This window comes from Neltuma alba, unplaced genomic scaffold (assembly GCF_004799145.2).
Source record: "Neltuma alba isolate B1F8T4 unplaced genomic scaffold, ASM479914v2 tig00004416_pilon, whole genome shotgun sequence".
Lineage (NCBI taxonomy): Eukaryota > Viridiplantae > Streptophyta > Magnoliopsida > Fabales > Fabaceae > Neltuma > Neltuma alba.
Genome location: NW_021633696.1, coordinates 102,657 through 174,745, shown reverse-complemented (window position 1 = coordinate 174,745; position 72,089 = coordinate 102,657). Strand labels below are relative to the sequence as shown.

Sequence of the window (72,089 nt, the reverse complement as noted above, 5' to 3'; positions counted from 1 at the left end):
AGTAGCTAGTGGGAAGAAGCTTGTGTGGACATATTGTCCCTAGCGTTGACAACCACATATATCAAAAGTCTATAGACTCTAATTAATTGGATGTATTATATATCACCAGCCCATTATTTATTAATTGGAGTTCTTGACTTGTTGTGAGTAGACATCAAAGTCACATCATTTCACACGAAACAACTTGTGTAGAGGTGATATCATTTTAGTTTACCCAGAGGAAAAATACCACAATTGAATTCAAAAACACATAAATAATGCAGCTTTTAATTTGTTCTACAGATTTTATATTTTGTATGTGGCAAAAAGAGTATGTAATTTTTTATGTACGTTTTGAAAGGCAACCACTCACTTTGATAATCCACTTTCTACGTCACAAACTTGAAGGGATCATTATGTGCAATTTTTTTAAAGCATTTTGAAAAATTATACTGAAGGATAATATTGTAACAAAATTAAGGCTGGTTTAGTTTGTATGAATATAATTAAGGTTGATAGGTTGCGGATTAAGATTACCCACAAAAAAGTTTAGCCGAGAATACGTCAAAGAAACAAAACAATTGGCGTACTTGAAATTTTATATTGGTTTTGATATCCTTAACATTTCATGAGCATAAGCAAAACATGAATGAAATTTTAGAGATTATCTACTTTTTCCTGAATATAAAATATGAAATAATCAGTATAAAAAATTAGCTATAATAAAGTATGAAACTATTTGAAAACTATTAGTTAATTCTTTTAAGAAAATTAGTTATTTTGTTTAGGGGTGTTCAATATTGGCCCATCTTGGTCGGCCCGTTCTAATCCCAACCTTATTGGGACGAGACAGACCTGTCTCGAAATGTTTTAGAATGAGACAAACCGGGATGGGACTAAAAAAGAGACCAGGACAAGGGACGAGGTCGTTCCGTCCCGGTTCCTTTTATTTTTTTATCATATTTATATAATATAATTTTTTTATATTTTTTTAAGATTTGAGACAATTGTATGGAATTATGGACCCATTTATTTAGAGCTTTTATATTTGTTGATGATTTGAGACTACTGATGAATAGAATTTTCAACAAATTTTTATTGTGTTCAAAACTTTTATTTAGAATTTTTAATGACTATTATATGTAATATTTTGGGCTTTTGTTTGAGGGTGCCCAAAGAAATAAAAAAGAAAACAAAAAGATCTTTGTACAAGGGTTAAGCCCAAAAACCTACAATTAGAAAAAACAAATCAAATTTTATTGTGCCTAACAACTCAAAAAATTTTAAAAAAATTATATTGGGACGTCCCGATCCCGTCCCCTCCCTACCGGAACCTGGACAATATTAGGACGGGATGGGATACGGGACAATTTTGTTGTCTCGTTACTGTTCATCAGGACGAAACTAGGACGGGCCTATCCCAGAACTATCCCGTGAACAGTCCTAATTTTGTTGATAATTAATTTAGAAAGAAGAAAGATATAGTGTGCGTGCACAGACAGGCTAAAAATGAAACACCATATATTACAATAAAGATCAAATTGAGAAAGCACGCAGGCCATAAAAAAAAAAAAAACAAAAGCTAAGATGTGCATATTTGTTGAGTCTACAAGGAAAAAAAAATTGCGTAATTTGAAAATTTAAATTAAGTAACACTCACTTAATATGTCAAAAAAAAAAGAGAAATTCGGTAGATGACCATAAATTCAAAATTACATCATTTGACTTGATGGTATGAAAGAGCTGCGCACAAAAAAGAAATGAAGAAAAAACAATATATAATATAAATCTAAATCCTAGAAAATGTGCCCTAAACATGTTCTAAGAATATCTTCGACCAATTTAAGGAACTTCTAAATTTATTAAAAATTTAGAAATTTCCACTTAATCTTTCAATTTCACTTTTTAAACATATAAATAAGAGCTTAATTAATTTCTTTGAGACTAGCCAAACAAAGACATTGGCAATACACTAAAGGCTAAGATTCATTCAGCATCCTAAAACATTTGTGGTACAGTTTGGTCTTCAGATGTGAAGTGCTGAATGCATCTAGAAAAATATCTTAGGTGCTAAATGAACTACAAAATAATTAAAGATGTTGGGTCAGCAGACAACGAGCAAGCATAAATGGAAGAGGCAGAAAATCTTTTATTTTTTCACCTGGTCACGGTGGATAGCGAGAATAAACTTTATTTTTTATAATATAGCGTTTTTATAAACTTACTAATTCTAAAAAGATATACTAAAGTAAATATTTAATTATAAATTAATTAAAAAAAGATATAAGATATCATTGGTCGCAGTTTCAACGATTATAAGATGGGGTTCTCATTAAAAATAGAGTTGTAACACTTTTATGTTCCTCTCTTAATTATTTAAGGTTTCAATGACTAAGGACCCATTTGGTATATGCTGCTAAGCTACTCCCTCCATTTCATAATAAAAATTATTTCACAAATAAATTTTTTGCACGTTTCATAACAAGTGTCATTTTCATATTTCAAGAAGATAAGATATATTCTTTTGCCAACATTTCTACACACTCATCAGTGTTCAAATAATATTTATTTAGAGAGCACTCACTAAACAGAGCCATGGTAGACTTTTTAAATATTAAGTGGTCCGCAAAAGAAGTTAATATAATGAAAGAGAAAGAAAATCATGTTAGTGATAAGGAAAATTAAAACTTTGATCCCATAAATAGTTTGTTACCACATTAAGGACGGTATTTTCATTATCATTGTATTTCATGGGGGATAGAGTAACTTTATAAACTACGTTAGTATTGAAAAGAACCTTTGTCCTTTTAGGAAATATAATTTCACTTATTAGACCTCATTTTTATTTTCATTGTATTATTTGATTTATGTTTAGTCTTATTAGACCTCATTTTTGTTTTCATTGTATTATTTGATTTATGTTTAGTCTTGTGGGCCATGTATAGATAATACCTTCAGAATAACGTTACTACTTGGAAGAAGCATATGGGGACATATTGTCACTACTCTTCACAAACATATATATCAAAACTCTATAGACTTTAATTCACTGAAATAGGCCTCAAAGTCACACACCATTTCACATGAAGCAACGTCTAATTTCTTTCGTTAGCTAGAGATTATCCCAAAAGAATGCTAGTTAGAAGACATCAAAGAAAAAACTAAAGATAATCATTAATGAATAATCATCGTTTGAGATGTGTTATCGTCAAGACGATGAGATTTGAACTGATCCAATTTTTAATTCTTCGCTTTTAAACTAAAAAGAAAAACAATAACAGAGAGAGAAGGGCTGGCAATCGACTACCTGTTTTCTTTAACACTTACATGCAAAGCTGTTATTTATGTTAATAGATCAAATTTTATTTTTAATGCCTTTTGCTTGTGATTTTCTTGACCTGAGGCGTTGTTTATACTTTCCGATCATCCATTGTTATTGCTCCCAGCATTGTTTGAAAGGTCATCTGCGTACCATTAGTTGGCAGTGTGAGTTAATTATTTGAATCGATGAACAATTTAATTTTTTTACCCAAAGTTATGAAAAGGATTAATTACTTTTATATGTAATATGGGTTGATTTGTCATATAAATTAGGGTTTTCTCTGTAGTTCGATGGTCCTTGTGTTTTGATACTATGTCAAGATGAACACAACCAATACACAACTTTTAATTGTATGCTTACACATGGGAAGGTTGTATATTTAAGAACGTACATTATAATGTGAGTCCATTTCTTCATATCAGCGGTTTAATTTGACATTGATTACCCTTTTGTTGAATCAGCCGTGCTCTTTCAAAATTATTTCGTAGATTTTCATAGAAACTTTGATTCTTTCTTGCGCTTTTGTCTGTGTTTGCGTTTGGGATATCAATCTTTTTTGGCTTGATGAATCCATTCCTTAATAAATTATGACCCAGTGGATCAATTTTATAAGAGTTGGTATATGTAAGAACAACAAAGAATTGGGAATCTATTAAATTCATATGAGCTGGGCTGTTATGATTCATCAAGGGATATAAGAGTGTTGGCATTTCTGGAGTATCTAAACCCTCACTTGTATATCAAGGATTTTTGAATGTTCATTAGTCATTATATTCCCTTTTTCCTTAATTAATTAGTATTCGGAAGCATTAACGGCATAGGTTAATTAGCTTATTAAGATTTTATTTTCATTTTATTATTGTTGTCTTCTTTCATGTTGAGCACATGGGCTTATCAATCATCTATCAGTATTATACTTCGTATAAATGTTTTTAATTTGGTTGAACCAGTTTCAGGATAAGTACCTTAAACTCATCAGATCTAGAACATCTATATCTTATTTGGATGCTCCAAATTTGATTTCTTTTTTATTTTTATTTATTCAAAATAATTATTTTAATATGTATAGAATCTAAAATAGAGATAATTTCTTAATTATCATTCTTTCAAAAAAATAGTTTTTTTATTTAAAAATAATTAATTAAATATTTTAAATCTAGATTGTTTAAATCAGATATAAATGGTTCAGATTTGATGAGCTTAGAATGCTCATCATCTGGTTTTAACAAATAATGTGCTATCTTCATGCAGCAAAATCAGATGTTTTGACCTTCGCTGGTTAATTTCCTTGAAACTATTGTTTTCTCCATTCTCCAGACATTATCGAATTATAGAAGCATAGTTTGTATTTACTAGCAGCTTCTCAAATGAGGGGTTAATATTTTATTAAAAATGTGGTGATTGATTAAATACCGCGTCTGGTATGCACAACAACAGACCTCGTAATATGATACCTTACATATTTATTACTTTTAATTAATTTTAAAAGATTTTTTAAACCACATAATGCAGTTATTAAATATACCATCTGGTCCTTTTTTTTTTTTAAGTAAAATCATAATAACCCAATTATGTGGTTTAAAAAATTTGTTAAATTAAGTTAAAAGTAATAAATATGTAAGGAATGCATTTTATTTCATATATTACCTTAATTACAAAAGGGTAAGTGAGAAAGAGAAATAGCAAGAAAAATTATGAAAGAGAAAAAAAAAATAAGAGATAATAAAATTAATTGGGGATGTAATTGGTAAAAATATATTTATCGTTCAAACAACCCCAAACTGGATCTTACAAAGAAAACCAAACTAGTTCAAAAATTAGAATCCTATCGACATAACAAGTGGGAGTATCTATTTCATGTAGTAAAAAATATTTTTTGAGCTAATCTTTTTTTGGTCATGCATTTGTGGATATTAATTTTAAGAGTTGAGGCTGTAATTAATTGGAAAGATAGTGCGTGAGGCAAAGGCAGCCGAATTCTTCAAACGCATAGTATCTCTTTCTTCCTTTTTGTTTGAATTTTTAATACGTGATTTTTTCCTGATAAACAATTTTATGTAGTAATTAATTGAAACGTAACTTCCAAAAGGCCACACGTGGGACTCACGGAAGCTTGACTTGGGAATCACGTCCCATTCCCAAGTCAAGCTTTTGCAAGTCCCACAAGTCCCCTTTCCTAATAATGGCTTATCAGAAAAACATTACATATTAAAAAATTAAGCTGTAGTGCTAGATTAGCTTAAAAATGGTTTTTATGGTAAAAAAAAATATGTAAGAGGAATTTTATCTGATAAAATATAAAAGTGATTATTGATTAAAAAAATATAAAAGTGATTATTTTAAGTCCTAAACAGACAAACAGCTCCTAAATTGTGACTTCCAAGTTCTATGTCTATCCTGCTGTTAATATAATCAAGTTAATTAATAATTGCGGGCAGATAGATATCAATATCACACATTCATGAAAGAAGCTAGCTTGCCATTGAATCTTCACCTGCAATAGTAATATTTCCATCTAACCTTCTCGCTGGCATTTTATTTTTTGGGTCCTACTACCCTACTTGGCTCTAGAGTCTCATCTTGCACTCATAATCAATAAGATATTGGAATTGATTTTGAATGATTCAGATTTACTTATTTTAGTTTTATATTTTGAATAATTTTTTATCTTAATAGGTTAAATGAAATTTGTTAAAAATTTAAAATAAAAATAATCTTATAAATGTTACTCTTAAAAAACTTAAAGCCATTACTTAAAAAATTACATAGTAAAAAAAGGAAGAATATATATATATATATATATATATCTTATATAGAGAAATAATATCTTATAAGGGATATTTTTTGGACCTTATATCTTATAAGGGAGTACATATTGAAAAAGCTGGCAAATTTTTCAGTTACTTCTCCGGTCCTAAATATAAGACCATTTTTGTAATGTAATTTACACTATGAAAGGGGTCTTATATTTAGAACCGGAGGAGTATCATGCAACTGTCACTAAATGAGACATATACTAATTAGCTTCGGGGCACTGAACTTAAGGATTGTGCTTTGATTGAGTTATCATCATAATAAGGAATTGAAGAGCGTTGCATTCATATGAACATAGATGCCCATATCATTGTAATCTCAATTCGATATAAATTAGTCCTTATAATTTTGATTTCGTTAGAATTCAGTCCTGAAATTTTTAAATCATTTAAATTTAAGTTCATACATTTCAAAAGATAAAGCTACAGGGAATAAAGTATATTTTGAATGTCAAGGATCAATGTTATCAACAAGTAAATGAGAGATAAAAAAATTTCATGACAAGTCATACCATACTTCATTCATGCCAATGATATCTTACCTCTTGTGTGTGTAATTAGGAAGGAACAAGAGATATCAAAGTGCTACTTATAACACTACTTTGAAATTAGAAACGCGTTATTAAAAGGTTAAATCTTCTACCTATTTCAGTTGAATGACATAGTATTGGGTCTTGTGGCACAAATCACCACCTTCAAAACCTTTTTAAATGTAAAATTGTGAGCTTCAGCTTTTTATGAGGGGTAGAAGAATGTCAGAATGAAAAAGAACACGCATTAATATTAGATATACAAAACAAATTTAACAAGACATAATTAGTATGTATAATATACAAATTAATATTCCACACACAAACATCTCTTGTATCTGTAAGTGATGCAAGTTAGAGCAGTAAATTGAGATTCCTTTCCATTGGTATTTTCATTTTAACATCTTTTCTTAATTATTTCATATCTCATGTTTAATTGATGTTAATGCTTTCTTCATTTCTCAAGTTTTTTCAACGCTTGCATGGATAAAAAATAAAAATAAAAAAGAAGCCCAATAACCATTTTTATGGAAGGAGGGGTTCCTGCTTCAAAAACTTGTAATTCAAATAATCTAGACTCCTTGAAACCCAAAAACATGGCAAAACATTGTTGTGGAAAGTGTGGTGCTGCCGCCTACAAATATAATGTTCACATTTGCTCATTCCTTACAGAAAACAGAAAACCATTATAAGCTATATATAATTTATCTCATAAGTTTATTCAACGTTTTGAATTATTATCCTTTTCCTCAAAGGAGAAAAAATAAATGAATCAAATAAAATTTAAATAGCTAAATACAATTGTAATGAATAACATTTAAGAAAAAGGAAAATAACTCAAGTATTGTTTTCCTAATTAGGGCCTTACTTCTTTTTTTTTTTTGACGGTTTTGTTTATAACTATTACGTATTTGACGTCAAGTATTTATTAGTCTGTGGTAGTGACTAGTATACAAAGTATATCGATATTAATAAAAAGATAATAAATTTGTTAAAAAAATGCATCATTTTTACAAGTATTAAATATGTTACAAGTGATTTATATTAAAACTTTTTGCTACAAGTAACTTATATTTAAGACTAGAGTAGTAGCATTAAGCCGCCCTTATAGACTCTGTGCATTCATTTTTTTTTAAAAGTTTTTTAACACTTTTCTTCATACGTTTCATTGATTCTCCGCAACTTTAATTTTATTATTTTGATATTTTTCACATATTCTATTAGGATTTAAATGTAAGAAGATTTTTTTTCCAACCATGCAAGTGTAAGAAGAATGAATTAGTTTTTTTCTGGAAAAATATTTAATTAAATTAAGATATGAGGGAAAAATATGTCTAAATTATATAGTACTACAATCATTTGTGTTTGCTTTTCGTAATTCAAGTTCACAGACAACAATAAATCTTGTTCCACTAAGTAATTTAAAACAATAAATGATATTTGATAGGATTATTTAAATTTTAATATTATCAAACTCAAAGAAAAATAACTCTTCTAAATGCGTGTAGTGCATTGTATCCAAGTTGTACATGCGACTTTTATCAAATTCTATATATATTTATGAGATTGAGTATGAAATTTTATTTAGTCACTTGAAATTGAGTACTTTGTTAGTATTGAAAATGCTCTGTATTTTACATATTCATATGACTAATTCCTGAGTTTCTGAAATAGTGTAAAAAATAACATATATGCTTGGAAACATTGTTATTTGATCCGCAAGAGTGCTCCTGGTTGGGAGTGAGGGAGATGTGAGAAGATAAAATCTAATAAAATATAAAAGATAGATGGTAAATGGTAAATGATGAATCTGTCATACTGCCACTTTTTTCAATATTTTTACTGCTATCATTGTCTTCTTCACTGCCGCACTAAACCATCGCTGCTTGATTGTCATTGTTCTAGGGAATCTATGGCGAGGTAAGTTCTTTGCTTCTTGTCTGTGTGGATTCTCTTTCACTCTTTCTTCAACATTTACTTTGTGTGCGTTCTGTTCCGTTTCTTTGCTAGAAACAATGAACCATTATTGAATATATCATGTGCATGTCAAGATGACACTCTTACTTGTTCAAAAGACTTGTGGACCTATTCCCATTAAACCAGAAACTTCTTCAAACCATCTTGCTGGTATGTTTTATGAATTTTGTCGCAGGTCACACCCATCAAATCAACATTAATTCGTTAACAAACTTTTTAAATTGATATTTTTTGTTTGAATGAAAAATGATTAACTCAATTTTATTTTATTTTTCCCCGAAACTGTAACTCGCCTTGCAAAAGCATTTTTTGGGTAAATAGACTAATTCATATAAGTAAGTAAGGGTAATTTTGTCTTTTGGTACATTATTTTTATCTATTCCCATCTTTTTTGTAATCCAATCAAATATTTTTTTATATCTATGTATTATTTTTTCTTATGACGTACCAAGCAAACTCATGTAATCATCATTACATTATATTCTATTACATTGTAATACATTGCATTACATTCTCCTAGATTCAGTGAACCAAACGAGCCATTAAATTTATACTAAACTTTTGGATTTGGTTATGTTTAGTGACTTTATATATATGAATTTTATAATTTTTTTTGTTGAATAAGGAATATGAATGTTGATGAATTTAATTTCAATTATTTGTATTTAAAATATATTTAAATGAAATGGATGTCATTTTTTATATTTGAATTGTTTAATTATATACTTTTGATAATAATTTATTAATAAGAATAAACTCTTATGAGTTTATGATCTAGGTTTACATCCCTATCATAAGTTTATTTAAACTCACAAATTTAACAACATTGTAGGTGATGCCATGGATGAGACTCTGGAGTTAAGTAGAGTAGGACCAAAAAAAAGAAAGATTAGATGAAATATTAATATTGCAGGTGAAGAATTAATGGCAAGCTGGCTTTACATGAAATTGGCCCCAAAAAAATCTTCTGTCGTAAATGTGGATATTGACATGTCAACTAGCTAATTAATTGTATCAATGGCAGGCTAGAATTTAAAGCAGACTTAGAAGTCACAATGTAGGGCAGCTGAAGAAATTGATACTCCTCCAGACTCCACTCCTATATTTATCTAATTTTCGAATTGGTTTGATTTTTTATAAAATTTAATTTGAATTTGTATGAACATTCAATATATTTTCATCAATTTTATCCCCAGTTAACTATATTCTCTCATTATTTTTTCCCCAAATGACTATACATATTCTTTTTCATCTTTTTTCTTACTATTTCTCTCTCTAACTTATCCTCTTATAAAATAAGGGCGAATTTTTAAAATATATATATGTTTCTTACAAATTTATTATTTTCAACTACTTTTAAGAGATTTTTTAAACTATACAATTTGATTATTAGATACTCCCTCCGATCTCTTTTATAAAATCATAATAACCGAATTGTGTAGTTTAAAAAATTTGTTAAAATAAGTTAAAAATAATAAATATATAATGAATGCACTTTTTTTCAATTATGCCCTTGCTTATGAGGGTAAGCGAGAAAAAAAGCGAAAGATAACGAGATATAATAGAATTAATTAGGATTAAAATTGATAAAAATATATTTATTGTTCAAACAACTCCAAACTTAATCTTACCAAAAGGACCCAACCAATTCAAAAATTAAAATCTTATTAAGGGGAGTATTTATTTCATGTAGTAACAAATTTTTTTTAAGCTAATCTAACCACGCATTTGTGGACACACATATATTAATTTCAAGAGTTGCGGCTGCAATTAACTGGAGAGATAGTGCACGAAACAAAAGCAGCCTAATTCTTATTATATTTTTGGCGCAACTCAAAATATCCTTAAATTTATTTAGATTTGAGACTAATTTTTAACGGATCAAAAGTATGAAGATTAAAATTCTCAATAAGTACATCAGTATCTCGCTTGCTACCCTTTTATTTTAATTTGTAACATGTGATTTTTTCTTGATAAACGATTTTATGTAGTAATTAATTGAAATTTAACTTTTGAAAACGATTTTATTTAATTATTTAATGTTTAACTTGATTATAATTCAATTCCTTAAATTAATTTACAAGCAAACTTTTGAAAAAAATTTAATTCTTGAATATTTGTAAGTCAAATTTTTATATTTACGAGTCAAACTCTTACATTTATAAGTTAATTTATATATTTTTAATTATTGATTTCTTCGAATTTTACAAATTGATTGACAAACCTTCTTATTACATTTACAAATCATCCTCTTAAATTTATAAGTGGATCTAAGTGTTTCTTGTTTTATTAAGTTATAAATTTTGAAGTTTGGTTTCCAACTTTAAAAGGATGACTAATAAATTTAAATAACTTATGAAATTAGAATAAATTAATACAAAAATTATGTAAATTCACTTGTAAATATGTGAAGATTTGTAAATAATAAAAAATCCTAGTATGGACGGCTAGAAATGTTTTAATGGCTATGCTATGAACTCAACCTGTAGATAACACAATTTGTTATTACAAATTTTATTGCATATATCAATATATTAAATTGTAGGAAACTGGGGATATATTTCAAACTGCTGTTCTGCCGGCAGGGAATCTTTGCCTACTTCGACCCTCAGGAGCTCAGGGCAATACTGAAATACATTGAAGATATAAATTGCGTTTTTAACATGAAGATAAAAAGGGATTCGGATGTTGGGTCAATAAGAAAGGATTTGACTTTGTTTGATGGGTTTAAATCTTCTTGGGTGAAAACTTTGTTAGTGGATAATTTGTATTTTATCAGTGTTGTTTGAATTTAAAAAGAGGTTATGACCTTGGTGAATTCTTGATACTTGATTCACCTAGACTTCGATTTAAAAACGGGAAGAAAGAAAAGGATTTGGATAAGATGCAAAGTATGAGGGCTCACTTTGACGACTCGAAAGGAATGCAAGTGAGAAAATTTACTCTTCTAATCTTATTTATAAGTTACTTCGAGCATGATTTATTGCAACATAAAAAAAAATCTTAATCTTGTTAACATTGTCTTAAAATTTAATAACATCCTAACTTTATCTCTTTTTAATACATATAAACTTTTCAATAATATAACAATATACACAATAATAAATGAAAAACAAAATTATATATCCATATCAAAAATATAAAGGTATAACTTATAAATAAAACCATTAAAAAAGGTATCTCTTCAAATTATAAATGAGACTAGGGAAGTAGATGGATTTTTTTTTTTGTTTTTGCTTGCCAAGGCAGTAGATGGATATATATTAAATGCTGTGGTTGGAGATATGGCAAGCTAGCGGGAGAAATTAATACGTACCATAATATATGATATTGATAGGCAGGCTTGGCTTGACTTCTGTTACGAGAGATGGATGGGATGGTTTTCTCGGGGATTGATAGTTAGGCCAATAAATACAGCCCAACTTATACACTCATAAGATTTAAGCAAGTTTCAACATTAATTACCCTCGAACTAAAATCAATCTATTTTTATTGCCCTACATTTCTTTCTTGTATAATCTTTCTTTACAATACATTTAACAACGACATTCATATATATAAAAAAAAAAAGGAATTTAGTGCTGTTGTATTTTTGCAAAATAACTTTTCTTTTTTTTTTTACTAAAAGACAAATTTATTAAAAAGATATTACAAAAAGTACATAAAAGGCCAACGGTATTTATTTCATGTAACAGAAGGGGGTATTTATTTCATGTAGTAAAAAATATTTTTTAAGCTAATCTAAACATGCACTTGTGGATACACGTATTAATTTTAAGAGTTGTGGTTGTAATTAATTGAAAAGATAGTGCGCGAAGTAATTTTTTTTCCATGATAAAGAATTTTATGTAGTAATTTTTTTTTCCATGATAAAGAATTTTAAGCTGTAGTGCTAGATTAGCTTAAAAATATTTTTTATGATATAAGATAAATATGTGAGAAGAATTTTATCTGATAAAACATAAAAGTGATTATTCATAAAAAATATAAAAGTGATTATTTTAAGTTCTAGACAGGCAAACAGCTCCTAAATTGTGACTTCCATATCCTGCCATTAATATAATCAAATTAATGAATAATTGCGGGCAGATAGATATTAATATGGGAAAATCTCAGAAAAAGCCCTTGGAATATACAAAATCCCAGATTGGGTCCTTAAATTTCGAAAATGATAGAATGGGTCATTGACCCAATTTGTCATTTGTGAAATTAAGGCGAATTGACAATTTTGCCCCTGGCTAAGCAAAAGTGAGTAGTTATTCTCTAAACAAATCTAAGTAACGCTTACACTATTCTAGTGATTACAAGATTAGTTGTAGTTAATGATAAGGTACCTGACAATAAGAAGATACTTGATTATGAAAAATGAGTAGTTATTCTCTACACAAATCTAGGTAATGCTTACATTGTTCTAGTGATTACAAAATTAGTTGTAGTTAATAACAAGATACCTTACTATGAAAAAGTGAGTAGTTATTCGTTACACGAATCTAGGTAACACCTAAACCCTTATAGTGATTCTTTAAATCATTGTAGTGAATGAATGCAAATGAGGGCAAAGTTGTCAATTCTTCTTAATTTGACAAATGACACATTGGGTCACTGACCCATTCTATCATTTCTGAAATTCAAGGACACAATCTGAAATTTCTCATATTCCAAGGACCTTTTTTGGGATTTTCATGACAGATGAATTTTTTTTGTTTTTGTTTTGGGCTATTTCACGTACGTATGAAGACCTATGGTCGTCTAAAGTTAGCTTGCCATTAAATCTTCACCTGCAATATTAATATCTCCCTCTAACATTCTCGCTGGCATTTTATTTTTTGGATCCTTCTACTCTACCTGACTCTAGAGTCTCATCTTGCACTCATAATCAATATAAAATGTTGAAATTGATTTTAAATGATTCAGATTCACTTATTTTAGTTTTATATTTTGAATAATTTTTATTTTAATAGGTTAAATAAAATTTGTTAAAAATTTAAAATAAAGATAATCTTATAAATGTTACTCTTAAAAAGCATAAAGCCATCACTTAAAAAATTACATAGTAAAAAAAAAGGACTAATATATAAATATACTACTTTTAGTCTTAAATATAAGAGCTAGTTGACTAATTTGAATAGATTAAGAAAATAAGTTAAATTAGTTATTTGTAATAAATATGTATTGTCTTTTCTAAAATACTCTTAGTAGTCAAGCTTATTGGCTAGAACTATCATTATTACAAGGACTATCTTGAAAAAAAGGATAAATATGAGAGACAAAGTGAATTACAATCTTATATTTAAAACCAAAATAAAAGTCAAACGATGTCTTATAGTAAAGACCAGAGGTAGTATATCTTATATAGAGAAATAATGTCTCATAAGGGATTACATATTGAAAAAACTGGCAAATTTATCATTTATCATGCAACCGTCACTAAATGAGATGTATGGTAATTAGCTTCAGGGCACTGAACTTAAGGATTGTGCTTTGATTGAGTTATCATCATCATAATAAGGAATTGAAAGATGTTTCATTCATATGACATAAGGCACTTGGTTTTTGGAGACGGGGAAGTGACGCTCCATGACACTAATAGGACCATCATGGGGTGTGCTGATTTTTTGGCTAAGACAGGTCATAATGACTATACTGATACAGTTTTGATTCCAGAGGCTCCGACTGAATGCCTGGTTATATTATTGGAGGACAAAAAGGCCACAACTGCTAGAAGATCTACTGCAGTGATTGCATGAGCTTTTTAGGATTTTAATTTTCTCCTTCAAGCCTAGCTTGTCCTTTTCACCCAAAAAAAAAAAAAAACACATACATGCCCATATCATTGTAATCTTAATTCAATATAACTTAGTCCTTGTAATTCTGGTTCAGTTAAAATCAATTCCTGAAATTTTTAAGTCATTTAAGTCCAAGTCCATACATTTAAAAAGATAAAGCTACAGGGAATTAAGTATGTTGTGAAGGTCAGGGATCAATGTTATCAACAAGTCAATGAGAGATAAAAAAATTTCATGACAAGTCATACCATACCACATTCATACCTAGGAAGGAACAAGGAATATAAACGAGCTACTTATAACAGGTTAAATCTTCTTATTTCAGTTGAAAGTACATAGTTGGGTCTTATGGCACACCACCTTCAAAACCTTTTCAAATGTAAAATTGTGAGCTTCAGCTTTTTATGAGGGGTAGAAGAATGTCAGAATGAAAAAGAACACGCATTAATATTAGATATACAAAACAAATTTAACAAGACATAATTAGTATGTAGAATATACAAATTAATATTCCGCACAAAAACATTTCTTGTATCTGTAAGTGATGCTACTTAGAGCAGTAAATTGAGATTCCTTCCCACTGGTATTTTCATTTCAACATCTTTTCTTTATTATTTCATATCTCCATGTTTAATTGATGTTAATGCTTTCTTCATTTCTCAAAAGTTTTCAATGCTTGCATGGATAAAAAATAAAAATGAAAAAGAAGCCAATAACCATTTTTATGGAAGGAAAGGGATCCCTCCTTCAAGAACTTGTAATTCAAATAATCTAGGCTCCTTGAAAACCAAAAACATTGAAAAACATTGTTGTGAAAAGTGTGGTGCTGCCGCCTACAAATATAATGTTCACAATTGCTCATTCCTTACAGAAAACAGAAAACCCTTATAAACTCTATCTAATTTTTTCTCATAAGTTTATTCAACGTTTTGGATTATAATCCTTTTTCAAAAAAGATAAATCAAATAAAATTTAAATAGCTAAATACAATTGTAATGAATAACATGTAAGAAGGAGGAAAATAACTCAAGCATTGTTTTTCCAATTAGCGCTTACTTTTTTTGACGGTTTTGTTTATAACGTTTAAGTAGTTAGAGTCAAATATTTAGTAGTCTGTAGTAGTGACTGGTATACAAAGTATATCGATATTTATACAACGATAATAAATTAGTTTAAAAATGAATCATTTTTATGAGTATTAAATATGTTACAAGTGATATACAATTAAGATCAAAACTTTTTTCTACAAGTAACTTGTATTTAGGACCGGAATGGTAGCATTATTCATGGGAAATGAAAAGGCGCCCTCATAAATTTTATGCATTCATTTTTTTTCAAGAGTTTTCTTCATACGTTTCATTGATTCTCCGCAACTTTATTAGCGTAGGAAGATTTTTTTTTCCCCTCCAACCACGCAGGTGTAACAAGAATCAATTAGTTTTTTCTGGAAAATTTTAATTAAATTAAGATATGAGGGGGAAAATGTCTAAATATATATAGTACTAACAATCATTTGTGTTTGCTTTTCGTAATTCAAGGTCGCGACAACAATAAATCTTGTTCCACTAAATAATTTAAAACAATAAATGATATTTGATAGTATTATTTAAATTTTAATATTATCAAACTCAAAAAAAATAACTCTTCTAAATACGTGATTATCAGATTCTATATATATTTATGAGATTGAGTATGGAATTCTATTTACTCACTTGAAATTGAGTACTTTGTTAGGATTGAAAATCCTCTGTATTTTACATATTCATATGACTAATTCCTGAGTTTCGGAAATAGCGTAAAAAAACAACGTGTTCGGAAACATTGCTGTTTGACCCAGAAGAGGGGCCCTGAATGGTTGAGAATGAGGGAGATGTGAGAAGATAAAATCTAATAAAATATAAATAAATGATAAGTGGAAAATGATAAATCCGTCAGACTGTTATTTTTTCAATCCCTTATATGACACTTTTGTGTCCATTTACACACACTCTCATTTCCTCAGTTCCTTTTAATATGTTTTTAAGTAATGAATTTATGATTTTTAAAGAGTAATATTTGTAAGATTATTTTTCTCTTAAATTTTTAGCCTGTTAAAATAAAAATATTCAGAATATAGAAATAAAATAAATAAATCTGAATTATTCAAAATCAATTCGAATATATCATGTTGATGATGAGCACTAGCGGCCACTGTTATCAAACTCACAAGTTGACTCTCCGAATTTAGCATATATACCTTTTCAGCTTACAAAATTTGGTCGACTTATTCTTAAATTCGTGCGAGTTGTAAACTCAATTGAATTTACAAGTTTACCCACTGAGTTTGCCATTTTTATGCTTTTCATTTACAAAATCATATCAACTAACTCTTAAATTTGTACTAAATTTTTGGATTTGGTAATATGTAGTGACTTTATAAATAAATTTTATAAATTTTTTTGTTGAATATGATAAATTATGAATGTTGGTGAATTTAATTTCAATTGTTTGAATTTAAAATATATTTAGATAAAATTGATGTCATTTTTTATATTTGAATTGTTTAATTATATACTTTTACGAATAATTTATTAATAAGAATAAACTCTTATGAGTTTATAATGTAAGTTTATATCCTTATCACAAATTTACTTAAACTCGTAAATTTAACAACAAGATAGGTCACAAGGTGAGGCTCTAGAGTCAAGTAGAATAGGACCCAAAAGAATGCTATTAAGGAGAAAAATTAGCTGGAAATATTAATATTGCAGGTGAAGAATTAATGGCAAGCTAGTTTTACACGAAATTGGCCAAAAAAAATCTTCTGTCATAAATTTGGATATTGATATATCAACGAATTAATTAATTGTATCAATGAAAGGCTAGAATTTAAAGTAGACCTAGAAGTCACAATATAGGGCAGGTAAAGAAATTGATACTCCTCCCGACTCCACTCTTATATTTATCTAATTTCTTAAATTGATTTGATTTTTTTAAAATTTAATTTGAATTTGTATGAACATTAAATATATTTTTTATCAATTTTATCTCCAATTAATTATATTCTCTCATTATTTTTTCCCACATGGCCATACATATTCTCTTTCATCTTTTTTCTTACTATTTTTCTCTCTCACTTATCCTCTTATAAATAAGGACATATCTTTAAAAAAATACATATATTTCTTACAAATTTATTATTTTTAACTAATTTTAAGATATTTTTTAAACCACACAATCTCTTGAGCTAATCGAAATTAAAATCTTACACGGGAGAGTACTTATTTCATGTAGTAAAAAATATTTATTTAAGCTAATCTAAACATACATTTGCCGATATACGTATATTAATTTCAAGAGTTGTGGTTGTAACTAACTGGAAGGACAGTGCGCGAAGCAAAAGAAGCCAAATTCTTTTTGTATTTTTGATGTAACTCAAAGTATTCTTAAATTTATTTTGATTGGAGACTAATTTCTATCAGATCAGGATTATTAAGGTTAAAGTCCTCTCAACAAGTACACAAGTACCCGGCTTTCTATCCTTTTATTTTAATTTGTAACATGTGATTTTTTCCTGATAAACAATTTCATGTAGTAATTAGTTGAAACTTAACTTTTGAAAACGATTTTATTTAATTATTTAATGTTTAACTTGATCATAATTCAATTCCTCAAATTAACTTACAAGTAAACTTTTGAAAAAAGTTAATTCTGGAATATTTGTGATCAAATTTTTATATTTACGGGTCAAACACTTACATTTATAAGTTAATTTATATACTTTTAATTATTGATTTATTCAAATTTTACAAATTGATTGAGAAACCAACTTATTACATTTACAAATTATCCTCTTAAATTTATAAGTGGATCTAAGTGTTTTTTGCTTTATTAAGTTATAAATTTTGAAGTTTGGTTTCCAACTTTAAAAGGATGACTAATAAATTTAAATCACTTATGAAATTCGAATAAATTAATACAAAAATTATGTAAATTCACTTGTAAATATATGAAGATTATCTGTAAATAATAAAAAATCCTAGTATGGACGGCTAGAAATGTTTTAATGGCTATGCTATGAACTCAATTTGTAGATAGCACAATTTGTTATTACAAATTTTATTGCATATATTAATACATTAAATTGTAGGAAACTGGGGATATATTTCAAACTGCTGTTCTGCCGGTGGGGAATCTGTGCCTACTTCGACCCCCAGGAGCCCAGGGCAATACTGAAATATATTGGGTTTTTTTACCAAAATACGATAAACAGTGAAACTACATACCAAAATATTACACTTTTGAAACTATTTACTAATATACTACACTTAAAATCATTCTTGGCAAGAACGACTTTCAAATTACACACAAGTCGTTCTTGGCGTAAACGATTTCAGAAATCGTTCTTAACATGAACGATTTCACTTTTAATTTTTTTTTAAATCAAAGAAATTGTTCATGCCATGAACGATTTCACTTTTTGCCTTGCATGCAAAAATAAGAATCCCTGATGATACTCCTGTGAGGCTACAACATATATATAGTAAATATTACTTCATCTGACTTATATTGGATTAAAATTTGAAAACCCCAGTTTTTTAATTGTTTTTCAAATAGAGCTTGATGAAATTTTCTATCATTTCCTCTTCTTTTTATCTTTCTCATACCAAACGGGATGTGACAAAAAAAAAGTTATGTTTTGATTGTAAATTTTTTATTGTAGCAATTAAGTTGTAAGACTAAGTTATTATTATTATTATTTTGGTCACAGGCATAAAGGGCCTATGCCCAATACTTGATTTTTTGTCAAACCAAACAAATGCCACACGACAGGTTTTTTTACCAAAATACTACAAGCAGTAAAATTATATATCAATATGCTGCACTTTTAAAAATGTTTACTAATATGTTACACTTAAAATCGATTTTCAGGTGAACAATTTTCAAAGTCATTTATTTGGTGAACGACTTCTTCATAATCTATCCTCGATGTGCGTGAGGTGAATGAAAATCGTTCTTCTGGCGAACAACTTCAAAACTTCATCTGCTGTTGAATGACTTCTCCCCTTCTCTCCTGATTAAAATGATTATTATAATGATTTATCAATCATTTGAACAACAAAATCATGACTAAATAATGAGAGAAAAATGTTATAATGACGTTAAAACTAATTGTGAAATAAGTATAAGATGTATATTAATTAAAAATAAAAAAGTAATAAAAAAAGTAATATTAATTAAAAATAAAAAGTAATAAATAAAGTCATTATACTAATCATTTTAATCAGGAGAGAAGGGGAGAAGTCATTTAACAGCAGATGAAGTTTTGAAGTTGTTCGCCAGAAGAACGATTTTCATTCACCTCACGCACATCGAGGACAGAATATGAGGAAGTCGTTCACCAGATAAATGACTTTGAAAATTGTTCACCTGAAAACCGATTTTAAGTGTAACATATTAGTAAACATTTTTAAAAGTGCAGCATATTGATATATAATTTTACTGCTTGTAGTATTTTGGTAAAAAAGCCTGTCATGTGGCATTTGTTCGGTTTGACAAGAAATCAAGTATTGGGCATAGGCCCTTTATGCCTGTGACCAAAATAATAATAATAATAACTTAGTCTTACAACTTAATTGCTACAATTAAAAATTTACAATCAAAACATAACTCTTTTTTGTCACATCCCGTTTGGTATGAGAAAGATAAAAAGAAGAGGAAATGATAGAAAATTTCATCAAGCTCTATTTGAAAAACAATTAAAAAACTGGGGTTTTCAAATTTTAATCCAATATAAGTCAGATGAAGTAATATTTACTATATATGTTGTAGCCTCACAAGAGTATCATCAGGGATTCTTATTTTTGCATGCAAGGCAGAAAGTGAAATCGTTCTTGGCGTAAACGATTTCCAATAACGATTTCACTTTTTGATTTTAAAAAAAATTTAAAAGTGAAACCGTTCACGCCAAGAACAATTTCTGAAATTATTCACGCAAGAACAACTTGTGTGTAATTTAAAAGTCATTCTTGCCAAGAATGATTTTAAGTGTAGCATATTGGTAAATAGTTTTAAAAGTGCAGCATTTTGGTATATAGTTTTACTGTTTATCATATTTTGGTAAAAAGGCCTAAAAAAGCCCAAAAAGAATGCAAGTGAGAAAAATTTATTTTTCTGATCTTATTTATAAGTTACTTCAAATATGTTTTGTTGCAACATAAAAAAATCTTACATCTTGTTAGCAGTGTCTTAGAATTTAATAACATTTTAACTTTACTTCTTCTTAATATATGTACACTTTTCAATAATATAACAATATACATAACAATAAATGAAGAACAAAATTGCATATTCATGTCAAAAATTTAAATATATGTAACTTATAAATAAAACCATTAAAAAAGGTATCTGTTCAAATTATGAATGAGACTAGGGAAGTAGATGGATTTTTTTTTTTGTTTTTTAGCTTGCCAAGGAAGTAGATGGATATATATTAAATGTTGTGGCTGAAGATATGGCAAGCTAGCTGGAGAAATTAATACGTACCATAATATATGATATTGATAGGTAGGCTTGGCTTGACTTCTGTTACAAGAGACGGATGGGACGGTTTTCTCTGGGATTGATAGTTAGGCCAATAAATTACCTTCGAACTGAAATCAATCTATTTTTATTGCCCCTAATTTCTTTCTTATATAATCTTTCTTTGCAATACAATTAACAAGGACATTTACATAAAAAAAGGAATTTAGTGCTGTTGTATTTTTGCAAAATAAATTTTTTTTACTAAAAGACAAATTTATTAAAAAGATATTAAAAAAAAGGTACATAAAAGGCCGGCGCATCATATTGGGAAAATTTGAGCTGAGCTCAAATCAATCAAACAGGCCGGTCGGTCCAGAACAACAGAACAAGAAACAAAATTAAGCAAACTATATTTTGCAAAGTAACTTATATTTAGAATCGTATAGAAACTCTTTAGAAGATATATTATATTAATATAAGGCCCAGAAGAATGATTGCAACATTATGTACATCATAATAAGTGCATGATTATCTCATCATTCACCAATAGGAGTTGTCATTTTACATGAGAATGTAATTAGAATAGAGTCCCAAAAGTATAACAGCATTTTCATAAATTCACATGACTCTTTTATATATATATATATATATATATAAGTCTCGTAGGTAATTTTCCCCATTTTATTTCGGATATGTGTTTGTCTGCATTAAAGACTATGTGTTCATTTGTTTTTTCCCCCCAAAAAGAGAGCGCATGGAGGCATGAGCCTTTCACCTCCCATTCCCAAATCCCAAGTCAAGCTTTTGTGAGTCCCACAGGTCTCATTCGTTAGTAAAGTTTCAACTAGTAGTAATTAATACATAATAATGATTTATCAAGAAAAAAATTACATATTAAAATTAAAATATAAAGAGTGGAAAGCAAGATATTGCGCCTTTCAAGACCCTGGCACCATTTGTTTCACGGATTATCTTTCCAATTAATTACAGCCTGCAACAAAAACTCTTTGAAATTAAGCCGCAGTGTTAGGTTAGCTTAAAAAAAACTATTTTTTTATTATATAAAATGAATATGTGAGAAGAATTTTATTTAGTAAAATATAAAAATGATTATTTTTAAAAGTCGATGTGACTTTTAAGCCGTCTATCCTGCCATTAATATAATTAAATTAATTACTGGGGGAGATAGATATCCATATCACACATCCATGACAGAAGATTTTTTTTTTTGGCCTATTCCTTGTGCGTTAGAAGACTTGTGGTCCTCCAAAGCCAGCTTGCCATTAATTCTTCGCCTGCCTGCAATATTAATATTTCCATCCAACCTTCTCTTCATCACTAGCTCTTTTTTCTTCTTGGGTCCTACCCTATTTGACTCCAGACTCCAGAGTTTCCACTGCACTCATGATCAATTTAAAATACTGGGATGGATTTTTGAATGATTCAGATTTACTTATTTTAGTCATATATTTTGAATAATTTTTTATTTAAGTAGGTTAAAAATTCAAGATAAGATAATTTTATAAATTTTACTCTTAAAAAACATAAAGCCATTACTTAAAAAATCACATATTAAAAGGAATATTATACATATACATATTGTATAAACAAATAATATCTTAGAAGGGATTACATATTGAAAAAACGGAAATTTATCATTTATCATAGAACTGTCACTAATGAGATATACATTAATTAGCCTTGGGACACTGTACTTAAGGAGTGTGCTTTGATTGAGTTATCATCGCAATAAGGAATTGAAGAGTGTTTCATTCATATCTGATTTTGAAGAATATATCTATATATATATATATATATATATGTTTTCCCCATTTTATTTTGGATGCGTGTTTCTCTGTATTAAAGACTATCTTTTCAATTTTTTTTAGTTTTTTCAAAAGAGAGCACATGGAGGCATGAGTCTTTCACCTCCCATTCCCAAATCCCAAGTCAAGCTTTTGAGTCTCACAAGCCTCATTCGTAAGTTAAATTTCAACTAATAATAATTACTACATAATAGTGATTTATCAAGAAAAAAATTACATATTAAAAATTAAAATATAAAGAGTAGAAAGCAAGATACTACGCCTTTCAAGACTGGCTCCATTTGTTTCACGGATTATCTTTCCAATTAATTACAGCCTGCAGCCAAAACTCTTTGAAATTAAGCCGCAGTGTTAGATTAGCTTAAAGAAAGATAAATATGTAAGAAGAATTTTGTCTAATAAAAAAAAATAAAAAGGTGATCATTTTTGAAAGTCAATGTGGCTTTGAAGTCGTCCATCCTGCCATTAATATAATTAAATTAATTACTTCGGGGGACCAATGACAGAAGAATTTCTTGTGCCTATTTCATGTACGTAAGACGTATGGACCTCCAAAGCTAGCTTGCCTTTAATTCTTGACCTGCAATATTAATATATCCATCTACCAGCAAGAGTTGATCTAATTGATAAAAAGTCAGCACATAACTCACAAGATTATGAGTTCAAATCTCACTGCCAATATGAAGACCTTGTTAGTGGGTAATTTGTAAGTATCTCTATAAGCATTCCAGGGCCTGGAGGCATGTCCTAGCCCTAGTAAGTCCCGAGATCCAACTCACCTAAACTTCTTGTTACCAAAAAAAAAAAACATATCCATCCAACCTTCTTTCCATCACTAGCTCTTTTTTCTTTCTCTTTCTGGGTCCTACCCTACTTGACTCCAAACTCCATACTCCAGGACTTCGTACTGCACTCGTGATCAATATAAATATTAGAATTAATTTTGAATGATTCATATTTACTTATTTTAGTTCTATATTTTACATATTTTTTTATTTAAATAGGTTAAAATTTTAAGTAAAGATAATTTTCTAAATGTTACTCTTAAAAAACATTAAGCCATTACTTAAAAAATTACATATTAAAAGGAATAATACACATACAATATATATATTATATAAACAATTAATATCGTAGCAGGGATTACATATTGAAAAAAACTGTCACTAATGAGATATACACTAATTAGCTTCGGAACACTGTACTTAAGGATTGTGCTTTGATTGAGTTATGATTACAATGAGGAATTGAAGAGTGTCTCATTCATATCTGATTTTGAAGAATGCATATATATATATATATATATATATTTGTCATCAAAATGTTTACTAAGAGGCTAAATCTTTCAACCAATGGTATGTGTAATTTATAAATAAATGTTTACTTAAGGATACTTTTTTTAAATTTTTTATAATTTTCTAAAAATTTAGATCATAAAACATAAATTGTATTCTTTCAACTCACCGTGACCAATTAAATAGAAATTAAAGTTTTTTAACCTATTTCATTTTTGCTTGTACTCGACGTTACTTTTCATTTCTTATTATGACTCTCGAATAGTATCTTGGAACATCCCACCAAATTGACAATTTTACGCTTAAAGAAAGATACCCAAATTAAATGATACAAAACAGGGATGTTAACTGAAATATATTTAAACAATTGTTATTTCTAACAACCTCCTCCATACATACAAGTCGTTCCACCGCATCAGCTCACGCATGATTAGTTATTCAGCATCAAAATTACATAGAAACAATAAATACTATGGCATCTAAGATTCTCCCACTTAAGTTCAATAATAGGGCTCAAGCGTTAATGTCTATGTTCCATATGGGACTTGCATAGAAAATTATTAAATAGAAAATCAACTATATGATAAAACAATTTATTTATAGAAATCAGGAAAACAGAATCTCAAAAACTCTTTCTTTAGTAAGGCTTTATTAGAATGGATAATAAGCATAAATGCACAATCCACGAAGGTAATGAACCGATCAAGTGCAAGTGTGCGGCTAACAAATATTCATTTCTCTGTTCCATGTGCGTTATCTGTCGCATATTAACAAATATGACCTCTTCCAAGCATGCATTTAATCTAGATCATCTAAATGTCATCTCTTTTCAACATAATCCGTCATATTTTCCATTCGAAAAATCTTTTCACCATAACCATGCATCACATAGATCAAATATTTCACTAGGCCATAAAATGAAATGATATCATTATGTCTAAAACATAAGGATAATCAATTATAGAATAAATCTAACTCTGCTCCCAAAACTAATATAATGAATATACTTCAAATAGGGAAATAATCGACATTAGGAGTTAGAGTTATTTCATGATACATCTAAGTCTATTCAAAACAATATTTTGATAAAAGAAAATTTATTTATATAATGGGACACTATTCAATAATGTGTTGCATTTACAGGTCCTACAATAAACGTTTTACACATTTCTCCCCAAGATTCCTCTGCTTGAAATGCCCTATACTACATAAAAGGAAAATTTATAGCTAATCCTCAATTCAAAGACATATACTAAACTCATATTCAGTCTAACCGAAAATAAAATGATAATCATCCGTAGCCTCAAAGTATACTTCAAAATTTGCAACTTACTCCATATCATCTTAACTTGTAACTACAACCCCATAAAGCTTGAAAGAGACATCTTCCATTACCTTACACCATGAATTCATACATCACACATTTGAGCGAACACTTTGTGTGAATTTAAGAAAATTGAATCATAAAACAATCATCAATATAGCCTCTAAAACATTCCTCAATTCAGCATCTCCATGAAATCATAAAATTCATCACAAAAGAGCAATAAACAGCACGCAATCTACCTTATGTCTTATGCAAAATTTAACAAAACCACTATAGAATGCCAGGTGGACCTCCTCCTTCAATGCTTCGACTAAGTAGAACCCCAAATTCCTCCCCCCCCCCCTCCACGTTCAGCTGCAGAAAAGAAATTTTTCAGCCCCAAAGTAAAACCTTACGAAAAATCGAAAAGGAATAAGGACCAAAGCTCTCAAATCCCAACCACGCACACAACATAGCAGAGTGGGTAAAGACAACGCTCTGCATACATACATATATGGCAGAAACCTGGAGAACAGAGGAAAGAGAAGAGTTTTGAGCATGAAGAAGAGAGAAAGAAGAAAGAAGGGGTGACGGCGTTCTGCACACACCCGCGCATGGCAGCGACTTGCAGAACAGAGGAAGAAGAAGAGGGTTCAGTATGCGGGTGTTACCAAAAGAGAATAATTATTAATCTTAGATAAATTAAGAATGATGGGGTACTATGCAGGAGGGCCTCAAGGGCCCTTCCGAATAAACCCAACAGCCTTATTTTGATGATGCTGAAATCTTAGCCGTCCTATGTGTGAAGATTACGCTGCAAATTATCAGACTCATTTTCAATTAAATTACTTCAGATAGACCCACTCCATGTTTGTATGGTTGCGACGAATCCTTTAAACACTTGTATGGCTATTATACATAGAGGTTAGGTTGTACTAAATTGGTATAATATATAAAGGTTAGGTTGGAATTTAGTTCTCAAAATTTTCGCTCAAAAAGTTATTTTAGGAGTAATGTCACCCGGAAGTATAAAAAATGCAGCAGTGTAAAAGGATTAATTTTGGCCATTAAATTTGACTTATGGGCCATGTGGCACTACCACATCATCAATCTATTTCGGCATAGTCCCTTCCTTTTTCCCCCCTTCTCTCCCCTCTCTCTCTTCTGATGAACCACCGCCCGATTGCCCCTCACTCTTGATTCATCGCACACGCCTACACCTTGCTTTCCTACTCAAGCTTCGTTGTCAATTTTTCTCACAACAGACCGGCATGAGAAACTTTTGACAGCGAACTCTTTTTCCTTTCATGTGGCATCATCATGTTGGCTTCATTTAAGAAGAAGCCAAGTGTGCTGTGGGGAGGTGGGAATTAGCAAAGGGGCGAGAGAGATTGACAGGGAAGCCCGAGGAGGGAAGCATGGCATGGGTGTGAGAAGAAGCGAGAGTGAGAGGCCACCAGCAGTTCATCAGATGAGAGGGTAAAAGCACAGGCTATGCAGAGATAGAGTGCTGATTTGGCAGTGCTATATAGGTAATTCAATGCAACAACTTAATGCCAACTCAAAAAATTAATGATATATGTAGTAATATATTACTGATATTTGGGTTCCCTTCATGTGACAAATTGATATAAGAGCATTGATGATTGTCTATCGTGTTGATTTGCTAACCCAATCTTTCAAATCAGAACTTTCAACAAACATTTCATCAGTTGACTTCTTCCTTGTAAACATCTCCATTAGCACAATATCACAGCTATACACATCTGCTTTGAAAGAAACCACTTCTTTTGATCCATACTCTAGATGTCAAAAAAGAACATAAGATTTGGTGTTAAACTTTCTTTCACATAGCTAATACAAATCTTCGCATATATAAATAGAATATATATATATATATATCAATGATTGAATAATATAAAAGTTTACATAGAATAAAAAAACAACATAATTGAACTAAAATATCATTATTAAATTGATAGTTTAGCTATACCAAAATCACTAAGATAAGCCACCATATCTTCATCCAACCAAACATTGCTTGATTTTATGCACAGTGACCAATCGGAGTAGAAATACCATGATGAAGATACTCCAATGCAATTACTATATCAACCATTATATTCTACCTTTGTAGGATATCCAAACAGTAGTTATAAGAATACAACCATCTATCAAGACTTCCATTTGACATGAATTATTTGGGCTATAGGGGTCGCAGCAGAAGGAAACAGAAGGTAAGCTAGCTCATCCTGATACACTTCCCAAGCCGTGTGCAATGTGCAAGTGAAGCTGGAATCTCTGTGGAGGAAAAAGTGGGAGGAAAATAGAGACTAGGTAAAACATCCAAAAATGGTAAAAAAAAAATTACTATTTTTAGGAATTTTTGTTCCTAGTGTTCTTTCCAAACATTGGGTAAGTTCGCAACCTAATCAAAAAATTTCCTTAGGAAGCTGCGTGAGCATCACACCCCGTTCAAATTAGGAAGGAATTGGGCTCCAAGGACGTTAGGTTGGTATTGCCTGAACCATCCTGCTATGCAAATGAAGTTTATTTTGTTGGCAAAATGAGGGGGCTTAGCAAAACAAGCTCAGAAAACACCATTCAAACGAAAGAGCCCATGACAGCTCCATCTATCGTCAATCCTTTTCAGCACTGTATAGATAGGGAAATAAGAATTGTTTCAATGTCAGTTTCCTTTGATTAACAAGGCTAAACAGAGAAACTTGTTTTGCTCCAGTTCAACATGACAACCATTAAACAGGATCCACATATAAAGCAGACCAAATGGATCAATTACGATATCTAAAGATCATAATAGCAATAAATGAATCCTGATGGTTCATGCAAAAAGTCTTCTGTTCATCTTTCCTCCATAAAAGGCTTTATTTAAGTGAAGCCCACAACCACAAATGGAAGAATCTTAACCATCAGAAACAGTCTAGGACAGCGACACTAACGCTGGCTCATGGCAGAGATAATTCTATCGCAGAAGCGTAAAAGCAGAGGAAAAATAGCTCAAGCACTCAATGATGCTCCACAATTCTTCCTGCATTCTGCTAACATGTCCATGTAGAATTGGTACTTGCTAGTGTCATTCCCGTAACTGTTCAGGCACTGCGAGAAAATAATCGCACATCTCTGATGTTAGCAAATATTAGAGAATCATTAACCAACAGCAGGAATAAAAACATTAACGAGTATCTATTGGCGATTTCCTTAAAGAAACCTTAAATTCAGATTTCTTCAAACATATTTCGCTCAAAACTGCATTCTGAAACCAACGGGATAACATAACAGTACAGGCCCGGTTTTTCAGCACATCATCAACTGAAACCTTGAGTAGTATACTTGATGCCATAATGAGCCAATCACAAAGAACTCATATGCATTAATGACTACCTATCGGTGATTTTCTTAAAGAAACTATGAATTAGAATTTCAAACATGTTCTGTTTCCAAAACTCAAGCTTGCCTCTCCAACCTGAAAAAATGATTCAAACATGTTCTGTTTCCAAAACTCAGGCTTGCCTCTCCAACCTGAAAAAATGATTCAAACATGTTTGGCTTAAAAATGGATTGCGAAACCAATGAAATAATCACACTTATCCCGTTATTCAGTAAAACAAAAAAAAAATATATGATATACTTGATCACGCTATACTGGTGCAAGCACATGAAATTCATGCAAAGCATGGAATGCACAATGATAAAACATGCATTTGAAACATATCTGACAACCCATAATAAGGAACTGTTGAAGAATAAGGACTTTCCACACACTTGAAACATATCTAACAACACATCATAAGAAACTGTTAAAGAATAAGGACCTTCCACACAGATCTTGCATGTCTTGTAGAATGTTAATCAAATAGTTATTATTTTCTGCTGCTTAAACTATTTCTACACTATTGTGCATATCAAAGCATATAACATTCCAAACATTAATTGATGGATGAATTTGTGAGACATCCATCTCATAAAGAGTTATTCAGTTGTCCAGGGTGTGATTTACGAGTCATAACCAGATGGCCAGAACAGGTAAGAAATGCATACACCTTGGAAGGCCTTTGTGTGAACACCACAGGCATCGCTACCAAGACTATTTGCAGTTGGTGCAGCGGCGGCAGTAGCACCCTCAGCGACAACTGTTTCATGTTGAATTGTTTGGGGACCCATCACGGCATCCACAGCCCTGTGAGCTACTGCACCACCAGTTCCAAAAGCCATGCCCACAACAATTTTTCCATCCATTAGGCACAAAGAAATTCGTTTTCACAGGTCCCATCCCATCCATTAAAATGAAATAATCATATTCACTAAGTACCCTAAGCAATGGTTGAATCAATGCCACCAAGCAGAGAGCCACCACTGCCACTCTGAACGGGAGCTGGGGGAGGAGCATGGTGAGCTGCATTAGGACATCACCAAGGTTAGACAAAAATTAAACTACTTCTTAAGTTTCTAGCTGAGTAATATTAATACCATGTCACAACAAAACTCTTTGGAAGGTACATTAGACCTTCATCATTATTTGGATTTAAGAACAGCTTAACTGTATTGTTAAAACAATTAAACTTTTCGGAACATACATTAGGAGCATGGTATACAGCTTATCTTTGTGAACTGAAACCGTCAAAAATTGACAGTTTAACCATTTATTGCATCATATTCTTATTTACCTGGCTGAGTTGGGGGGTTACGAGCCGCTGCTGGACGAGGTACTGAACGTGAAGATCTTCCTGCCAAGATAATCACATCACAAAGGATCCCACAGCTAAACTATTACCTCTCAGTGCAACATGCACAAATGATTGATTAGTTAGTTTATTGATTCAGAATTTTGTAACCAAGACAAAAAATAATAATAATAATAATAATAATAATAATAATAATAATAATAATTACAATATAATAGCAGCAAACGCTTGGATGACAGGGAAACTAGCTTACATTCCAAATGTTTCACTAAAAGAAATGTTCTACGAAAACATTGCCGTTTGCGACATCACAGATCGCAGAGTTGAAACCATAATAACCACAAATGACAAAGTCAGGATAAAAATCCGATTAGCATCAAAGTATCCTCAATAAAGAGGCCACCAACGCTTTTGCAACGCCCCACAAAAATCTTGCTTAAATGATCATCGACTTACGCAACAAGCACCACAAGCATCACTAGAAATGAGGGAGCATATGCATCAACGTATTAAAATTAATGGGTTAAAGAAAAACACATCCCTCTAAACAGTAAACGATTTCCCATTTTTCGGGAACGACGGAACTAACGTTTCAGCAAAAGCATAAACGTCTAGCGTCCATCAACAGCAACACCTTTCAAGCGCAAAACATAGAACCCTAGAACCCCAATTCCTTCGATAATGAAACAGGAAAATTAGAGGAAAAAAACCCTAGATATCATCGAAGAACTAATCCAATAGCTTCCCAATAGATTAATGTCCAGAAGATGAGCCCGAAATATAAATCGATTAAAGGTCAGCCAGTTACCACTGGAGCTGCCGCGAGGCATGGTTAGGGTATGGGGTTGAGGCGGCGGAAGAACAGATTGAGAGACGAAGATCTCTGAAGAGGAATCACGAAATATGCCGCTGCAAAAATATAAACGACCAAGCCCTTGAAACGGGAAATTCATAGCGAGCCCCACAATGAGATATATGAGCCGCGGATTAGCCCAAAAATAGAGCTCTAGAACAATTCAGATTGTGTTAACGTGGAAGTACATGATTGGTTGATTTTAGGTCTTGTTCAATTTTCCGTTGTATGTTTTGGGTGTGTTTACTACTTTTATTTTATTTAACTTTTGTAGTATAATACTATGATTTATGTTTATATTAATTTTTTTAATAAAAATCAGTTTGTTAAATTGAGACTTATTTGAATAAATAATAAGAAAATAAATTTACATATAAAATGACTGAAAAAGTTATGTATTGTATAACCTATATCTAATATATACGGTTTGATAAATTTAAAAACATAATAAATTAAAATAAAAATTATAAAAATAAAAAGAGTTAATACTTTATTAAAAAAAGAATAATACTTACATCAAGTTCGTTATATGCATTATATCAAATTTTCGCTCGCACATATCTGTGTTTTATTTTTAAAATATTTGCATTTAATAGTGTTAAATTATAAATTCACAGGGAACAAAATAAAACACATGACCAAATGTGACTGAAAAATTTGATATGATAGATATAAGCAGTTTGACCTAAATATTTTTTTTAAAAAAAAATGTATTAAAAAAATTATTACTAGCAAAAAAAAAATTATTAGATCAATGTAAAATCTGTTTGAATACCATTATCTTTCTTTTTGTTCTCATTTGTTTTTCCTCCTGAAAAGCTCATTAGAGAAAAAGTTAACCAAACACGTATAAACGTTAAAGCCACCGATCAATTGACTTTTCACATTGCCCAAGGCATGTTTGCTGGTTTTAACACCAATCGGAACACATGCTTTGTGATTAGCAAAAAAATTGAATGCTTGTGATTTTTTTTTTTTACTTTCATATCATAAAATAAAACGCAAATGGTTGGGTCTCCTGGCGCTAAACACCTTCAAAACTTTTCTAATGTAAATTGTGAGTTTCAACTTTTCACGAGGGGTATAAAAATGTCAGAATAAAGCAGAATAAATTTAACAAAACACAACAACAACATGATTACTCTTTTTGCTTCTTATTATGATAAGATCTCTTCTAAAAGAAAATTTTGATCCTTTTTATAAGACCATACAATAGTTTCAATTAGACTCCTCTTCATTCGTATTATCATTTCACATCCCCATGTTTAATTTAATTCATGTTAATGCTTTTTTCATTTCTCAACTTTCAAAAACAAATGAATCAAATACAATTTAAATAGCTAAATACAGTTGCAATGGAAAAAATATAAGAAAAAGGAAAATAATTCACGACATGAAAAAGGTAGAGACTTCGTATATCAATATAACAAACATATAAATCATTGCCATTTTAGCATATGACATGTTTTATAGACAAAATAAATCAAAGGATAAAGGAAACAGTAACTAAAACTTCAACACAAAGATTATTTAACTAGTGGCACGTCTCTAATATTTTACGTAAATATGACCTTATCTTTTTTAATGAGACTACAACATCAGTCATCATAATTCGTGCCTCAGGTAATTCAGTGCAACAACTTAATGCCAAGTAAAAAATTAATGATATATGTGGTAATATATTGCTGATATTTGGATTTCTTTGACGCAGCAAATTGACATCTAGAATATTGATGATTGAATGTGGTGTTGATTTCCTAACCCAATCTTTTAAACCAAGACCTTCAACAAACATTTCATTAGTTGGCTTCTTCTTGGTAAACATCTCCATTAGAACAATACCATAGCTATACACATCTCCTTTGAAAGAAACCACTCCATTTGATCCATACTCTATATTTCAAAAGAGAATATAAGGTTTAATGTTAAACTTTTTTGGTATATAGCTAATATAAATCTTCACATTTAGGAACGGAAAATATATATATCAATGATTGGATAATATAAAATTTTGCATAGAATAATAAAAAACAACATTATTGAACTAAAATATTATTACTTATTACTTGGTAGGGCTGCACATGGGCAGGGCTGGGCAGGGCAGGACCCTTGCCCGATACCCAACCCAAAAAATGAACGGGCTTGAAAATGCAGCCCATTGCTCGGCCCTGCCCATGAAGAGCCCTAGTAAGTTCGAGCTGGGCAAATGTGGGCTAGGCAGGGCGGGCTTCCATGCCCAGCAAATCAATATATTATATTACTTAACTAGTTATTTATGTTCCTCTAGATAATCTAATGTAACTTTATATTAAAATGGCAACTTGACCTTAATTTAGTTATTTCTAGTTAATATATTATGAAACAACATTTTATAGTAGCTAAGAGGAGTAAATTATGACAAACAAAAATGTTGTTAGTATACTTTATTAAACTTAATTGCTTTTCTAGTTTCTAAAATTTCTTAACCAAATGTAAATATTTTTTCCCATAACTCTCAAATACTCATAAGAGCATGGATCAATTATACAAATTGCTAATGGTCATAATGTTGGTATTAAAAAAGAAAATGGTTATACAAATTGCAGTAAATGATAACATGTTTACTCTCAAAATCATTTGAAAATAAATAAGTATAATGAATATTGAATATTGTTGCAACAATGTGTTTGACTCAGGAGATAAATATGAGACAAATAAAATATATATAAATAAAATTATATATTTTTGTGAGCAGGGCCAAATGGGCAGGGCAGCATACCTTGCCTGATGCCCAGCCCTGCCCAACAATTTGCCCAGCCTGAACATGCCCAATACATCTTTTGGGCCATTTTTTTTAAGACGGGCTGGGCATTTTCTTGCGGGCTTGGGCGGGCATAGCGAGCTACTGGGCTCCATGAACACTCCTATTACCTGGTGCCATATAGCCAACTGTAGCCAGTGTTTTTGTATGAGTTTCCAACGGTCCTTCACTTAATAGTTTAGCTATACCAAAATCACTCAAATGAGCCACCATGTCTTCATCCAACAAAACATTACTTGGTTTTATGTCACAATGAACAATTGGAGTTAAAGTACCACGATGAAGATACTCTAATGCAGCTACCACGTCAACCATTATATTCAACCTTTACAGGATATCTAAACAGTAGTTATGAGAGTACAACCATTTATCAAGGCTTCCATTTGACATGAATTCCATGATTAGAGACTTGAAATCATTGTTAAAGCAACTACTGATAATCTTAATAAGATTGCGATGTCGTAAATTGCACATGGCAGCACATTCAATATCAAAACTTCTCAATGCTTCTTCCATCTCTATGTTAAATACTTTGACAGCAACTATCTTTTCATTTGGCAAAATCGCTTTATATATTGATCCAAAATTTCCAAAGCAAAGAAGATTACTCTCATCAAATCCATTTGTTCCTTGTGGAAGTTCATAATAGGATATCCTAGTTGGTGCATCCAAATTTGTTAAGTCCCTATTGATTGTATAATTAGCATCATCTCTGTTATGCTTTAGAAAGACAATGCCTATAAAAACCAAAATGACAACCATGATAGGCACTGAACATTTTATCACCAGTATCACTTTATTTGATATGTGCTTGTTTCCTCTCCTACACGGTCGGACTTGTAGATGGGATTTTCCACAAAAATCTTTATTCATCATAAAAGATTGAGTAGTAAAATTTTGAAAAGAGCCACCATTTGGAATTTCTCCATCAATAAATTGTATGAAAGATCAATAGATTTAAGATAGAGTAGTGACTCTAAGGACTTTGGAATTGCACCAGACAAATAATTATGAGAAAGATCTATTGACTCAATACTTATCATGCCACTTAGTGATTCAGGTATAGGATCTTGTAATTTGTTGTGAGCCAAAGATAGCTTTTGCAAAGTTGTCAATGTGGCCTTAGTTGTAGGTATACTTCCTGAAGTTTGGTTTCTTGACAAATTCAACAGTATAGTTGCTCTCAAATTTGATACTTTTGGTGAAATTACTCCACTCAATGCATTGGAAGATATATCTAAAACCAAGATATCTTTGAAACTCCAAAGAGAAGAAGGTAAATGAGAAACCAGCTGGTTAAAGCTAAGATCTAATTGTTGCAAAGACGTCTTCCCAAGACATTCTGGAACTGCTCCTGTAAACATGTTGTTTGCAAGATTCAACTCAGTCAGACTTTCGAGTTGACAAAGGTCATTTATAATGGACACTTGCAATCTATTGTTGCTGAGACTTAAATGTTGAAGACTATGTAATTGATTAATTGTATTTGGAATCAACCCACTCAAATTATTCCCATCCAAAGCTAAATTGATCAAATATTTTAAATTTCCAATTAGATGGGGTATAGCTCCGTTAAACTTATTTGATGACAAATCTAACGTAATGAGTTTAAAAGCATTTGATATGCTATTTGGAATTTGTCCAATTAGATCATTTGCCTGCAGCCATAAAATTTCTAGGTTGGGAAGGTCAATTCCTAAATATGATGGGAGAAGGCCGGAGAGGGAATTACCAGCAAGGCGTAAGATTCTCAATGTCGAAATGTTGAATATATTTGAAGGAATAGGTCCTTGCAAATGATTATTGGCTAAGCCTAAGACACTCAGTTTATCAAGTTTGCCTATCCCTTTGGGTATAAAACCTGCACACAAAAATTGATAGAGATCATGACTTGTGTATAGTTCAGATAAGGATACATACAAATAAGTTTAGTTTTATTCCTTTTTAAGCCTTTATAACATTTTTGAAGTAAAAATTATGGAAATCATATAAACTATCCTTAGTTAAGATGCCATAGTTTACAAAAGAATTGTTTGAAAGTTAAAGTTTAATTTTAAGTTGTAATTTCTGAATAACTATTTAATAGAAAATTAATAAATTTCTGATATAGTAAAGAAACAATTGAAAATTCTGAGGAAAGAAAATTAAACATGGAAATAATGTATTCTTTAAACTAAGAAAACCATAAACTCCCATCAATTCATGATTTGATCTTTTGGTACTCCTCCGGTCCTTAATATGAGATCCAATTATTAAGTTCGTTTTGGTCCTAAATATAAGACCCATTTCTCATATTTATCAATTTTCTCTAATTACCCTTATGAATACTTCCTCAGCCATAATCAAGTAGAAGAGGGAGAGGGGGTATTAAGAAAGATGATTATGGTGTTTTAGGAAAAACGTGTCACATTTCTTATAATTAACTAACTTACGTAACTTTCTTAATTTAATCAAATTAGTTAAATAGGTCTTATATTAAGGATTGGAGGAGTACTTTGGAATACTAGCCATATTCAAGCCCCAACTAAGAATATGGGCAATATTAATGAAACGATGAAAAAGAAAAATCTCATTTCAAATTTATGACAAGAAAAATAAAACAGGTAACGTTACTTGCATATAATGCACATGATATATGTGTGTGTGTGTGTGTGTTATAACAAATAAAACTACGTGTCCTACAAATATTAGAAATTATAAATGTGCCGAGAAATTATTTTTATTTGTTTAGGTCTTCGTAAAAATTTGGAAATGAAAAAAATTAAGAAAATCATAAATTAAACTTAAGATGAAATGACTAGTATTTCTAAAAAAGTACTGGCATATAATAAGTCCGTATGTTGCATTTAAATTTGGTTGAACAAGCATTTTATGAGTTGCAGCTATTGCATAATTTGTAATTGTAATTGATCTTTTATACATATCTAACTAATTTGTGTTTATTGTACTTTTTTAATTATCACGTTGTAATTTTTTAAAATATCATAATTTTGATTTCAATTAAAAAATGTTGAATTGTTGCAATTTATATATACATAATAAATAAGTAAAAACAACTCGAAACTCATCTGTATTTTAATATTATTTAAATATTAAGATGAGAAAAAATAAAATTAAAGTAATTAAGAGGCAGAAAAAATCTTGATAAAAAAGTATTGTATGGTTCGGAGTTTTGTCATCAAAGAGTATATGTGAGGATTTTGTTTTTCTTTGTTACAAATTTCAAGACATCCATTTGTTCATGATTGCGATTTTCGAGAAAAACAAAATCTCATTTTACATAAACATATTAAAAAGAAAAAAAAATAGTCAAGTAAGTGCGTACCTGTAAATGAGTTAATATCCAAATATAATTCTTTCAAAGATGTGCAGTTGCTTATTGATTGAGGAATGCTTCCCTCTAATTGATTACTATCAACATCAAAGACTTTAAGTAAAGGGAGATAATGACACATTTCTTCAAACAAATTACCCTTTAAATGATTGGCGCCAAGACCAGTCATTCTCAAAGAAGGCATGTTCCAAAGAAATAAAAGAATTTCACCTATAAATAAATACAAAATATTTGTTAATTACTTCATAGTATGGCAAGCATGTTCCTAATAAATTTGTCTGTACACAAGCATATAAATAATATGAGGAATTTTGGTAATTAGATACTTAAAATTAGTAGAAAATAATTTCTTTTTTGTTGGACCGTAGTTTAAAGGGACTATTCCAATATTAATGATCAATTAGATGTTAAATTTCTTTCAAAGAAGAATTGCTGAAGAGCAGAGACTATGGAATTAATCTCACCGAATCTAAAATGAACATCCAAATTATTTATATTCTGTATTAGAGTTATTGAAGTACTTAAAAAGGCTCTAACTTTGAGGTATGAGGATGAATTCATCATAGGCAAAAAAAGAGCTGAAATTTGAGTTTTTTTCTTTACTTTTAGTTACAAACTTTGGAGATAAAGCATAAAATTAAAGATAGAATTTCACCTGTTTTATTATAAAAGTGGATAAGATACGAGTTATGTAAATATTGATGAGAGAATTAGAAATATTATGAAATCTTTTCAAGTACAAGTCCTATTATCAAATAGAAACAAGCATTATATTGATAGCCAACACATATTTATTCTACTGATCCAAAATTAAATTTTATTTCTCTTTTTAAAGACATTTTTGCTGGGGTAAAAAATTAATTACTATACCACATCACATACTGATAGTCCACAAATTTTTTCAGACCAGTTTTTATAGGGCTTTTCTAATTTTTTTAATGATCTAAAATTATATTTTATTTCTCTTTTCAAGGATTTCTATTATGAATGCAAAATCTTTAGTAAACTTCTCATGATTCTTTAACATGAATGAAAGAAATGAAAAGCAAAATCTCATTTTAAAATTATTTTTCATTCAAGAAATGAAAACAAAAACATACACACACACACGATCTAAGACAATCCTATAACTAAAACTATTACCTTGCAAATTGTTGTAGGTAAGATAAAGAATTTCGAGGTTTGTCAAATTTCCAATCTCACTTGGAATGATTCCTAGATAAAGTATATATGAAACCATTTTATTGATCAAAGTATACAAATGATGTGGTAGATTAAGATTAAAATTTTTTTTAAAAAAATGTTTTTCACATTTTAAATATAGCAAGTGGTCCCATCAGTCCATGATCTTACTTTTTCTTTATTTTGGCATTGTAATATTATTTGCATATAATATACACAAATAATGAAGAAACTTCACGTGTCTTACGTACTAATTTCTAAAACTTGAACATGTGTGCTATACTGATTAATCCATGCGTAAATATTAAAAAGGGAAAAGGCAAATTTCCTCTAACCATCAAATTTCTTACCTTTTAATATTGCAAATGAGTACATTAAGTTTATTATATAACTTTTATGCATTGCTAATTAATCATGTACGGCATAAAGCATTAGACTACTCTTTCAGCAATTTATCTCTGATGAAGGAATTTGTTTTGTGCAGTTTCAATGAGAAATTATTAAGTATACTTTGCTGAACAAAAAATTTCCACAATAATGTTTAATGAATCGACATTTTTTTATGTAATCTCCCATGCTTTCTCCCTTATGTTGATTTTTCATACTTCTTTTAATTTTAAAATAAAATAATGATTAAGAAGTTATTAGTGGAGAGTTTTATGTTGAAGATAATGATTATAAATTGAACGTACTGAATAATTCCACTTTATAATTATTCACAATTGATATTTTATAATTATTTTATTTAAATAAATTTCTTGTTTATTGTAATAAATAAGGAAAAACGCACCTGCAAACTTTTCTGTTTTTAGTATTAAACTTATCCCATCCTACAAATAAGTTGAGAACTTGCCTTAAATAACAAAAGAATTTCAAGCAATAGATCATTTCAATTCGGAAGAGTAAAATACAAAAGAAAAATTATTCTTTACATTAATTTCAACTGTTTTAAAAAATTTTAAAATAAAAAATTATCAAAATCATAAATTATACTTGAGATGACATGATTAGTATATTGAATAATTATTTAATTTTTTGCTGGTAAGAATCATTTAATTTGAAATTAATACATTTGAACAATAAAAAAATTACATGTGGGCAAGTGTGCACATCATACGTTGAGTACTCAAGAAATTTTGTTTTTGAAGTGGGCCCATCAGCTCAGTTGCTGAAGTCATGATCCTATCTTTCCGTTATTTTGGGATTGTATAGAGAGAAAATGGCAAATAACGACTCCTAATATGTAAAATTATAATTTGAGATCCTTAATTTAAAAAATGACAAATAAAGACCAGTTTCATGCTACAAATTTAAAATCTTGGTGAAATGTCTGAAATGCCTCTCAGTCAAATGACAAGTTGACTATGGGAAATGATAAATTCACTTTAGCGAATGATAACTTTAGTAAATCAAATCACAACTTTGCTAAGGGTATGCCAAATGACAAGTTGACTATAGGAAATAACAAATTCACTTTAGTTTTATTTTTGGGGAAGATACAATATTTTTAGTTGTGAAATATCACCAATCTCTTTTGGAATGTCTCTTTGAAATCTTAGTGGGGAAAAAGAAAGTAATGTTAATAGGAGCTTTTTTTTTTTTTTGCGTTTGACAAGTTATTATGTACATGAGACAATTTATATATTCTTTTAAAAAATACAGTAAGACTTGCACATTTTTTAAAAATAACAAAAATATATTCCAAATGATTAAACACAACTACAGTAGTATTTTTAAAAAGGTATAACCTTTTTTATTCATCTGAGCCAATATCCATTTGATGGACTTATGTTGATTAAAATCAAGAAATATATTGAAATCCAATCGTTCCTTCCTTTTCATCATCCCTATTAAAAGGTAAAACACATATTTTTTGGGACACTCCCAGAAAAATTTATTTTTGTTACTTAAAAACTTTTTAAAACAATGAAAATATTAATAAATAATAAAATTAAAATATAATTTAGAATATCCCGTTCAAAATTAAATGTTCCAAATATTTTGTTCTAAGGGTTACTCAACTTGAAAAAACCATTTAAAAATTTTTAATGATAGAATAATAAACACATATTTTCAAAAACTCATGAAGAGCCTATTGGATATATGTTATTACACTAGTATATTTATTTTTCCCATGTTGTGACTCTAAAAACCGTTTCATGATTCTGATGATGAATGTTTTTTCCCCTTTGAAAAAGAATAGAAAATGTTGGCCAAAATTTAAAAAATTCATAAAAATAACCAAAAAATTAAAAATAATAAAGAGAAGCCCAGATTCCTCTAGGATAAGATTATGCTGGCCAAATATGGTAGTTTAGAACAAAATCAAATATAAATATTAAAAATAATAAAAAAATAGCTGACAAACTATTACAAGACAAACTCAATAACTTCAGTGAAGATAAGTTTGAAACTGTCTTGGGAATGTTTCCTGAAAGTTTGTTAGCTGCAAGAAGTAAACTCTTCAACCGTTGAAGTCTTCCCACCTCAAGTGGAATGGTCCCTTCAATGGAATTATAAACCAAATTCAAAGTCTCCAACCTTGATAGATTGAATAGAGATAGTGGAATAAATCCATTAAGACTGTTATTTCTAAGATTTAGCTGCTCAAGCAAAGATAAATCTCTCATTCATGTTAGAACTAGCCCATGAAAGTCATTGTAGCTCAAGTTGAGTAGTTTCAATCTACACAATCGAACTAACTCTTCTGGTATTTGACCATAAAAATTGTTGTCACTTAGATCAAGTTCAACAAGGAATGAGAGATTTCCTAGTTGTGGAGGTACGTTGCCCTTAAGATCCATGCCATGGAGATTCAAGGAGTGGACTCTTCCATGACGAGTATTGCATGTGATCCCAACCCAGCTGCATGGAGAAGAAGAGACAGACCAATTAGCTAAGAAATTATGTGCATATGAAGTGATAAATAATTTAAAGGCAAGAAGTGCAGATTTGTCAGTAGTGATACTTGTATCACTCCAAACTAAGGAGGCCATGAAGGAATGAAGTAAGAAGAGGAAAACAAAGGAAGAAGGTCTTCCCATTATGCGTAGCATATCAGATTTATCAAAATCTCAAGTATTGTGCATCTAGGAATTAGCATACATGTCGTTTTATACTACTTTGATTCCAAATCAAACAAAATGCGTAGTTGCAAAATGACATCTTTTGTGGGAAGGTTAGAAGAAATTCAACTAAAAAATTATTTTGCTTTTGGTCACGTGTGGCAGGGTATGAAATAAGGAGAAGCTTTGCCCTTTAATTTCATTGCCTGTTGAACAATATCACTTCTGGGACCACACTTTTATTATTGAAAAGAAGCTTGCGTGCGTGGATAAATTGTTCCTTCAATATTTTTACATTTTCTTTTCCATTGTTTTTAATTTTTGGCTGAGACAGTTATTTCTCTCTTCAAATTAACCACCATGCATGAAATCTAAATTGATGAAAGAAATTTGTGTTTTGTATTATTCCTCTTTCTCATTACACGTGGTTAATTCAATTAATCAATTTATGTATATTTTCATAAGCTTGCAGGCTGCAGCTAATTATTCAAGGCCACTACTGTATATTTTAATCCATATGAATATTGAAATTATACAGAAGATTTTCCAGTAAAGCAAATAATAAAAATGTCAGTAAAAAATTATTAATTACTGATGTGTGTATATATTTATATTAGTGATTGATTTTTCAAACGTTAACTTATCCAAAAAAAAGGTTGATGCAACGAAAAAGAAAGAAAATGATGTTAGTGATGAGAATAAATTTTAACCTACAAATAGTCTAGTCAAGTGTGGTAGGCTATGAAATAACCCAAAATGCATGTTAATGAGAACTTTCGAGGTAGTCCCTTAATTAATTTTATTACGTGTTAAACAATTTCATGTCTAGGACCATACTTTCATTATTGAAAAGAACCTTGCGTGGATATATTGTTCCTTCAATAGTATTGTTGCTTTTTTTTAAAAAATTTTTTTTGGGTAAGACAATTATTCCTTTCTTGGAACCACCATATATGAAATCTAAATTTGAGAGTAAAGAAAATAGTAAAATGTTAATATAAAAAATATTACTGGTGTGTGTATATTAATGGTTAACCATGCAAACATTAAGTTGTCCTTAAAAAAAATTTGATGCAATGAAAGACAAAGAAAATTACATTAGTGATGAGGAAAAATTTTAAACAAACAAATAGTCCGTTATCATATTATGGACTATATTTTTATTACCACTATCCTGTATAGATTACAGAGTAACCCAAAATATATGGTTATGATGAGAATGATTCTTTGTCACTTTATAAAGTGTAATTGGACCATATTTTCATTTTCATTGATTTAGTCTAATATGGCAGAGTACCCAAAAGAACGTTGCTAAGAGGAAACATACACTGAGCTCAAAGGTCTTTTGCAAATGCATGCATGGCATTTTTAACTTGAGATTAGACCTCGAAGTCATTACACTCCATTTCATATAGGAAACTGCTAAATATGTCCCCTTATGTGCATATTTTATTTTGATAATATCATCTTGGTCCAAAGAAAAATGATAATTAAAAATACACATAAATAATATCGCTCTGTATAATATTTTGATGATGCATATAGATAAGTCTAGTTAAAAATTAACGGAGAACTGCATATGCAATAAATTTATTTGTCATCAAACAAAGAGCTAGATATCAGACCCACCCCCATTAAATAGATCTAGAATCAGGAATCACAATTCAGTAATTTTGTCTCTTTGAAGAGGTATGATTTTCAAAATGGATATATAAATAATAGCGTTACTTTTTGGAGATTAGTCAAACTAAAACATTGACAAAACACTAAATCGGAATATATTTCGATTAACAGCCAAACAAAGAGTTGAGCCTAAATTATACTTGGTCCTGGTAGACAACGAGAATATACTTTATTTTATATAATTAAATTATATAAAATTAATAATCTTAGAAAAACACCCTTAAGTAAACATTTAATTATAAATTAATCAAGAATAAATAAGATATCATTGGTCAAATTCTTTCAACATTTATATGACGTGTTTCTCATTCCAGGGTTTTGTTTTAAATATAGCACTTTTATGTTTCTTCCTCAATTGATGCCCAAGTTAGTTGTTTAAGGTTTCAATGACTAAGGACCGATATGATATTGTACATATTTCACAATAAATGTCACAATTTCTTTTTTTACATATTTTGTAATTCGCGTAATTTTCATAATTCAAGAAGATATTAAATTATTTTTTTATTTTGTTCCTTATTAATATACTTATTGGCAGTCAAACAATATTTATTTAAAAAGCATTAGGCACATATGGCATGGTAGACTTTTCGAACATTAAAGCAGTCCCAAAAACAGTTGATGCAACGAAGGGGCTGAGAAAAGTATGTTAGTGATAAGTGAAAGCTTTGATCCTACAAGTATTGTATGAGTCACAAAGTAACCCCGTAAAATAGGTTAGTGATAAGAAGGACGTAACCTTTGTCTCTTTAGAATGTATAATTCCGCTTCTTGGCCCACATTTTCATTTTCATTGCATTTTTTCATTTATGGTCAGTCTTGTAGGCCATATATAAAGAATACCTTCAAAATAAGGTTACTACTGGAAAGAAGCATGTCTATGTGGACATATTGTCCCTACTTTTCACAAACATACACACATATACGTCACAATAATTGGAGGTATTATATATTAACCACCCAATGTTTATAGACATGGAGTGCTTGACCTGTAAGACGATCTCAAAGTCACACTCCATTTCATAAGAAACAGCTTTTATATATATAATTTTGATAAAATCGTTTTAGTTCAGGTTGGTTTACTTTACACGAATATAGCTCCTAGCTTATAGAATTATGAGGGTTGAATTTCATTGTTGATAATCATTAAATATATTTTTGAATTTTTTTTAACTGAGAGATATATTCTCGTCGCAGTGAGCCACACCTCAACCAAGCTTTTTTTAATGCATTTTATGGGGAGAATGTGATCAAGTTTATAAAGAACTTTTTTTATGATAATTATAATAGAAACGAACAATGTTTTATTTTTCATTGAAGCAGCATGCTTTACTCATTTTTGATACCGTTTGTATTTGGAGAACAAACAAATGTATATAAATATTAATATATAAAATAATTTTTGTGTTATATTTTATTGTTAAACATCTTCTTTTCTTTTTACTTTTTTGAAAAACTGGCCTAGCCTTATTAGGAGGGGTCTGAAAATATTGTGCATGTCAAAAGGGGGTCCTATGACAAGATATTTCTATCATTAAAAAAGATAAAGCACAAGATATTTTCTGCAAATTCGTCGCTTAAAAATTTCAACATTTTAATTGGAATTTCCATTTATATTATTGAACCGTTAATTTAATATCGATATCATAGCTGAATATTCGTTAGAATAACATTGTGAAAGATGGGGTTAAAATTGATCCGTAGATGTTACATACTTATCTAAAATACTATGATTTTCTCCCCGTGTGCTGCACGGATGGTTGCTATGCATGTAATTTTGTTTTTGCGTGTTATGTATTAGTATGCTTGTTTAAGCTACAAGTTATATAAGAGGTGAGGATGGTTATCTGATTGCCTGAAGTGCATAAATGTAAGTTAATCGTAGAGTCATAGAGTTCTAGATGTAGCATAATTATGGTAGCTGTCATATTGATAATATGAAGTTGAAAGGCTGTTCGCGAAATGGATGATTGTTAAGTATGCATTATTACATTATTATATTTGTTGGTGGAAGACCTCCCAAGAAACCACACCACGAGTAACATTGGTAGAAGACCTCCTGATAGAATCTTTCACACATGCAACTATTCTTTATGGAGGCTGTTTGTTAAGTATGCATTATTACATTATTATATTTGATTAATTCAAGACTGACAGAGGAGATGAACTGTGAAGTACTGTCGGAGGAAGTCCTCATAGTAATAGTGCGAAAACTGTAGTCGGCCCATGACGTTGAGAATGAGGTCACTCCGAATGCACATTTTGGAAGACTTCCCTGTAGACAACATTTTGAGTAACATTCGTGGGTTTACTGTCGAAATCGAGGATCAATATTTTGAGACCGTCCATATTCTTGACCCTTGACAATGCGACATACGGCTGTCCATGTGTGAACACGGGCCTGGACAGGTACAAAACCGGTTTGTTAATGGCCCTGGCTCTTGTTGATGGTCATCGTAAAAGAGATTATGAACGGGAATTGTCATCTGGTCATTTTGAACAGGAGGGTGGTCTTTGACGGATTCATGTCCATGCGGTGGATGAGGACCTGATCACCTGCACTCATTCCGTTTAATGCGACCGCCCTGATGAAGTTCTTGCCCAAATATGTGATCCGCAGCCTTGTTCCATTGCACAGGCCTACAGACTGGTTGATATTTCACAACAGCATGACTGGTATTCCAACCTTCAAAGAGAGCTTGTGGGGTGGCATCTCGGAGCAGTTTGTGGTGTTGAGGAATTTTGTGGAGTACAAATCTTGAAATGAGCTGCTATCCTGATCGGTGCTGGAGACAGAGTCGGAGCTGAGATACTAAATAGAGTCTCTAGGGAGGAGTGACAGCATGTAATCGTTTATCTGGTCGATGACATCGGTCGTGGGGGCTAAAATCGCCCTTTCTGTGAGGTAGTTTGGATACGTGATGTTCTGGTGGAGTGCAAGATATGTGGATGAGACTATAGAGTGGATAGGGTTGAGGGAGTCGGTGATGAGGAAATCGACCAGGATCTCAATGTCTGTCGTGCCCTCATGGGGTAGTCCAATTATACCGTCACCAATGTCAAGCAGCCATTTGGAAAATTTACTGATCTTTTTTTGGTCTATTGCCTTTGATGCCGTCTGCAGGGGTATGTTTTTAGTGAGCTGGAATAGCTTGCACGCCGACCAAAGAACGGATGAGTTTATAGCGGCATCTATAATGTCTGCACAGAATCCCTTCGGTATGACAGGCAATATCTGCCTAAAATCGCCCCCTATGACGACACACTTTCCACTGAATGGGAGGTCGCACCTCATTATATCCTTTAATGTTCGATCGACAGCCTCCACACAGTGCCATTTTATCATTGGTGCCTCATCGTAGATGATTAATTTTGCAGACCGCAGTAAGTGAGACACAGGGGAACCGTGGCTAATGTTACATGTGGAGTCTTCATTTATGTCAATGGGGATTGCGAATCTTGAATGAGCAGTCCTTCCTGATGGTAGTAGAGTTACTGCTATTCCACTCGATGCGACGTTGATGACCACATCTCCATTTGCTCGTTCGACTGCGGTTAGGGCGTTCCAAAGAAAGGTCTTGCCAGTGCCCCCGTAACCGTAGACGAAGTAGAACCCACCTGTTGTCCCGCTGACCACATTAAGGACTTCGTGGAATATCTTTGTTTGCTCATCTGTTAGTGAGGCTACCAACCTTGCGGTGTCCGCGGCACAAGCATCTTTGTCATAGCTAAGTTCTAGGAGTAGCAAGTTGTTTATTGTGTCCAAGAATTCAGTGGAGCTTGGTTTTGGCAGTGATGGGTAGTCATCTAGTGACCTGCCGTTCTTGAGGAGCAGCCTCTGAATCTCAATCAGTCTAGCGTCCTCCCTATCCGAGTCGGTTATTGATATTTCTGCAGGTCAAAAAAAGTAAGAGATGTCATGGCCCAGTACATGTAACATCAACGGATGTCGCTAATAGGGGTGATGACGTGGTGTCGGTGCAGGGTGTGCATTGTATGTCCAGAATGTTGTGTGAGTGAAACATACTTTAGGTGATGTTTGTTCTACCTTGATGCCATGGGTCGTGCCGTGGTATGTATAGAAGGTCTTCACATATGAGATGCTTTGTTTGCTCCCAGACTAAAATGGGGTTAGACAAACAATGGCATAAGAGCATGTTGACGAAGAATCTCCTAAGGTATTGACTTGTAGCCCAAAAGGCCGCCTCTTTTACCGCGTCGGTGTACTCTTGATCATCTTGAAGCAACCCCAGTGCGTAGCACGTCGCCCTAAATGTTGGTTGGATGACATTGTCTACTGTCCTGATGTCTCTATAGCTGAGGGGCCCTCTCATCTTAGTCAGTAGGACTCGGAGGTAGTAAGCCTCACCTTGTGATGGTGATACATGAGCTAATCTGCCAACGGAGAATCCTCTCTAGCACATCCTCCATTCCCTTTTTTGCTTTTTGAAAGTGTAATACCGTGGGAACTTGGTGTATGTTAAGGTCCTTGCGAATGAGTCGTCTTTATTCTTGGTGAGCCATCCAAGGAACATTGACTCCTTCACCCAGGGCCTTTCAACCAGTGAAGGCATTTCGTCATTGGCCGTGTGAAAAATAGCTTGTTGAACTGGGAGATGGAAGCTCAGCCTCTCGACAGAGGGGTACCTATGGTGAATGTCAAATGAGAATATTCGCCATGCGCCTTCGCAGGCTAAGATGTATCTGCAATTAAGGTAATGTGAGATCTCATCAAAATCGCGTTGTGAGTTGCCAGGCTCATCGTTGTGGTAGATCCCTGCGATGACGTGGTCATGGCCCTTGCTGATGTATTTGAACAAATACTTGATAGCCCTTGATTGGTTTCTTTTCTCCACATTCAAGTGGCCCTAGAAGAGCCGTAATAGTTGAGCGTTGTACGGCATGACATATCTGTTGTCCAATTGAATCCCTTTTTTCATAGTCGTTCTGCCATTGTTCCTCCTGCGATATGTGGGGTACCCCTCATCGTCTATTGTTGTGTGAGCTGCATATCTTCTAGGGTAGTACTTTGAGCACTTTCCATCTTTCATGTAAGGTGATTTCTGATTAGAGCTACCACAGGGTCCATGGATGATGAAATTGGTGACAAGATCGCACAGTGTGGGGTCTGCGTCTTTGTCTGGTATCTCTGCTGAGATGATTTTGTCAATGTCCTCAGTTGTCCTGGGTTTGTCACATGGCTCTATGAACAATATGATGTGTGCATGTGGCAGCCCCCGCTTCTGGAACTCTATCGTATATATCTCTAAAATTCCGCATATCAATATACAACAGTGGTGTATTTTGAAGTTATAGAAGTAAATGTGATAATTTAACTATAGTTTCTGTATTTGTTAGAGGGTGGGATATTGTGTTAGATGGTCTTTGGAAATGAAGCATGTAAGTCCCCCGTACTTTGTGGAGAGGTGATTAAAGGGAGGTTGTATTGTTACCTGCTTTGATTGTGCCGAATATTTTTTTCTCCTTAATGCATTTCATCAGTGCTGCAAGTTTGAGGCTGAACATCCTTCTCAAAATGTCGAGTCGATCAGATGGGCTGAGGTTGTGTTTTTGGCAGAATCTTGTTATCTCAGGCCATGCAGGATTGCAAGTGAACTTAGGAAGATATCGGGGTATCCTGCCCATCTGCATATGGCCATTGCATCTTGGTAGTTGTGGATCATGTATCTAGCACCTCCAGTGAAAGAAGAAGGTAGGATTATTCTCTTTCCTATGTTGGACGGATCTGTTTCGACCCTTGTTATTGCGTCAACGAGTCCTTTGTATAGGTCAACCTTGAGCTCTCTCTAGTGTCTCCTTATATAGTCAAGCCTCTCACTCTTGACCATTGCAAAGCCGTCTACAATGAATTACTGTAATAACCTCGTTGAGTGTAGTAACACGGAGTCCTCTATATTTCTGTCCATCAGTCTGAAAGCTAGGTACTCTCGTATTGTGAGGTACCTTTTCTTCTTTGTGCTGATAAGAGATGTGTTGTTATGTTCTGTCTTTGGTACGAATCCGTTATTACCGTAATGGAAGATGAGGGGATATTGAAGAGGCAAGTAAGACTTGTGTAGTTCATGGACGCGCTTCAAGGAGCCTACTTTCTTTTCTATGATTATATCTCTATTGACATATGATTCATCAAAATCTCTGACTATCAACGCTGCCACCTCCGACACCATAAGAAGCTCATAATTTCTGCTCCTATCGTTTGATTCTCTGAGGAGCCGTATCCTAACTTTGGTAGTGTTGTCTTTGCAAAGGATCTTCGATGCCATACGGTATTTCTTGACCAGGGCGTTATGCTGATCGAGGCAATCTTTAATGTTGACAGTGATGGCTTCATCAACTCCCGATTTGTCTGGATGGTGGCTGCAATCCAAAGCCAAGGGGTTTATTTTGAGCTGTGTTGTAGAGGGAACATGGTGATGGAGGATGTAAGTAGCATGAGGGGGACGCACCTGATCGCTGCCATCTGGTTCCTTATTTCATTGTCCGTGTCGTAAATGTACAGCTATGAGTACACAGGGGGGCATCCTTCAGGTGGCAATAAGCTTCCCAAGAGATGATAGTTTTGTCCGGACATAGTGAAGGAGTAGGGGCCGCCTCCACGGGAGTTGAGGGAATGGTCAATCTTTCCTCCCATAGAAGTGAAGTAGAACATATTATTGTATGCTCTTATGTTTGCCAAGAAGTTTTTAGATTTTGGATGTCCTTTCTAGAAGAAAAGGTGCCAGAATTGTTCTGGTGGCTTTTGGAGGTAAGGCATAACAACCTTGCTGTGACAGCAGCAAATCAAGAAAAGTGAGTATTCAGAAGAAGAGCAACGCTTGAGGCACTTACCTAGCCAAAGTAAGGCCCGACAAAATTGAAACTCGTAGATGGGGTCGCCATCGTCTAAGTAGCCTGTAGCCGACACATGAGGCTGGGTGCATTCAGTGGCACTGGTCGTTTGTATGTCGTGATGGGCAACTTCTATACTGGTGCCTGTGTGTAAGGTGGGGTTTCATCCAATTATTTCTCTTGGTTGCATTATGACCACACACTACCTATTGACTGGGGGGCAATACACTACATTTTGTTTATGTTAATTTCCACAGCAATGTGTTTATGACTATTCTACTTGATTATATTGGACAAATTTAAAAATAAGTGCGGTAATTATAATAAAAAAAATGTGTACGGCAAAAATTAATTTCAGAAAAGAAGTAGGAATAAAAATATGGCAATCTGAATTTAATATATTGATTAATAATGGGACCCCTTTTTTTTTCCCTGAGAGTTTATATGTATATTATATAAAATTAATTATGCTATAAAATTGAGGGGTGAAACACTTCTGTCCTCTGCATTTCTAGTATCACTATGAAAATAAAGTTGCTATATTTCTACGGAACTAACTTTATCTTAGGCACTATATGAATTAATGACATGAGACATTTATTGGAGAAGAAGGAAATACCTGTTATGATATGCTGATCGAGGATGGGATTAACGGTAGCATCTTTGTTGGTTGTGCCCTGAAACCGGCTTTTCTTTGATTTGTGCAAGATTGACTCCTATATATAATGACTTGTATGATCTATCATTGAATTATTTCAGTCATTAGCACATGATATGAATACGCGTATTACTAAAGCGTATTGTATCTTTTGTTTCAATTGCAAATTTTCATCAGTACCAAAGCGTCATAGACGCCCACATTGATGCTATATCCGTTACTTTTTAACATTTCTATGCAATGCCCACAAAGAGAAGTCAACCAACGTCTACTATACAGCAAAATGTAGAACTGAACCCATTATTCTAGAATCTTCAGTCTATTTAATCATTCAAGTGTTTTAATATTGCCTTCACCCTATAATCTAGATATTTCCAGCTTTTAAAGTACCATCTTTTTTAGCATGTGGAGTCTTAGTTCTTATTTGACAAATATAATGTGCACCAAACAGTTCAATCTTGTGCAATAATCATCCAGAAAAAACGCAGTTATAACAGCAACAACAATCATGTACTTGGGATAATGTTTCCTTAAAATAACACCTATGCATAACTTCATTGTTATCTCATTTAAGCATTTGACTCCTTTCTCATATGAGAAACCAGTTAATGCCATATTCTAGAAAATTTTCCAGATTTTATGTTACACATTTGGTTGATTAGAACCATTATGTGCACCAAACAATTCAATCTTGTGCAATAATCATCCAGAAAAATCGCAGTTATAACAGCAACAACAATCATGTACTTGGGATAATGTTTCCTTAATATAACACCTATGCATAACTTCATTGTTATCTCATTTAAGCATTTGACTCCTTTCTCATATGAGAAACCAGTTAATGCCATATTCTAGAAAATTTTCCAGATTTTATGTTACACATTTGGTTGATTAGAACCATTATGTGCACCAAACAATTCAATCTTGTGCAATAATCATCCAGAAAAATCGCAGTTATAACAGCAACAACAATCATGTACTTGGGATAATGTTTCCTTAATATAACACCTATGCATAACTTCATTGTTATCTCATTTAAGCATTTGACTCCTTTCGCCGTATGAGAAACCATTTAATGCCATATTGTGGAAAAGTTTCCAGATTTTATGTTACACATTTGGTTGATTAGAACCATTAACCGGAGCAAAATTTATCTCCCTTTAATCAAACCACTTAGTTCGTACAGGGTATTTTGTGGCCTTTTCTAATGTAAAAAAATTATATAAACAGTAAAACTGTGCAGTTTGATAATAACAGCTGTCTAAATCAGAATATTGTTTCGATTAACAACCAAACAAAAGTTGAGCACTAATTATAGTTGGTCATGGTAGATAGCGAGAATACGCTTTATTTTATGCAAAAAAAAAAAAAGAATTGCACAGTTTGATAAATTATAATGTAAAATTTTCTAAATTATTACTTTAGTTGTTCATGTGTATATACGCAATCTACATCTATACACACACACACACACACACACACATATATATATATTATATTTTTAAAGAAAACTCCATGAACTATCATTCTACTGTTAAATAGATCCACGAGTCCTTTTGTTGATGAATATAATTTTGCTTTAGCAATGGGGCAAAGAGAAAGCAACTAACATATAGCATCATAAGTGAAGGGAAACTTGCCTTGTTTAGAGCTTTGAAGGTTGAGCCTCAATGCGTTGTTGTCCATGTGGTTTCTTTCAAACGTGGGAACGCTGTAGAGATAATCTAAATGCCGGCAGTGGAGTGTGTAATAAGTAAAAAGTTAATCTGATGCAAAGGGAGGGTAACTGTGTGGGCACAAGATGGTAAAGCTCATGATAGTATGTTAATTGCATTGCATTCCTCAATAGTGTTATTTGCCTCTCAATTATTGATTGTTAATTGGGTCATTCAATACGTTGTATCAGTTAACTTTGAGCAAAAATAAACGGATTAAGCTGGCTGTTACACTGCAACGGACGAGATGCAAATGGAAGAACTTGGCTGTTACGCTACAATTGATTAAATTTATACATAATAATTGCCGTGCAGGTTTTGTAGTTATAAGCCAAATTAAATTATATTTGTCCTTAACTAATTAACTCCACGATGCATGACATTGATAATATTTGAAGATATGTTATTTGAAACCACGAAGGATCATGGAAAAAGTGAGGGAAGGGAAATGCGAGTGGGGTAGGCTTAGAGAATGAGAGAAGAGTATCTCTAGGGGAGACAGAATTTGTAGCTTATGAAATAGCCTATGCAAATCCTCACAGGTTAAACTGATTTTTAATAATGCGCTTCTAACTTTTTTTCTTATTATCAGGTCCTTATAATTTCACATGTTTTTAATCAGGTCCTTATGATTTTTTTTTCCTTTCTGTTAGATCTTTACTGTTTTACCTTATTTTTAATTAGGTCCTTGTAGTTTTTATTCTTTATTCTCTAAATAATAATATGCTATACATAATGAATTATTATAATAATCTTATGTTAATATTCTTTTAAATTTTTAGTTAAACATATGTATTGTTTATTTTTCAACTCTAATTTTTATAATTGTAAAATTCAAATTATAATAATAAAATTTTCCAAGATTAGAATATAATTATAATTATAAATAATTTATATTTAAGTATAATTGATTATTTTGATTAATTATTAAGTGCCAAATTATTATATTAATTATTTTATTATTAATTATCAATTAGTAATTAATATATTTAAAAAAGATCTGTTTGGACTTGTAAATTAATGATGAAGGAGTAATAGTAATAGTAACAATTTGTAAAAAGTTAATTAATTTATTGAGTGATATATAAATCAGACAAATATGAACAATATCTAGTTTTGTATATTTAATTAAATTATTAGTGATTTTGTTATTTTAATTCATTAGTGAGAGTAAAATGTAATCTAGCTTTCCAACTCCTCCTAAAACTATTAAATTAAATTAGGAAGAGAAATTCAATCATAATAACATAAATCCATCAATACATAATCAAAACACAAAACACCTTAGTAAACCACAAGTCATAATCCCATAAGATAACTAATAGACAATGGTGTCGATTGAAGGCTGAGAAATCAGTCTTGAACTTCACTCTTCCTTTTTAATGTTCTTCAGTGGCTTCATATAGCTGGAGTTTGAAGTTGAGTGGTTAGATAGTCTCATGTCATCAACATCAATAGAGGAATCAGTCGTGTGTTTTTTACGTTTGGACAATAAATCCGAAGGCAAGCAGCTGAGATACTGGAGCGTCACAGTCCTCACTCACTATGGCACTTGATGATGATGTTGTTGGTTGCTGTGAGACAGGAGACTCAATTGTGGACTGCTTAAAAGTAACATTATTAGTTATGTTAAGTTGGCTCCCCTACATAATTGTGCACAGTAGTTTTAATATGTTGGATTGAAACATTTAGGTGAAAGATATAAAGGGAGAAATGTCCTCATGCCTTAATGTCAGAGTAAGTAAATTGATGTAGCAGCTCCTTATCAGTAGTGTACTGGGTTACTCCTATACTGCTTTTTCGAAACTTGATGTTGTTTTCCTTGATTTTGAGCTTGATAAGTATTTCTTGACCCACGCAATTGCTTAGTTCTTCTGGAAAAGAACCTTGTTTTTTTCTTGTTTTTTTCTCTCCTGAAATGGAAACAACCGGTGAGAATTGTAGAATATAGCCAATGAGTCAGAAATTTAGTGTAATTATGGACTCAAACCTTTGCTGACTTTTCCTTCAGCTCCTCAGCTGAGAAGCCAATGAGATTAGAAGCAAGACAATTGAAAAATATGACTGAACATTTACCCGTTGAATCAAACATCTTGTAATGAACCTTAAATCTGTGAATTGGTATGATAGTGTTTCAGTGTGATGTTCATTTTTCATCAATGCATTTCAAATAAATGAGGCGCAAGTGTGTTTGGTGTAGATAGAAAATAACAGAACCATACTTAGGTGTGGTGACCAAAACGTCATTCTTACAACTTTTGCATTGAAGTTTGTCATTTTCTTGTGATGGTTTACTGTTGCATGCGCATCCATCATAGGTCCAGCCATAAGCGATTTCAACTTTCTGAACAAAAACCTTGATCACAACCTCATATGCCTATTGTCAAGGAGAGAATGGTTTTAATAAAAATTTCATGATGACAATTATGTGCCTAAGGAATAATTAGAGGGCAAGTTATATTTGACTCTCGCATAATTTTATGTTTAAGGACCAAATAGTTTAACTTCATTCCTTCGATATTTCACCCAAATAAAAATAGGCCCTTGATGGCAATGTACCCCACGGTTTCATATGAGAATCTAAATCTAGATTTAGTATTATAAAACATGTTTTAAAATATTCCATTCCAATTCTAAAAAGTCTCAACAAAATGCTTGCATAAATAGAGATATGTTCTAACCTTGTTAATTTTGGAGAGTTCAGCCACATGTATCCTTGTTGGAAAAGTTAACAGGGACTCATTGTCAAGAAGCTGATAATCGGCATTTGTTACCTGAGAGAAACATTGGCTCCCTCTAGGTGTTTCATTAAGGCTAGCAATAATATCAATGTAGACGATTAATTTTTTTCACTAGATAAATAAATTTAAATGAATAACAATTTTATAATGCAGAAGTAGATTTTCATCAAATGTAACCTTTGCAGTAAAAGTTGAGCCTCTGGAATGTTAGGATTGAATGAAACCTCGGTTGCTTCGAACACATTGGTAATGTGACCATGTGCTAATAATGACAGACATATTATTACTAATAAATAGAGAGTAAGGATATTGAAATTGAGGATGTCTTAGAGAGAGAATCCTTTACCTGTAGGCTTGTTAAGCTTGCCAAACCTGACCATCACAACAATAGGGGGTTGGAGTTCATGACTCTTGCTGTTAAATGTGTTGACTGCGCAAGTACCAAATAGCACCACATTTATTGTGCGTTCACTGCAGGTCACATTTGGCTAGCTAAGTTATCACGTGAGGAATGTGACTTTGTTAAAATGTTCTTGAAGGGGAAAATTAGAAAATGTTGTTCAGGTGTGTACATTAATGGAGACTCTACAGCAAGTTTAGATACCATTAGAAACAAATATGCATAAAAATATGGCATTTATACAAATAAATTGTAATATTGCATCACTTTCTATGAACCAATACAGAAAGTAGACAGAAACATAATATATAAATATTATCAATGTAATATATATATATATATGTTCAAATTTAATTAAGTGTACATGTAAAATGTAATAATTTTAAAAAAAATCTCAGGGAGTGGTTCTTACTTTTTGTCAGCAAGAGTGAGGTTTAGTTTCTTGGAAGTTCCAAACTCATTCTTGTACTCTTGCAAGGCGCCAAATCCATGGAGGAAGCCCATCACATCTGCACACAATTTGTTTACCACATGATTAAAATAGAAGTGAAAAGCTAACATTTGGATATTAAACATAACCCTATAGTACTAACCAATCAGCCCCTCATTCTTTGTTGTGAATTCGGCAATATCTTTTATGGGGACAAAGTTGTATGCCTCACCAGGAATTGGCAAATCTGATTCTTCAAAGTAGGTAGTAGCATGAATGTGCTGTAACTCTGTATTGATCTCCATTGTCAACAATCTCAAAGTTTTCAAAGTAGTATACGCCACCCTCTTTGGGTTCATTTTTGTAATGCTCAAACAATCCTCTTTGTGTTACAAAACCTTCTATTCTATAACCTTGTATCAATTTTGTGGGGTTAACTAATAACTAATAGTAGTAAATCTTAATTAATCAAGAAATGCCAATTTCTAGCTCACCTGCTCATCCACAAGAAGCAGGCCAATCCTCCATAGAGCGTAGGGTGGAGTCTTCTTGTAGGCAATCCACTTTCTGAGAACACGGGCAACAATAGCCCATGTATCTTTACTGTCATTGATATCTTTGATGTGGTCTTGTGTAATGCTAGCCATAATATGTGATGATCTTCTTGTCACCTACTGAAGAAGGAAAGCACAGCAATTGTCTCAATCACTGTTGGTAAAATGTAATGTAAACAAATCTAAAGCTAATGTGGAGCTTAGGAAAATGAGATTATTACTTGATGCTGAATGTGAAGTTAACAAAATTGCACTATCAGGTACATCGTATGGTATTTAAATAGGGTGAGATGAATGTCAATGAGCACTAAATAAAAATAATTCTAAATTAATAATAAATTATTATTAATTATTAATTAATAATTTATTATTATTACACTGTTTACATAACATAATAATTGAATTGAATTAAATTATGCCGTACGTCCATCTTGTGCATTCAAAGAGGAAGCTACAATTATCCTATGTATCAGTTACTATTGAGAAGACCCTAAACCTTAAGAGTCATCAAACCAAAAGTTATACATCCATCTTGTGCATCCAAGGAAGAAGCTACAATTACCCTACCCATCTGTTACAATTGAGAAGGGCCTAAACTTTAAGAGTCATTAAACCCAAAGCTAAATTGTAAGCAGGTGACGTTGAATAGCAAATATTAAGAGTCATATGTCTCGTCCAATGATTAAGGAGATATGAACATCATTCACTCATTATAATCAATCTTACGCGTTACGATGAAACAAACTGCAAAGATTTAATGATATGTTGAGAAAAATTAATACCATTATAGTGCAGGCACAGTGATCCTTTTAAAAAAGAGAGAATCTAATTGACCTGAGCTCATGCAATTCTCTCTCCAATGGAGTTTTAGTGTTTTACTTTTACTGACCTGAGTTCTCGCACGAGCAAAACAGTCTTCCTTTTCTGAAACCTGTTTTCGTGTAACTAAAGAGATTCCAATGCCTGACACTGCAAAAAAAACATTGTGACTTGGTCTTGGCATCAATAGATTTTTATTTCAATATACATCACTTCTTATAAATTTATTAATGACATTTCAGCAGAATTGTAACACTGTTGCAACTTCAGAGATTAACATTTTAAGATGCGTTTAAAGCTATTAATGATATTCAGTAGATTGTTAACACTGTTGCAACTTCAAAGGCTAACATTTTAAGATGGGTTAAATTCAAGGACTAAAACTACAAGCTTGAAATTTGAGAGGCCAAAACAAAAATGGTCCCAAATTTAGAGGATAAAAAATTATACTAAACCTTTTAAAAAGTGTAAAAATCAACCCATCAAAATTCAATTCAAAATTATTTCACATTCTTATTAATAATGCATAAGATTAAATATTTTGGATGACAAGCAAATTTCAACAACCAGAATCATAATCTATGAAAAGCAAATCTAAATAGATAAATGTAGGAAGAGGCTGGCAGAAGAAGGGTATTCATATCAATTCAAAATTCATAATAATAAATAAAAGGTTATGATAAAATTTCAAGTGAGGAAACGTACTTGATGATTGAACTTCAAGTGTGGAACTTCAAGTTTATGATATATGCAGGGTTTAGAGAAATTAAATTTAATTTAAATATGATGAAATGGGTACCATGATTAGGTAGATGAAAGGATTTAAGTTAGTAACACTAAGGAGGGCCTAATTATTAAGTGTTATTTAACGGATATCAGAGATACATAACGGATGGAATTTAGCAGCCACACTAATGTATTATTAGTAATGGTTGAAACTGAAATCTCAAATATATTAATTATTATTAATTAATAATTAATAAGTTACCGGTGGAATCAGAATATATGTAATCCAAAGCATACATCAAATTGATGTTGCTGTGTGGATTTTGAGATACCGCAGGCTATATCTGATAGAGTGATTTGAATAGCTAAGACAACATATCCACGATTGATTATTAACAATAATGGTGTGATCAAAAATCTGAATCTGAGATACAAACCAAAATACATAAAAGATCAAAATCAGAAAGATCAAACTAAGCTGATAGGATCAACACCAAAAAGATTCAAAATCAAAATTGAAATCAATAATCAATTGTTTAACGCATAATTTCGTTTTGAAAGATTCAAAATCAAAATCGGGATCATTGAAATCAATCATCATGTGTTGGGGAAAAAAAACAAAATGCATTGATCACTTGGCATTGGAATCGAGCAAGGTTTTGCCAACAATAATGGAAAAATCAGGATCTTTCAATCTCAAAGAACATACGAATCTTATCGGATTTGGGGAAACGGCAAAGCTTTGATCTTGCAAAAACATGACAGAGATAGAAGCTGCACATGAATTATTTCTAGATTTGGGGAAGGGTGAAGGTTTGGAAGATGAAAGATGGCAGGTGAGAAGGCTAAGATTTTAGGAAATTTCACAAAATCAAGCAATCAAACCAAAATAATTAGCAAAAAAGGTCACAGTCACCAAGGCACGCAACAAAGGGAATTTTGACATGGGAACAATGATATGGGGCAGACGAAAAAATTACTGAAGATGATCTACGAAGCTAAAGGGAAAATAATGTGCGGAAAATGACGTGCTCTAGGGTGGAGGGTGAGCAAAGTGCAGCTCCTTTCTTTGTTTCACAATACCCAGCAGGAGCACAATAAAGATAGAAGCTCCTCAGTTCTTCGGTGTCATGCAGATGGGAGGCGAGAAGAATGAGATGACAGGGGGGAACCCCATGGCGTGCTTGGAAACGGCAGCCGCGAACTGGGGAGGAGGATGAGAAAATCGCTAGGAGGGGGAGGCGGAAGCTTCACTTGGTTCTGGATCATTGGGCATCCCAATAGCGCGTTACTGGACCATTAGACGCTAACCCATAGACCGCCCAGGACCCGTTGTCTCTCAATCGAGTATCCCAATAAGTAGAAGATTTGTTAGTAACGCGCACACACATCACTGTGTGTTTTAAAAATTCCAAAAACATATACATTTCCGAAAAAAGTATCATTTTGTAGGGAAAAATTTGTATTCATAGCTATTATTGTTGTTGTTATTGGTGCTGTCATTGCTGTGATGTGGAAAATTTTGAAGTAGTATTGTAACGAATCGTAAAAATATCGTCCCAATAAATAATGGCAATTGTTATTTATTATCAATGAAAAATTAGGCATAAATCGCATGTAACAAAATCAGGCGAAAAATTGATATTTACAAGTCAAAATTTCATGTTTGTTAGTAAATTAATTTGTAAAATTTGTAAAGAAAAAAAGTGAATTTCTGAAGACCTATGTATATTTAATTTTCTAATACGGTTCATATGAATATTTTTCCCTTTAATCAAACAAACTACATATTTGAAGAACCACAATCCAAACTGCAGAGATTTGGAAGACTTAAAGTCCCCTTATCAAAAGAAGTAATAAGTAAATTGCTATACCCCTGAACAAAAATAAATATACAATATAATAAAAATTAGGAAAAATTAAAACAAAGGAACTAAAGGGAGTGTGTTATAAAATTAACCAACAATGAAAGTGATTGGAGAAGAGAAGTAGACAAGAAAAATGAGAGAATGATATTGTATTCCTTCACTTGTTTCACTTGCATCACAATACAATAGCATGCCTTATTTATAGGCATAGTCTTACACATAAGTTACATTTGTACTTAAATGATAGATAGTGGACAATAAACCACATGAATATGAGTGGGGGAGTTACAAGCTTAAAGGCATGGTGGAAAGGTAATGGAGTAGTGGAAGATTAATGCCTAGTGAAAGTAGTGGGAGTTGATGATGAAGTTGAGAGGAAGAGGAAGAGGAGGAGATGGACATCCACATTTTATAATATTCATAACACTCCCCCTTGGATGTCCATTATATAAGATATGTGCCTCATTAAAAAACTTCAACTAGGAAAAACCCTGTAGGATAAAAACCTAGTAAAAGAAAAAGAGTACACATTCACTGATACACTATTCGATGCTGCCTCATTAAAAACCTTGCTAGGAAAACCTAGTGGGAAAAAACCATAGATAAGGAAAAAAGAGTACGTGTATAAACTCCCCCTCTTGATAACGTCAATTGATATCCCTAAGACTGTGACATCCGATATCATGAACAAACTTTTCAAATATTGTAATAGGAAGTGACTTGGTGAACAAATCTGCTAGATTTTTATTTGAACGAATTTGCTAGATATATATTTCGCCATCTTTTGGATATTGTGAGATAAATACTCCATTTGGAATTATCAGCATGTGAATCAGAAAAGAATCTAGAATTCTCTTCCAATGTCTTTGGCGAAGAAATATATCTTACCAGTAAGTTAATAGCAAATGATAAGTGACATCATACATGACTGTTAAGATATGATATGGTACTTCTGGACCTACGATTTGGTACTTCTGGACCAAGTAGTTTTTCATCACCTTCTCAAAATATATAAGGTTCTTTTTTTACCTCCACAAATCCCACAACCATCAAAGTATATAATGGATGTGATTTATCCATATAAAAACACTTTAAGGTCTTTCTTGTATTAATTATTTGACACACAAAAATCTTCATTTCTCAAGTATTCAATTTGCAGTCTGAAGCAAAACTTTGTTCTTCCCAAGTCCTTCATGTCAAGTTCTTCTTTTAAGCAATCCATAGCTTTTGTAAGCTCTTCAGGAGTTCTAATAATATTTATGTCATCAACATAAACAATTATAGCAAACTCATTTTCAGATCTTTTCATAAAAATACATGGACAAATTGGATTATTTTTATATCACTTCTTCAACCGATATTTACTTAGTCGGTTATACCACATACGCCCTGATCGCTTCAATTCATATAGAACTCATTTAGCTTAATTAAGTATTGTTCTCAAGGACTTGAATTTTATGCTTCTGGCAAGTGAAATCCTTCAGGGAATTTCATATATTTTGATCCAGAACTATAAAATGATGATACATACTGAAATTATTTTAATCTTTACAATATTTCATATACTGAAAGATTTTCTTATATATGCTCCTGGCATATTTTGATCCGTCAAGGATTATCACGTAAATTTCACTATTAATGATCCTCATCTATGGGTCATAATAATATCTAACAGGCGCATTTCATAACTGCCCGACTATTCATATATGTAAAATTATATCCACCACAAAGTAATATGTCTTATTATTTGTGAAAATCTATATTTTCACATAAACGCTTATATATTCTATAGAAATTTTATATGTGTCAGGACTACAGGCCCATTTTCACATATCAAAATAATATTTTCATCATGTCTTTTCCCTTTTCCTTTTCTTCTCGGCCAAATTTATATCTACTTTGTATGATAGATCGATGTGTAAGATCCTCTTTTTATCATGTGATATTCTTATAAAAATCATTGTCGACAACTTTACCTTTTCGGTTCCATTTTTTCTTTTGTGACATAACTTGTTGAGATCTCTTTCTTCCTTTTCAGGTACCTGAACCTCTTCTGGGGTTTTACAATTAGTTATGTCTTGACACTCTTCTAGAGTACATGCCTCCTCAATGCGACTTCTAAGTTGTATGCTCCTTTTTATTCAAGATATTTATATTGGAACCGATTAACCTCTCATGCTTCTGGCATGTCTTAATATTCAAAATAATTGGAGCATTTTTAGCTGGAATAAGAGATTTAAAAATTTTCATTCAAGTCAGTAAAATATTTTGTAGTATTTCATGAATGCAATTTTGATGAACTTCTGGTCCATACTGATATATATGAGAATCTGTATTTGATAGTAATGATGCATTCCATGCATTCTCTTTTCCAGCTACTCAATTTCTCCGCCTTATGTTAGGAAAATTTTGTCGAATAATAGTCAACTAATTATGCAGTATAAGTCTCCTAAATCCATTTGTTTCTTTTAGGAACATTATTTTGTTCCATTTAGAGACAAACAAGAAGGAGGAGGTTCTTACCTAACATATGTCCCAAATTTCTTTTAATATTCATCTATGTGCATTGTGGTGGGTTGGTAGGAATAAATATTGCACATTTCAAGTTTTAGATGAAAAATACCTGGCTCCTGACCAAAAGCCAATTTTATTGGGAGAATTTTGTTGCCTTGATGCCTATAAGTGCTGCAATATATTAAATCAAATATGCCAACACTAAAATGAAAAATTTGTTCTCATAAGTATTGATCAAGCTATTCACGGAGGCATTAACAAATGATTTTGCTAGATCAATTTGTTAAGCAGGTTTTTCAATATTAAAAACTTGATATATAAATTCACTAGCATCTTTAAAATCAAGTTTTGGGAATCACATAGTCTGGAAATATTTATCCAAATAATCTTGCAAACTTCAGGTTGCAAATTAATGTCAATCACACTTCTTACCATTTTATATAGATGCATCTATTAAATATTGAATACTTGTATGTTTTATGTGCTTCTAAATGGGCCCATGTATATTTTCAGAAATGTAGTGATCCATTCGAAAACAAAACATAACTAGTGATATTATATAATCAATTTTCTTTGAGAACAAGCAGCACATATGAATTCTTAAAAATGTTGGCTATTCGGAAGAATCTTCTGGTTCTTCAATCGATATCAATACATAATCTTCAATAATTTGTTGCATCATATAGTTTAAGATAATCAAACAAGTCATGCCAGCAATAAATCTAATTATATCAGTAAACTTCTGGTTTACTGTATCATGTTTCGTTACCAATAATAAACTTTTCAATATAATATATGATTCATGATATCTATTTATGAAAAATAATCCAATATCAACTCATACTTGTATTCCAACAGTCTCCTTTTAAGATTGAGTCATTCAAACATGATTTTTTTATTCATATATTTCATAAATAGTTATGAGTATTTGATGGGTCAAGGTCAATAACCTATCTTTTGCTTGAAAGCCCAAGTACTTCATAATTCATGTATACTTCGTCTACTGAAAAAAACAGCATTAGTTCTTCTGGAACTCTATTAATACTATTGCATCTAGTTTTTTTTTAAGAACTATATAATTTAAGAGAAATATGAAAGACAACTCTATTTCAATATATCATTAACATAATAACAAATAGTTATGAGGATCACAAATTTAACTTGCAATACACATAGAAAACACACAAAAATAATGAAGAACATTTAAAATGAATTTTTTTTAAAAAAATAAAGTACAAATAAGACTTAATGTTTAAAACTGCTCAATATTGATCAAGGTACTATAAAGATTTAAAATATTCAAAACTAATATTGAATTAGATCATATAAATAAGATATAAATAAACAAAATATAACTAGTAACTTTTGGGTCTATTTTATCTATTTAGTTTTATATCACACACTTATCAATATTACAATATCAAATTCTTATAACAATTATTTCTCACAAATCACAATAAATTTAAAGACTGATAAAAATTAAACACTCTACATATAGCCTTCTAGGGATATACTTATATGTTTTCTATTTTTATATATACTTTGGGCATCTGTCTTTTTTCACAACTTATTGTCTTCAGGCATTACAATTAGTTTCAGTATTTTCATAATATCACATGGTCTTTTTGATTCCACAACCATTTTTTCTTAACATTTGCTTTTCAATGAATTGATACATATTTGTCTATATGACTTCTGATCATATTATAACAGTTGTTCATAATTTTATCATATTGATCGTAGGGCTATTACTAATTCTACTATTATGATTCAATAGTCAAACCCCAAGATTATTGCCCTTTTATTTATCAGTTCCACTGATACAATGTGACCATACTCTTTATCACTCTTATAGATATATTCTTTGCTTCAATAGCACATCATTAATTTTCTCAAATATTAGTCTTCCAGACTATAACAAAATTTTCAGAACTACGAAGTTCTTTTATATCATTTAATTTTTAAATCATCAATATTCAGGACTTTGATATAGATTATCAAATTGTGACAATCTTACCATGCCATCTGTTACGATCACAAGATGGTCTTTTATCAAAGAATCATTAAAACGTGATGTGGCTTCTGGCCATCTAATTACAAGATCAAGAGCACAATGGCTATTAGCCATTTATTTATATATTTAACATTTTACTTTCAAAGACAATAATTCACTAATATCGAGGATGATAATCATATAGAATAATGTTATAGATAAACATAAACCTCATAGCAAATCAAGAAGTATAAGAATAGTAGGATCATAACAATATAAGAAAAGTAAGAAATAAAAATAAAAATTTTCATATCTCAATACGATAAATAAAATATTCAGCTACCAATGAATCAATAAGATTAATATACAAAACCACCATTTCCTCTTAATAAATTGGAGAAATCTTACCAAACTATTCAGATCAAACTATCTTCATTCAATGAACAAAACCTCAACGTGTATCAACTAGGAGCCATGAACTCTGATGGTAGAGTCTCGTGCTGATAACGTGTTATAAAATTAACCAACAATGAAAGTAGATTGGAGAAGAGAAGTAGACAAGAAAACGAGAGAATGATATTGTATTCCTTCACTTGTTTCACTTGCATCACAATACAATAGCATGCCTTATTTATAGGCATAGTCTTACACATAAGTTACATTTGTACTTAAATGATAGATAGTGGACAATAAACCACATGAATATGAGTGGGGGGAGTTACAAGATTAAAGGCATGGTGGAAAGGTAATGGAGTAGTTGAAGATTAATGCCTAGTGAAAGTAGTGGGAGTTGATGATGAAGTTGAGAGGAAGAGGAAGAGGAGATGGACATCCACATGTTATAATATTCATAACAGAGTGATAGTTATCACGGAGGATCGTAAAAATTATAATTATTTAGAAAGAGAAAAAATTAAAATATAAATATACATATACTTAATTGCCCATAACAAAACTCACATCTCTCAAGTTTTGATAATTAAGAATCGACATTCCGGGCGTTCTAATGACTAATGAGTTTTGCCTTCCACATCCTCAATATTCATGTGGGTGTCTCATTCGTTCTTTTCATTAAAGAAGCAAATTTTATATATGATTTTTATTTTTTCTTTTCTACAACATTAAAATTAGAAGGAGTCAAATTAATGCAAAAAATTGTTTTTTAAACTTAAAAAATAATTAGTTTCAATTAGTTTAAAATTTTCACAATAAGTTATGGATGTTGAGATATTCTATGGAAAATAAAGTTATTTTTTGATTAATATCATAAAAATAATTTTTATTTTTTTCAAAATTTTATAATATCTTCTTGCGTCAATATGTTTTTATCAGTACTCTTCCTTATTTTTAGAAACTACTCAGACTAGTTTTTAAAATAATTAAAACTATAATTTTTTATTACATTACGTTTAATAGTAACTGTCAAATAATTTTTTTAATACAAACTGTCAAATTATTAAGATGCGGTTTGAGAAATGTAAGGGATGTGATTAGGGGCATTTTAGTATTTGTATATTTATATTCTGTTTAGTCTTTCTAAATAATTATAATTTTTAAGATCCTTTTCAATAGATGTCAATTTTAGGTCTTTTCCCCTAATTTTTCCAAAAAAATATTGGTTAATATAGAAACTTATGTTTTTAAATAATAATAGTGCTATTCATAATTATAATTATAATTTGTTAAGATCTTTTGGGATACATTGGAAAAAATTGAATCATTGACCTCTGGCCACACCTAAGTGGTTATGATTTTTAGTTAGTTACCATATAAATATATAAAGCCAACAATTTTTTTTCCAGTAAACCAACAGAAATTAATATCTAGACAGACGAAAATGCCTGTTTCTCTTTTCATTACGCGCCCTCTCTCTCTCCGTTGAAAAGAAAACTCAAGGCACGTAAACGCAATGCAGATTAATTATTAGCATGGAGACTTGAGAAATTTTTTTGATTTTGAAAATAATGTTTTAACTTTAAAAAGTTTAAAATTTAATTTAACAACATAAATTACAGATATTATACAGTTTTTATTTGGCCAGCACATAAAGATATCACTTTTATATCTTTGATAGAATCTTGATGAGCTCCTGCGAAGTAGAACTTAAGATTTGACAATGTGTGTTCAGGTATATTGAGTGCTGTTGAATGGTGGAGTTCATGATCGATCTTCCTAAAAGATATGTTCTGTACATATGGATGATGATGAGAACCTTGAAAGCTTTTTTGGGTTGATCACTTGGAGTTTTGATACTGATGGGTTTTCTTTCTTTTGTTAATTTTAGTTGTTGTCACTTTAATTGCACCATGTTTCTGGGCTTTCACCATATGTAAAAGAGAGAGGATTATATATGGTGAAAAAAGAAATCATAGAAGAAGGGAATGAATACAATATAATGGTGAGGAATGAGTGGAGGAGAGAGAAGAGCTGGGTCAACCATAAGTTATGGCAGAAGGAGAGAGAAGGAGATGTTTCAATGTCACGGACGGAGAATCGTAATGGTGTTGCTTCATATTTAACGGTAGGGAGTAATGAATTATTTAATGAAAAGAAAAATAAGTTTAGGGACCTGATTCAAAATGGAGTAAAACTATAAGGACTCTCAAATTAATTTTTCCTTTATAAAAATACCCAAAGACTTTAAACGGTAATCTCTCCCTCTCTCTCTCTCTCTCTGCATTTTAAATATTTGCATTGTTTTTAGTATTAATAATAGATGAATATGTAACCATAAATTGAATTTATTGATACTTTGATTTATAAATTGGAGGGAGTGGCATGAACTAATGATACGTTTGACAAGCTAAAAATAGATATATAAATAGATTATACAGATTTTAAACAAATTCCAAAATAAATAGAACAATATTTCTACAAACTCAATAACTGGAAAATTATTTTGTTTAATCAAAGGACTCATTCACCCATCCACCTCAAAAGAGTAGGCACATGGTAGACTTTTCAGATGTTAAGTCCATGCAATGAAAGAGAAAGAAAATTAAGCTAGTAATGAGGAGAATTTTTGACCTTACAAGTGGGGTATTATAATATCAAGAACCATGTTTTCATTATCATTATATTGTAAGGCCACAAAGTAATCCCAAAATATATATTAGTGATGAGAACAACCTTTTTCATTTTATGAAGTGTAATTTCAATTATTGGACACATACCTTTTCATTTTCATTGCATTAGTCTTAATTTGATAGGAAATTATCATTTGATAAAAAATTTGCGAGTATAGCAAATAATTAAAATGTTAGTTTAAAAAATATCACTAGTATACATATGTTAATGGTTGAGTTTTCAAACACTACGTTGTCCCCCAAAAAGAAGTTGACGCAACAAAAGAGAAACAAAATTATATTAGTGATGAGGAGAAATTTTGACTCTACAAATAGTATGTTATTTCTCAAGGACCATGTTTTCATTATCACTACATTGTATAGCTCACCAAGTAACCCAAAATATAATTTAGTGATGAGAAAAATTCCTTGTCACTTTATGAAATTTAGGCCCTATTTGGATGACAAAGCAAACCATGGTTTGGAAGCTAAAACCATGGTTTGCACATGAAATCATCCAAACAAGCAGGCATAAAATTGAAAATGTGGTCCAGGCTAAAACCATGGTTTCCACCGATGAAACCATGGTTTCACCATAAGCAAGAAATTTTCGCTTCTGGCTCTAATAATTGAAGGCAATGGCTAACCCAAAAATACCCTCTGCAGCGCTGGCCGACACTTTGGACTGGGGTTCTCTCGCTCTGCTCGTGCCTTCATCAGAGGAAGCTCGCCTCTTTCTCTGCTCGCCGGTTTGCTCTTCTTGTGTAGCTACTCTGAATTTCACCGTCGCTCTTCACTTCGCCGTTGCTGCTCGCCTCTTCACTCTTGACTTCGCCGTCGCTACTCTGCATTTCGCCGTCGATCTTTACTCAGCTCGTCTCTTAGCTTCATCAGCTCACCTCTTCCCCCTTCTTTTGCCGTCGCTGCTCCGATATTTGTACACCAATGAGATCATGGAGGCTCTAAATTTGTCGCGTTGGGTTGTCCAATCTCTTAATCCTCGGTTTCCAATCTAAGGTTGTTCAGTTCACGCAGTCAGGTTGCCATGTAGAGCTTGGTTGGTCAGGTCGCCGTGTAGAGCTTGGATTTCCGTATTTTCCCTGTGGTAAACCGAAAGATTTTGGAATGATTTGGCTGTAGTGTTCTACTATGCTCTTCGAATTGTAGCTTGGTTTCCTGGTTGTGGATCTGATTTGTTTTGCAAACTTCCTCCCACTTTCGTTTTTGAATTTGTTCATGACCGGCATGTTGATCAAAGGAATGAGATATTATTGCTTGCTTTGGTTTCATAGTAGTTTGATTTTTGTATGAAACAAAATGTGGTTCTGGAGGCAGGGGATATATTTGGTGATATTGTTTTGGAGACGAGAAAGCCTGCGAATTGAATTCCACTGGGTATATAAAATGCAAATTCTTTTTGCTCTGGTTGCTTGGCGTGGGATCCCTTTTTCCTTTCCAGATTCCCCCGAGAAGAAGCCTGTGAAGTCGAACAATATATTGGGACTTTGTATTTTTTTTTTATAGTATTTTAGGTTTGTGATTAATTAAATTAATTAATATTATTTGTTAAGAGTTGATCTGATTTGGAATGTGTTGTCCTGTATTGTTGTATTAAGGAATTTGATAAATTTATGGCCAACTTTTGAGAGTGAGGACAGATAGAATCACAACTCAAATCCATGTATATATTGAAAGAAGTGATTTGTATTTTGGTTAGAGGTTTATATTGCTAGTGTTTTATATTTTCAGTTGACAAATCCGATAATTACGTTCATCATGAATATTTGTATTAATTACACACATGAACGAATTTTTTTCAAAATTATTCGTAATACACAGTTGTTTCAAAAGTTGAGTACAATATGATTTATGGTACATGATGGTTCAAATATGATTTTTCTTATTATTTTGTCTTCCAATCGTCTTTGTACAATAGTTAAGAAAAGGAAAAATATATATAATTATTTAGTTAGTTTTGACGTTTTAAAAGTTAGTATTTTCAAACAAAAACAGATAATGAAGTTTCGAATAGGATGGGTGTATTTTTTCTGGCCATTTAAAATTAGAATTTTCTTGTGTTTGTTAATTTTTGTTGCGATTGGTTTGGTAGGAAGGAATTGAGATTTAAAATGTGGTCAACTTTTTCACCTATTGCAGTAGACAATATGATTTTTGTTATTTCATATGATTTTGGGTTGATTAACTTATGATGACTGAAGAGCTGTAATTGTGTTATAGCATAATAGGTAAGGATACGGTGAAAGCTTCCTGGGATCTAAGAACCACTAAAGTGTTTCTTGACCTGTGCATTGAACTTATGCAACAAGGGGAAAGAAAAGGTACTAGCTTAACAAAGAAAGCTTGGGATATTCTTGGTGATAAGTTTACTGCCAAAACTGGGAGAGTGTATGAAAAATCTCAATTTAAGAATAAATATGATTCCCTACAAAAGGAGTGGCAGACATGGGATAGGCTGCTTCGCGAGATAGGATTGGGATGGGATACTGAAAGGAATACTGTCAGTGCAACTGATGATTGGTGGGAGAGGAAAATAAGGGTAATTATTGAACCTTTTGATCTTACATTTTCTCTGCCTGTTAACGTTTTGTGCATATTTACTGTTTTTTTGAATATTTTATGATATTATTGGTGTCTAATGTGCAAGAAGTTTCAAACTACGAAAATTTAGAGAAAGAGGACTTCAATTTAGGGATCAATTAACTCAACTGTTCAAGAGTGTGGCTGCAACTGGACCACAAGCATGGGCACCTTCTTCCATGACACTTCCAAGTGAAGGAACACCGAATGAAGATTTGGAAGAAGTGTCCGGAGATAGTGATGAAATTTTAGGCGCACCAACTGGTATAAGTGGGGAATTTAACACAGTGAATTTCAATGATAATAGTGGAGGTAGTGGAGGCAACACTAAATTGAGGTAGGATAATAGTGGTGGGGGTACAAGCAGAGGCAGGAGTCAACCTAGTAGCTCACTGGGGGTCAGAAGGAAGAGTAAAGTCAAGAAGAAATGCACATCTCCCTCTATGAAAATAGCGGATGCACTTAGCAAGATTGCTGAAACAAATATTTCTAAGGCCGAGTGTAGAAATGAGGTCATTTCACGAGTAGAAGCTAGAAGGTTGGAAGAAGAAGCTAGAAGGTTGGAAGAAGAAGCGCGTGCTTATGAGATTTCAATTAGGGGAGTCCTGTCTCACCTGAAAGTAGTTCCTGAAGCTGTCAGTGATCCTGATTTCTTTAAGCGATGCACACAACTCCTTATGGAACGGCCGGAGACATGGGAAATGTATGCAGCTCGGAAGGATCAGAAGGAACAACTTCTACCTATTTTGGAGTATTACACTAGGGATTTATGACTTGTTTATTATATTAGACAGTTCCATATGTGTATCGTTTTATGTTACTAGTGGGTTGTTATATGAATCAGACAACCCTGTAACTTTTATAAATGTTTCGTAATTTCTACGTAAGAATTCTAAACTTTATGTGTATGTGCACAGGATAAAATGAATATGGATGCTGAAATTAAATGTGTAGAAGAGCATGCTAAGGGACACAAAAAAGGGTTAACAAAGTTGCAGTATTGGTCGGTGCATACGCTACTTTGAACTTGTGTAAAGAGCCTCGGCATACAAGTGCTTATACAAGCTGCTTATGGGTAAGGGATGTTTTAGATGGCAACTCCAGTCATTGTTATAACATGTTTAGGATAGAACAGGGTGTGTTCTTAAGTCTGGTGGAACAATTGCAACAACATGGTCTAAAAGAAACTAAAAATATAGGGATACATGAATCAGTTGCAATGTTTTTACATACCGTTGGCCATGCACTTAGTAGCAGAATGCCGCAAGAAAGATTTCAACATTCAGGGGAGACAATTAGCAAACATTTTCATAATGTCCTAATGCATGCTATAGACTTGCCATGTCTAATATCAAACCAAAAGATCCAACATTCCGACATGTTCATACAAAAATTCGGTTTGGTAAATACTGGCCTTTTTTTAAACATGCTATTGGAGCAATTGATGGCACACATGTTTCCTGCGTTGTCAATGCAACAGATCAAACTAAATCTATCTCTAGAAAAGGAACAGTGTCACAAAATGTCATAGCGGTTTGTGATTGGGACATGTGTTTTACTTTTGTCTTGGCTGGATGGGAAGGTAGCGCACATGATGCTCAGATATTTGATCATGCCCTCACAACTCCTTCAATGAACTTTCCCCATCCACCTGAAGGTATTTTTTTTTATTTCCTACATTTTATTTATATTTAGCTTAACAATAGAAACATAATTTACAATAATTTCATTTTTTATATAGGAAAATATTATTTGGTGGATGCTGAATACCCAACACTAAATGGATATCTCGGCCCATACAGACACAGGAGCGTTACCATCTGCCCGATTTTCGAAGGACATCTGGGTTTGAAAATGACAATGAGGTCTTTAATTATTTACATTCAAGTTTAAGGAGTACAATTGAAAGAACTTTCGGAGTTTGGAAAAAAAAGTTCGCAATCTTACGGAACATGCCATCCTATGATTATGAAACACAAGTTAAAATCGTTTGTGCAACGATGGCTATACATAATTTTATTAGAACGACATCTATTACTGATCCTGGATTCATTCAGTTGGAAGAAGAAGGTACTTATGCAAAAGAAGATGATGATGGGGTTGGATTTTCACGTATACATTCATCAATTCAATCTTCATCTTACATGGCTCAGGTTCGTGACAGTATAAGAGACGAACTTGTTAATTCAATACAAGGATAG

At 31.7% G+C, this 72,089-nt stretch overlaps 3 protein-coding genes and 1 pseudogene across 3 annotated transcripts; all 4 read right to left on the bottom strand.

Annotated features, from left to right (window-relative positions):
* Positions 1–28,356: 28,356 nt before the first annotated feature.
* Positions 28,357–30,972, bottom strand: LOC114744637 (coiled-coil-helix-coiled-coil-helix domain-containing protein 10, mitochondrial-like). The gene is made up of 5 exons (XM_028932805.1): positions 30,850–30,972; positions 30,024–30,083; positions 29,674–29,752; positions 29,398–29,578; positions 28,357–28,455 (listed from the first exon to the last, which is right to left on the bottom strand). The coding sequence occupies exons 1-5, from the start codon at positions 30,869–30,871 to the stop codon at positions 28,357–28,359; spliced, it is 441 nt and encodes a 146-aa protein (XP_028788638.1). The 5' UTR covers positions 30,872–30,972.
* LOC114744644 (probable LRR receptor-like serine/threonine-protein kinase At3g47570) lies at positions 30,874–34,456 on the bottom strand (annotated as a pseudogene).
* Positions 34,457–34,566: 110 nt separating this feature from the next.
* On the bottom strand, positions 34,567–40,840 carry LOC114744642 (probable inactive leucine-rich repeat receptor kinase XIAO). Its single transcript, XM_028932809.1, has 3 exons — positions 40,585–40,840; positions 37,020–37,238; positions 34,567–35,555 (listed from the first exon to the last, which is right to left on the bottom strand). Exons 1-3 carry the CDS (start codon positions 40,838–40,840, stop codon positions 34,567–34,569), a joined length of 1,464 nt encoding a protein of 487 aa, XP_028788642.1.
* A 4,930-nt stretch (positions 40,841–45,770) lies between these two features.
* Positions 45,771–47,292, bottom strand: LOC114744641 (uncharacterized). Its single transcript, XM_028932808.1, has 2 exons — positions 47,007–47,292; positions 45,771–46,849 (listed from the first exon to the last, which is right to left on the bottom strand). Exons 1-2 carry the CDS (start codon positions 47,290–47,292, stop codon positions 45,771–45,773), a joined length of 1,365 nt encoding a protein of 454 aa, XP_028788641.1.
* Between the last annotated feature and the right edge of the window lie 24,797 nt (positions 47,293–72,089).

Coding starts and splice junctions, on each gene's coding strand:
- LOC114744642 (XM_028932809.1), bottom strand. CDS start 40,840: ATGAGAGATTTATCTTTGCTTGAGCAGCTAAATCTTAGAAATAACAGT. Junction 37,239..40,584: donor GAAGTTATTGAGTTTGTCTT/GTAATAGTTTGT, acceptor ATTTATTTATAG/GTGAAATTCTTTTATTTCTT. Junction 35,556..37,019: donor GGATATTAACTCATTTACAG/GTACGCACTTAC, acceptor TTTTGTGTGCAG/GTTTTATACCCAAAGGGATA.
- LOC114744637 (XM_028932805.1), bottom strand. CDS start 30,871: ATGCCTCGCGGCAGCTCCAGTG. Junction 30,084..30,849: donor GCCTCGCGGCAGCTCCAGTG/GTAACTGGCTGA, acceptor TTATCTTGGCAG/GAAGATCTTCACGTTCAGTA. Junction 29,579..29,673: donor GGCATTGATTCAACCATTGC/TTAGGGTACTTA, acceptor TGGAAAAATTGT/TGTGGGCATGGCTTTTGGAA.
- LOC114744641 (XM_028932808.1), bottom strand. CDS start 47,292: ATGAGAGGGCCCCTCAGCTATAGAGACATCAGGACAGTAGACAATGTC. Junction 46,850..47,006: donor GCACGACCCATGGCATCAAG/GTAGAACAAACA, acceptor TTTGACCTGCAG/AAATATCAATAACCGACTCG.